This window comes from Chelonia mydas, chromosome 5, assembly GCF_015237465.2.
Source record: "Chelonia mydas isolate rCheMyd1 chromosome 5, rCheMyd1.pri.v2, whole genome shotgun sequence".
Taxonomy (NCBI): domain Eukaryota; kingdom Metazoa; phylum Chordata; order Testudines; family Cheloniidae; genus Chelonia; species Chelonia mydas.
Genome location: NC_051245.2, coordinates 62,622,898 through 62,694,986, shown reverse-complemented (window position 1 = coordinate 62,694,986; position 72,089 = coordinate 62,622,898). Strand labels below are relative to the sequence as shown.

Sequence of the window (72,089 nt, the reverse complement as noted above, 5' to 3'; positions counted from 1 at the left end):
TTAATGACCAGGTCCGTGGCGGCCACCGAGGGGGCAGAACGCCTCGCGGAGCCCCTGCTACACAACCCCCAGCTCCCTGTGCAGGTGGCGGAGTCCTGCTCGTTGCGCCAGAGCTTGATCCTGGCAGAAGTCATGAGAGTCAGAGACCTCCTGGACTACGACCAGGGAGACTGGCTGTATCCCATGCGCCGAACGAGCGTCAGGGGACTCTCCAGACCTCGTACCCCCGGCGCATACTTCAGGAGGTGAAGACCGCTCTGCCGCCCGCTGCTAGAGCTTACCTCGATCGGGTCCTGCTCGAGGGCATGCCCCGCCCACCCTTTACCCCAGGCCCACCGGACCTTTTAATTAAGACCCTGCCCCGTAGACCCAATCGACCCCCTCACCCTTTTACGGCGAGCCAGCTGCATGAACTGCAGCCGGTATGCTTCCAAACCATGCCAAGGAAACATCTATACACGCTCATACTCCACACCCTTCACGCCCTCACTCTAGTGTCCTGCCCTGACACAAAGTAGCGAGACCTTCTGCCACCTTTGGAGGGTGAGCAGCCCCGGTGGACCAGCCTATATTCCACCTTGGTTCCGAGGCCCATCAGGGACATCAGTTGGCAGCTCCTTCATGGAGGTGTGAGCACGGGCACATACTTGGCGCGGTTCAACCCCATCCCAGATACTTGTCCCTTTTGCGGTGTGTGGGAAACTCTGGCGCACGTATATTTGGAGTGCGCCAGGCTGCCGCTCCTGTTCCGGCTCCTCACAAATCTTTTATTATGTTTTTGGTTGCATTTTCCCCCTCACCTCTTTATTTATGCACTCCCCATCCATGGCCTCACAAGGTCGCGGGATCTCCTAGTTAGCCTCCTCCTGGCCCTGGCTAAAATGGCAATCTATAAAACCAGAGAGAGGAGGTTGGCCGATGGAGTTTCCTGTGACTGTGGGGCCGTTTTCTGATCCTCGGTCCGTTCACGTATCCGGGCGGAGTTCTTCTGGGCAGCATCCACCGACTCCTTTGATGCTTTTGAGGAGTGGTGGGTGCTGTCCGAGGCTCTCTGCTCGGTGTCCCCGTCCAGCTCCCTTTTTTTTAACCCTTTGATTGGGGGAGAGAGTAAGGAGCCCCAGCCCCAGCCATTGCTGCTGCGGACACCACCTTAGAGGGGTCCTTTCACACGTGGGTGCACGTGCACCCCCCCCGGGTTGTCCACCCCACAGCCTGCCCCTTTTGTTGGGTGCTTTCAGAGGAGGGAATTTTTGGTGACACTTGGGCGTGGTGCCAGGTAACTCGAGGGGGTGACAGACCGTGAGAGTCAATATAGCCCCCTCGCTCTGGACCACCAGGTAACTCGGAAGGGTGGAAGACCACGAGAGTCAAAGAAGCCCTCCGCTCTGGGCTCAGGCAAGCTTGAACACTTCCCTCCCCTGAAGCTAATGAGAAAACAATTGTGATTGGTTGCTGTGTTACACATTGCATATCCTGTTGTTTTGTTTTGTAAGTGTGTTATGCAAATAAAAAAAAATTACTCTCCTATAAAAAAAATTTATTCTCCTATAGCCATCTGGCCTGACCCTGTCACACTCCTCATTGGTCATTTTTGTCAGGTGCCAGCGAGGTTGTCTTAGCTTCTTAACCCTTTACAGGAAAAAAGTGTTTTGCCTCTGGCCAGGAGGGATTTAAAAGGTGTTTACACTTCCCTTTATATTTATGACACCTCCCCACACACACCCTGGTAATAATGCTCACTATTATTATTATTACATTATTAATCTTTGTATTAGACTGTTAAAATGTATGGTTCCACACTTTGAGTTAACTTTTGAAAACTTCTCATTACACATTTAAACACCGGAGGTTATATGCATACTATATGCATTCATTTACTTAATAAGATGCATTCAATAAGATGCTCAGGACATTTCAAAACAAGTGTAGATATATATATGCATGTTCTTCACCACTCAAATACCAGTGGAGTTACAAATATTGTGAAGTGCAATTTTCATAAAAAAAATTGCATGAGCAATTTCCATTCCACCCAGGAAACTGCAGATGAAAGAAAAAAAAGCTTTGACTAAAGAAAGTTATATTTCATGAAGGCTTATAAATGACAGCATAAGTTATTCCTCTTAGCTGCTAAAATACCTCGAGGGGTTCAGATTAGAAAAGGAAGATACATTAACGAAGCCAACTATTCCATCCAGACAAATGAAGATACAGGTATACTGTAGTTGTTCATTTCTAGATTTCAAATAGGAGCAAGTTTTAGATAAATATATAACAAAGTCCATAATTTTTATGTCAGACAGGAGTGAGAATTTTCCTATCATTAAAAGATTATCCTAACTTTTTTGGCAAAAGATATACTGAGCACAATATTACTTTAGGAGTGTTAATGTCAGCAGTGCTAGTCATATAAGTCTGATTCCTGCAGTCCCTCTGCAGATAAAACTCCTAGCGACTAATGGGAATTTTACCTGTATGAGGACTGCATGTGTTTATTTCTTTAGAAGGCTATGCACAATATCAAATATGAGCCACATTCTGTTTACACCAGTGCCACTCCATTTACTACATTTGAAGAGATACTCACATACATAAGAGCAGAATTTGGCCCAGTATGCTTTAATATGCCATGCTTTAGATGAATGAACAGGCTTCTTGTAATCCATCATCCAAACTAAACTCTATTGTTTGGAAGATATTGGAAGGCAGAAAAGCTAAAAGCAAGTGTTTAATATAAGAGTATACACAGATTACAATATATCAGATTCCTGACATTTTAAATATATTTTATATTATTTCACATTTAAACCTAAGAGCTTTACTTACAAAGTAATGTAATACAATGAGCATGCACTGTGAAACCTTATTGAAGGAGAGTATTTACATGAACAAACTGCCTTTTTAAGAGGACGTGACTAAGATATTGCACAACTAAATCATATTAGTAACTTTGGGGAAAAAAAAAACAAACAAACCTCATAAACCCACCCCCAGTTATGCAGGATTGCACTGCAGTCATACCTGTATATGCAAATGTGCATGGCCATATATCAAGCTCTTTAAAACTAATTTCAAAGCTATGACTACTTTAGAAAAGAGGCAATTATCTCTGTCAAACACTCTCTACGCATATTGCTTGGCAACCATTGGCATTTCATAGTTTTTAAGGTGAGACGGGACCATTATGATCACGTTGTCCGATTGCCTGTAGAACAGGTCATGGAATCTCATCCAGCAATTCCTGCATCAAGTCCATAACATCTGTTTTAGGTATAGCCTGTCTTTCAGAAAGACATCCAGTCTCGATTTAACATATATGCTTGGTTTTACATTTTATCTGGTGAAATGATTTGCCCCCAGTTTTACTTTGGGTTCATTCACTCTTTAATCTCAGAGTTTGGTGGCATGGAAACTCTTAGGGTATGTCTACAAAGCTCCCATTGATTTCAGTGGAGCTGGGATTTTAATCGCAGGTCTCTTTAGTCGCAGTTGAATATCCTATGCACTAGACCACAATGATTCTTAGAAATTTATTGGAATAGTTTAACAATTCAGCTCCTCCCTCAACTGGTGCCATGTTTCACACTCCTTGTGGACTTTCATCTTCAGCCTTTTTGTTTAAGAACTCCCAATTAAATACTTTAAATATAAAGTTCACAATTAAGGTTGTAAAATGAAAAGTAAAAAGGTAAAAGAAACAAAGAGTTAGATCCACAAAGGGATTTAGGCATCTGTCCCATGCCTGTTATAGTCAAAAAGTGAAATGCCTGCAAGCTGCATGGAAACTTTTTAAAAACACCATAATAGAGGCTCAAATTAAATGTATATCCCCAAATTAAAAAATACAGTCAAAGAACCAGAAAAGTGCCACCGTGGCTAAACAAAATAAAAGAAACCATTAGAGGTAAAAAGTATACTTAAAAAAATGGAAGTTAAATCCTACAGAAGAAAATAGAAAGGAGCATAAACACTGGCAAGTCAAGTGTAAAAATATAATTAGGCAGGCCAAAAAAGAATTTGAAGAGCAATTAGCCAAAGACTCAAAACTAACAGCAAAAAATAAAATAAAATAAAATAAAATTAAGTATGTCAGAAGCAGGAAGCCCGCCAAACATTTAGTGGGACCACTGAACAATTGAGGTGCTAAGGAGCACTTAAGGAAGATGATACAGCCATTGTGGAGAAGCTAAATTAAATTCTTTGCATCAGTCTTCACTGCAGAGGATGTGAGGGAGGTTCCCACGCCTGAGCCATTCTTTTTCAGTGACAAATCTGAAAAACTGTCCCAGATTGAAGTGTCAATAGAGGAGGTTTTGGAACAAATTTGATAAATTAAATAGTAATAAGTCACAAGGACCAGATGGTATTAACCCAAGAATTCTGCAGGAACTCAGATATGAAATTGCAGAACTACTAAGTGTGGCAAGTAACCTATCATTTAAATCAGCTTCTGTACCAGACGACTGGAGGATAGCTAATCTGACACTAATTTTTAAAATAGGATCCAAAGAGGTTATCCTAGCAATTGCAGACCAATAAACGTAATTTCAGTACCAGGCAAATAGGCTGAAACTATAGTAAAGAACGGAATTAGCAGACACATAGATGAACACAATTTGTTGGGGAAGAGTCAATACAACTTCGTATTTGTAAAGAATCTTACAAATCTATTGGAATTCTTTGACAGGGTCAATAAACAAGTGGACAAGGGTGATCCAGTGGATATAAATATACTTGGACTTTCAGAAAGCCTTTGACAAGGTCCCTCACCAAAGTCTGTTAAGCAAAGTAAGTAGCCATGGGATAAGAGGGAAGGTCCTCTCATGGAACAGTAACTGGTTAAAAAGATAGATAACAAATAGTAGGAATAAATGGTTAGTTTTCAGAATGGAGAGAGGTAAATAGTGGAGACCCCCAGGGATCTCTAATGGTTCAACATATTCATAAATGATCTGGAAAAAGGGGTAACCAGTGAGGTGGCAAAATTTGCAGATGATACAAAACTACTCAAGATAGTAAATTCCAAAGCAGACTGCAAAGAGTTACAAAGGGATCTCACAAAACTGGGTGACTGGGCAAAAAAAAATGGCAGATTACATTCAGTGCAGATAAATACAGAGTAATGCACATTGGAAAACATAATCCCAACCATACATGCAAAATTGTGGGATCTAAATTAGCTCTTACCACTCAAGATCTTGGAGTCATTGTGTATAGTTCTCTGAAAACACCCACTCAATGTGCGGTGGCAGTCAAAAACCAACCAACCAAAACTAACTATGTTAGGAACCATTAGGACAGGGATAGATAACAACACAGAAAATATCATAATGCCACTATATAAAACCATGGTACTCCCACACCTTGAATACTGTATGCAGTTCTGATCATCCCATCTCAAAAAGATATTGAATTAGAAATAGTACAGACAAGGGCAACAAAAATTAATAAAGTTTTGGGACAGCTTCATGTATGAGGAGCTATTAAAAAGACTGGGACTTATCTTGAAAAAAAAAAAAGATGACTAAGAGGGGATATGATAGAGGTCTATAGTATAGTGACTGGTGTGGAGAAAGTAAATAAGGAAGTGTTATTTACTCCTTCATCCAATGAAATAAATAGGAATCAGGTTTAAAACAAAGAAAAGGAAGCATTTCTTCACACACTGTGGAACTTGTTGCCAGGGGATGTTGTGAAGGCCAAAACTATAATGGGGTTCAAAAAAGAACTAGATAAGTTCATGGAGGATAAGTCAATCAATGGCTGTTAGCCAAGAGGGTCAGGGATGCAACCTCCATGTTCTGAGTGCCCCAAGCCTCTGATTGCCAGAATCTGGGAGTAGACAACAGGGGATGGATCACTCAATGATTTCCTATTCTGTACATTCCCTCTGAAGCACCTGGCATTGGCCACTGTTGGAAGAGAGGAAACTGGGCCTGATGGACCATTGGTCTGACCCAGTATGGCCATTCTTATGTTTGGCACCTAAATACAAAATTTAGATCCTCAAAACTCCTGATGGTATCTAAATTCTACTGATAATGTCCCCATGATTCCTAAATTTGTGACTGTGTCTATGTACAAATCTGCCTAAATCCCGAAGCCACAGAGCAGCTTAGCGTCTAAATGCTGGTGGGATCCCCAGATTGTCTTGCCTGTAGGGTCTAATCTGATAGAGGCCAGATGGGGCACTGAACAAAGCATCAGCAGTCCACATCTCCCTGTCCTCACCCAATTTCCCAGTGGTTGGATCACTCAGCTGAGATGTGGGAGGTACAGGTTCAAATCCCCACTCTGGTCTGATTTGAAGCAACAACTTGAACCCCGCTTTCCCACCTTTCAGGAAAAGTATCCTAAGCACCTTAGCTAGTCATTAGGCCAGAGAGCGAGAGTCAGAATTATTCTATCGCCCAGTAGTTAGGGCACTCACGTGGGAAACCCAGGTTACAGTCTCTGGTTCAATAACTACTTAAGGAGTACTTGGGAGGGGAAAAACCTGGGTTCAAGTCCCTGCTTTGGATCAGCCAGAATGGGGATATGAACCCAGAAGTATTCTGCTATTTGGTTTAAGGGGGGCAGCAGCACCAGCTCCTCATTTTTCCTGTGAGAAAAGCTGCTGAGCCAGCTCAGCCTGACTCCAGGAGAGGGTTCACAGCTGTGAATCCTGAGCAGAGTTGGTAAATATCCTCAAGCTACTAACTAGCATTACTAGCTCCCATTTAGCACTATACAACATATATCAATGATTTTTTGGCAATATACTGCAAAAACAGAACAAAATTAGAAACATTTGAGAAAAAAGGTATGGTATAAATGTAACTTCAAATACATATTTGTCTACAATGTACTACTCAGTGTGAGTGAGGGTCTTACTCCACAGGGAATCCCATTGACTTCAAAGAGTTGATGTTAAGTACATACCACGTGAGTAAGAATATTACAGTCTGATCCATTATAGTGGATGTCAAAGTAGAGTGGCCTCAAAGAAAAAAACAACCACCTCTTTTGCCAGTACTTGGACATGCTCTATCAGCCTGTATCTAGGCTTAGAAGGGTCAGCTTTTCATCAGTAAATGTTGGTAAACTTCAATTTCATACTACAGACACAAATGGATGAAAACATATTTCCATCAATGATAACTGAAATTTAGAAAGAAAAATGCTGCTTGACAACACAAGAGAGTTTTATTTAAATACATATACTTTGTATATTTTGAAACAATGTTGACAATTTATGTTTTAATGGATTTAAAGGTTTAATTTTTAAATCTCAAAAAGTCTACTGCCATCAAATAATTGTCGGTCCCTCTCATTTTCCCATCCTCCAATAATTTCCTGCAACTATGAAAATTTAAATCAATAAAAATAAAAAATGCTTAAAATATAAATTGATGTTATCTGTCAAAATTATTAAAAAAAAAAAAGTGGCCAAGTGTCTCTCTATCATAATTCTCCCCAACCCACTTTTTACAAGTTTCTCTCAGGTGGTGTTATTTTTGGTTTAAAAACAATCAGAAGAAAAATTAAAAGAACTCCACATAAATTACATAGAAATATTAATTATCATTTCTGAGCAAGAAAGTACCACTCAAATATTTAAAAAAAATAAAATGTTCCTATGGAGACCAGTCAATCAACTGAAGAAATCCCTTCTACCTGTACTGTGCCTCTAAACCATAAATACAAATGGAGCAACATCCATTAAAAACAAAACAAAAACCCACACAGGCCAGGCACTAACAGAAAGAAAAGCTATTTCATCACCAGAGATATGACAGTGGACAGTGTGATATGAGACACTCAAATATATATCTTATATCACACTGCCCATCACCACATAGTCTATATTTATATCACATATATAGTATGAGATATCCAGGTGTTAACCTGTAGATTCTTCTAATAATTACATTTATTATGCATCTTTAGTGGCCTCACCTGCTCTCTGGCTAGTAGCCCATCTCTACAGGGCTATTTTTCACATTTCAAATTTTTCAGCAGGCTTTCAGATGCCATTGAAAACAAAGCTAACGGCACACAAATGTTTAATTTTTCCTTTGCAAATGTGCCCTCCCCATCACTACTTTGAGGTGAATGACGGGCAATATTCAACCATTGATCAGCGACAGGGTTGAGATCTAACATACAATTCTTATACCTGATGATTTATATTGTATGTCATTGGACAAATTCAAATCCCCTCTTTCAGAATCAGAGACATTATATGTTTCTAGCCCTGGCAGCTTGTGATCTAATGGACCTTACAACTGCAACATTATTGTGTACAAAAGAGCTACTTTAGATCACTGTTAGTGGTTTCAAAAATGTATCAATGATATTTCTCTCTGCCTCCAGAATCTCTTCAGTGGAACTCATGCAATTAAGTCATCTGTCTTTCTATATGACTATTTCTAAAATATTCCATCTCGCTGATAGTCCATTTGTTCAATGACTATATTTGTATGTAAAGACTTACCTTAAATATATCACTAACACATTATCCTTTACCCACAACTCTTACTTACAAGTTTTCAACATATGCGTGTACTTTACATAATACAAATATTTAATTTTATTAGGATGTGTTCAGAGGCCCTGAAATTCTGCTGACATGCAGTACCAGTGCCTTCAGACACTATTGAAAGCTGCTGCAGACTCATACTTGCTAAAAACAATTGTAATTCAAATGCCTAGGATCTATATTTGAGTCATATTTTTATTGTGTTCTGTTACTGGCTTTATCCCTGACATATAGTTATGCTACTCACAGCAACAGGTCCCTTTCTTTGGTTTTTATCCAGTCAAAATTCCCAGTGACTTCAGTGTGTGTGGATGGGGGAGGCCCAGAAACACAACCCCAAAAGTGAGCAGCACTGAGCAAAAATATATCTTTGGCCAAGACAGCCTGCTGATTCTTTGTTTCAGTGTGTGCCCTGTGCAGTCTCTCCCAGGCTTCTTTGGAGTCTAAAGCTGTTCTCTCTGGCAGAGCCCCCAAGTGAGAATAGCAGTGATACAATGCCTACCCTCCTGAGGAATGGAATCCCCACTCCGGAACACAAGAGGACAGGATGCCACAAGGAAATACAGTTTTCCCCAACAAGAGATAACATGCCCATCATGTGGTCCATGGGCTATATTTTGGCCAACCCCCATTGAATTTAAACATTAACTTTTATTTACATTTGATCATGGCCTGTAGAAAAATGTTTTCCTCACTCTTACACACCACTGGCCTGATCCTGCAGTTGTTAGCAACGATGAAGTGCCATTGAAGTCACTGGGAATTTTGACTGGCACTGCATGTCAGCAGAATTTCAGGGCCTCTGAACACATCCTAATATAATTAAATATTTGTATTATGTAAAGTACACGCATATGTTAAAAACTTGTAAGTAAGAGTTGTGGGTAAAGGATAATGTGTTAGTGATATATTTAAGGTAAGTCTTTACATACAAATATAGTCATTGAACAAATGGACTATCAGCGAGATGGAATATTTTAGAAATAGTCATATAGAAAAAGACAGATGACTTAATAGCATGAGTTCCACTGAAGAGATTCTGGAGGCAGAGAGAAATATCATTGATACATTTCTGAAACCACTAACAGTGATCTAAAGTAGCTTTTCTGTACATAATAATGTTGCAGTTGTAGGGTCCATTAGATCACAAGCTGCCAGGGCTAGAAACATATAATGTCAGTGTTAGAGCTGGATGAACACCTCAAAAACTTTTGCACACATTATTTCAAACAAAAAATTAATTTCTCTTTGCTTCAGTCCCTTTCAGATTTGCATTGTTTAGACTGTCTTGTAAACAAGTTGGCTGGCAAGAACATTCATAGAAATTGTAAGCATATATTAGCTAATATTCAGGGAAAGTGAATTTTAAACTTGGAAATGAGATTAGTCATACTGGAATCTTGATTGTAAGAATAATATTAATCTAGTCAGGGATAAAAAAAAATGTATAAAACCTTGTCTAGTCAAAACTAACCTACACAGTTCATATATGATTACTGAATACTTACAACAAATTACTCATTAAGCTATAGGCCAAACATAATTTGCAGAAATTTGGCAATTTAAAATAAAACACCTCTTTGCATTTATCCTCTCTGTAATTAGTGTATACATAATATGCATTACAGAATTAGAAACATTAAATACCATACTGACCCAGACACAGCAGGGAAATAAAAAAAATGGACAGGGAAATGTGGGTGAAGCAGAGGCCACACCTTTATTAACTTAGACAAGATATTAAGTGGATTGTCATCGGGCGCATCACTCACTGCTGGACTGGTGCCTCCTGCTGCTACTCTGGGGAATAGTTTGAGGCCGACACCCCTCCCATCCATAGTTTGCACACCATCCCTCTGTCTCTGCTGTCCACCTGCAGCTCCTCTTGCAGCCTCAGGAACTACAGCATCCTCTTCGTGGCTCAGCCCTCTGGCCATGTTGCTATCCATAGTACCCCCTTCTAGGTAGGGGGAGGGTTGGGGAGAGGAGGAGGGAGTTTAGCTCCTCTGTAGTCCTGCGCAGTCTTCCCATTCACTACCTCAGTGCCACTCATCCAGTGGCTGGTAGGGGAACCCAGGGCCACCCTCTTCTCTGGGTTTCAGCCCAGGGACCCTCAGCTCAGCAGTCTGGGCTTTCTCTCCCTGGCCTCACCGTTCTATCACTGGGCTTTTTCCTATTACTGGGTCCCCTTTTCTTCCTAGGCCTACCAGTTCCCAAAGCCTCCTCCCTCTTCCTAGGGAATGACTGCAGCCTCCACTCACTCCTCCCTTTCTCATGGGAGTGTCTGCCTTTTCCCAGCTAGCCCTTCTGCTTTTAGCTCCTGGGCTTTATAGGCCCTGCATATTCCTTCCCAGCTGAGCCCCCTTAATCAGCTGCCTAATGGGTTAATTGGCCCAGCTGGCCTGCATTAACAGAACAAGAGAAACCCAACCCTTGGCATCCCCATGCCAATCAAATAAAAAGATCTAGCCCAATCTGCCATGATCCCCTACCATCCTTCCTCATACAAGGTCTGGGGGTCCATACAAGAACACCTCAAGCCAAGGCCCCATGTATTTCATGATTCTCCTACTATGGAATGCTATTCTTAATGCAGAATTGTGCATCACAATCCCACCTTTAGATTTAAAAATGTGTTTAGACTTTATGAGTGTAAATATAACCTTTTAAACATGAACCGAGTAAAAAGAGAGGAAGGGTTGTCTACCTGAGTTTGCAGAGCGCCAGAAACAATCATTTCAAGAGTCATGAACTATGTCATTCACCTTAAGCCCTTTGGATTCTGCAATTCTATGACCAGGGAATAGAATATTTTTCCAAGATGCCACAAAATACAGCATTTTTGCTGCAGTTGGGCACCCAGCATTTTCTTCTCTGTCTCTCTTACTTGGCCAGGACCTCCCTGCATCCATTCTCTGCTCTCCAGTTTTGCTCACAAGGGGCAGTGAATTGGTTTACAGTGTGTACTCTCTGCATTTTTCCATGAAGCTAAGAAACAGGATATTGGAAGCCAGACCTATGGTCTAGCTTGCAGGCAGTGAGCAGGGCAGACCAAAAAAATGCAGTCTAGAGAGCTAGGCTGCCTAGAAAAGAGTAGAGTACCTAAGGCTCGGGAAGAGGGGTCAGTGAAACCAATAAAAAGCTGTCTCCTTACCTGGCACATCTGAGGTACGAGGAAGTTGTGAACCTGGGTGTCTGGATAACATCACAGGCTCCAAAGCCTGAGGAATGGAGCTGGGCTGTGTGGAAAACATGAGAAAATCCAACATCAGAAATAATCACTGAAAATAATCATTGAATCATAGAATCATAGAATATCAGGGTTGCAAGGGACCTCAGGAGGTCATCTAGTCCAACCCCCTGCTCAAAGCAGGACTGATTCCCGACTAAATCATCCCAGCCAGGGCTTTGTCAAGCCTGACCTTAAAAACCTTTAAAAAATTGAGTGATTTTCCATTGAGTATTCCCAACTAACTTTACATCTATGAGCCACAGTTGTGCTTTTTTTTTTTTTTGTAAATTGGAATGTTTGGAATTATGGGAATTAACTTTGTCATAGAATTTGGATCTTTTGTGCAGGTTAGCCCTATTAAATCCAAGTCTCGTTTGAAAAAAAGTTATTTTTAAAATTTTCATACACCTCTGCATTTCCTGGTTCCACCAGGTATCAAAAGCAGAAATACCAGAAATCTCATGGGTGAGCCCAGTTTTATGAGATCTGCATCCTGATTTTACCAAACCTTAAAACTTTTTAGTAGTAATCCAAACTGAACCTATGGACCTTTTGATGTTCACCTCTAATTAAGTAACAGTGTAGTTAATACAACAGTAACATAGGAATAAGTGTGGTTAATTGTGTAAACTGACCAAAATAATAAATAATAATAGTGGTGTCTAACTCGAATAACCAGAACCATGTACTATACTAACATAAGTGTGGACATGTATACTATATGAAATGCGTGCCATAGATTATCTCAAATATCATCCATGTACACTACCATTATAGCTAAAATTCTCTACTGTAGGTAATAGAGTCTATAGATTTTTCACAATTTCATTCAAAGCAGGAAGATGATGAGAATTTGAGTAGATTAGGCAGTCAGCTGGTAAAATAAAGTAGGGCTGTGTGCTGAATACCTTTTCACCCTGCTCCCTGCCACATTACAGTATATTCCTGTATTCAGAGGAAACAAATTTTGGTTTTTCACTGTAATTTAAATATCCTTTGTTTTTGTATATGGATTTTTGTTTTATGGGAAGACATCCTCTACCAGCCTTCTGTCATTCATAGTTCAAAAGATCCCATTCTTTACTCCTTCTAGGAGTAAAACCCTTCATCATATGCCACTGCTTCTGGAATTCCCTTCAGTGCAGCTAAAAGGAAACAAATTAACATCGAAGACGGGACAGAAGAGGTCTTTAAAAAACAGCTCTCTCCCCCATCTCTTATCAGCTCCAGACATTTTCCTGTAATGTCATGATCTCTTTTCACAAAGAGACAGAGACTGTTTTCCCAATGTACATAGTACGCCAAAACCTGCAATTCAACTAAAGGATCTATGAAGACATAATTTGGAAGGGCTAAGCCTTCTTAATATGAACTCTACTTCTGGGCCACTCAAGTTGAATATATAGCAGGATGGACAAAATGAGACTTAGAACATCATTGGCCATAAGTTGAACAGCCTCCAGCTGGCACAGTTAACCTAGCCATCCTACTACATGACAGAACAAACATCCACCTCCCCCAACCAAGTAGCAGATACTATAAACCCATCATGAAAGGTAACATCCAATTGTGGACTAAAATAAAACATAAATTGTAAAATATCCTGAACAATATCTTGGATAACTGTCATTCTGCATGAACTGGCCAATTTCAGTTAGTGGGCTGAGAAGATAATCTTTTATTGTAATGACCTCCTAAAAGACAACCAAACTGTTGTCCTATGAAGAACGTAACAGAATTAAGACTGTCCTATGCAAACAAATATTTTATTATCTTCAGGTCCAGGATTATGTATTGCAAGTACAGCCTACATGTAAAATTCTGACCACATGCAAATCTTGTTGATTCAATAGGAGTTGCAGATAAGTAACATCTCCCAGAATTTGATTGTATAGAAATAATAAGATAAGCTTCCAGAACATCCTTAGAATCACCACCAGCTTGTCTTGTCTCTCGTAAGAGTTATATAGCTAGGCACTACAATACATTGAAGGGCTACTCATTACAAGACTACCATAAGGAGAGATGAGAAAAAAGAAGAACAGGCACCTGGACTATACACACATTTATAGCGAAAGATAACTTATGACAACACATCTCTATGGAATAAAGATCCATCTTGCCTCATCTTTACAACTCAGGACATAAAATCATGCTTAATACATGTCACGAATGCTCCCAGACTTCTTCCTCCTTATCTCAGTACCTTAGCCTCAGTAAGGCTGTGCCTTATTGTGCCTCTCAGTTCAGAAAAAAACATGCAGCACAGTAAGAAATATATTTAATATTTTTAGTTTCCAGCCATACAAAGATATGGGTCAACATTTTCAAAACTGCCTGTGTATCTAGGTTTTCTGTTAGTCATCCAGGATTAAGTGTGGTTCCTTGTTTAGAGATTTTAAAATAAGTTTTAAAGCACTTTGCTAAGAAATTCTGATCCACATATTATGCAGAAAAGATCTAAACATCTGGCTATCTAGAGGTATTATGCAGAAGTAAGATTTTTCAAAGAGCTTGTGGGTTGCATACAGCTACCTCTAACTTCCCTTCTAGTGCAAATACAATAGCCAAGCTTTGACTTTGCAATAAAAGAAGGTGGAGCTTGCACAGATGTTGGACACAGCTTAATTTAACTTAACTTCTTGTATTTTGTAGCTGAAATATTGCAAAGTTGGAATGATGTGCTTATGGACAATATTGCTGGCATGGCATTTGGTGCCAAAAATGTCATTTTTCTTCCCAAATTACTATAGTTGAAAAATAAAATTATACTTTCCTGAAACCCGCCCCCCCTCCCAACATTTTTGTTTAGAAGTGGTTGAAATGGACTGCTTAATTTTTTGTAAAGAAATATTATTCCCCCCCACCCCACAATAACTGTTTCTGATAATTAACAATCAATAAATAAGTAAGGCATTTTTCTTTGTGAAAGTTTTGTTTTTTAAAAAAGCCATTTCTAATGTTCATATTTTTAGTTTGAAATGCTTCACCTGGCTCTACAAAATACATTCACCTTTCTGTGGAGGGCCAGCAAAAGACCTAAGTGTCATTTAAGTCCCACAAAATCACTCAGAATACAGAAGGGTAAGTTACACTCAGGGGAAAAAACACTGAGATGTGCACAGTTACTGTGCAGGGGTTTTATGGGTGTTTCTTTGTGCGTTTCTATTCCTTGTGCATTTTCATGGCAGCTCAGCAGAATAGCCCTTATTGTTTAGCCCAAATGTTTCAGTCTTTATGTAGCTTTATTTATATCAGTTTATATAATAACTAGAATATGTTATACCCTAACTAAATATCACATTTATTGTTCATTATCATAAACAGGCCATGTGATATTGTCCATAATTGAATTTAAATAAATTGCTTCTAATATGAGCTTCCATTAAGAGGGTTTAATTGACTTTATTAGTGAAGTCAATTTTCAACATTAGCAATAAATGATTTAACCTTAAAATATTCACCATGAAAACTTTAATTAATGTGCTAATTGAATATTTAAATTCAACTACAATAATGCACTGTAAATGTATAATTATCTGCTCAAACTATGCAGATCTACTGAATTAAGGTAACAGATTAAGTTAAATACATTTTCTTAGAATAATATGTCACTAAGTGGCACAGTAAGGGGGACATGCATTTTAAATATCTTCTTAATTAATTAGAAACAAGGGGAAGTGACTGAAGGGTAAATCAAGAGGATGTGACAAGAGGAGAACCTGCAACTCCTTGAAAATCACTAGAAATAATTAATATTCTGAGATGTGTCAATTCATGAAATTTTTTAAGATGTGCTGGCTCAAGTTACAAGTCAGAAGAAAACATGCATTCTATATTTTCTAAACACAATAATATGAACTCTGCAGTATATACATATAGTACCTAGGAGAGGTGAGAAGAGCTTAATGAATGGGATGAAAATAAAATATGCATGAACATTCTGAACCATCTGTATTTCCTGTGAGATAACCAGGGCCCAGGATGGTGACAGAAAGAGAGAGAGATACAGATTTGAATATAAAGGGCAAATGTAATTAGAATGTTGAAAAATCAATGCGAGAGAAATCCTTTGGCTATGTTACAATCTTACAAAACGTCTCATACGTAATGAAGAATAAGTATAAACTGAGGGTGAAATTTTAGCCCCATTAAAATCAATGGGAGTTTTGTCATTGACTTCAGAGAGGCCAGGATTTCACTTAGGAAAAACAGCATAAGAAAAAAAATGCAGAGATAATGTGAAAAGCTAGAGAGGCCGAATGCTAATTTTGATAAAAATGGATGCAATTCACCCATCTGTAGCGAATAGAGCTGATTTTTTTTTTCAGCTTACTGGCCATTACAAATAGAAACAAAAATTATTTGGGGTCAAATTACACATTTCATTCAACCCCAAATGAATTTTTTTTTTAAATAAAATGGAAATACATTGTGAAATGAAAAGTAATTTTGAATAAAAAATGTGAAGACTGTTTGGAAAATGTCAAAACAAAACAGATTTTTTTAACATTGAAATAATTTGATGAAATTGATACAAATTTATGAAGAATTCATGAAATGTTTAAGATGACCTGAGTCTGCATTTTTCAGTGACAATTTTCCACCTAGCTCTAGCAGAGAGTCTGCACAACACCTATGCACTACTTAAATCCACAGGATATGCACCATAGTTGGGCATGGGTCTTGTGCTTGGCCTCTGTGCGTGTGTTAATTTCATTCAGGCAGAGGAACCAGACTGAGTTAGAGGAACTCCACGGAGGAAGATAGAACCATTCCATGGCTGCTTCTGTAGCCTGAGGACTGGGGCATATTCCTCAGCTTGTGTTCTACAAAAGGGGATCAAAAAGTGGTTGGTCGCTCCATCTAATCATAGGTTTTCTGGCCCTGCCCAGCCTTTCTCACTTCATGCTGGCCATGGCACTCAGACACTCTGTTCAGGATCCTCATTTTCTACAAACTCTGGCATAGAACTGCACAAATTCTGCTGTGGTCAGGGCCTTTTGCAGATGCAGTAAAGGGGCAGAGATGTATCCCATTACAGTAGTATATAAATCTAAATGTTATGTTTGGTTCAAATATGATTACTTATACAGTAGGGTAATGAAATAATATTCTGTTTCAGAGAACAGTTTAATTAAGATAGCACATGCAAGCATTTGTGGTTAGTAATCATCTACTTAGTTTCAACAATACAATTATATTACATTTCAGTTAGTCAGCTGCTAAACATATGGGACCATTTCAGTCAGATTTATTTAAATACATACACAACTTTGAAAATTAATATAACTGAATTATAATTCAGTTACATTTATCATAATTTCAGGTTTCTATTTGATAATATGTTCATAGAATCATAGAAGTATAGAACTGGAAGGGACCTCAATAGGTCATCTTGTCCAGTCTCCTGTACTCAAGCAGGACTAAGTAATAATTAGACCATTCCTGAAAGGTGTTTTTCTAACCTGTTCTTAAAAATCTCCAATGATGGAGATTCCACAACCTCCTTAGCAATCTGTTCCAATGCTTAACTACCCTGACAGTTAGGAAGTTTTCCTAAACTTCCCTTGCTTCAATTGAAGTCAATTGCTTCTTGTCCTATCCTCAGAAGTTAAGGAGAACAATTTTTCACCTTCCTCCTTGTAACAACTTTTTATGTCCCTCGCTCATTCTCCATTTTTCTCTTTTCCAGACTAAACAAATGCAAGTTTTTTCACTCTTTCCTCATAGGTTGTGTTTTCTACATCATTTTTGTTACTCTCCTCTGGATGTTCTTCAATTTGTCCACATCTTTCCTGAAAAGTGGCACCCAGAATGGACACAATACTCCAGCTGAGGCCTTATCAGCGCAGAGTAAAGTGGAAGAATTACTTCTCGTGTCTTGCTTACAATGCTCCTGCTGATATATCCCAGAATGACGTTCATTTTTTTTGCAACAGTGTTACACCAATGACCCACATTTAGCTGTGATCCACTATATCCCCAGATCCTTTTCCACAGTATTCTTCCTAGGCAGTAACTTTCCATTTTGTACATGTGCCACTGATTGTTCCTTCCTAAGTGGAGTACTTTGCATTTGTCCTTATTGAATTTCACCCTATTTACTTCAGACCATTTCTCCAATTAGTCCAGATATTTTGAATTTTAATCCTATCCTCTAAAGCACTTGCAACACCTCCCAGCTTGATATCTTCCTCAAACTTTAAGTACTCTTTATACTATTATCTAACTAATTTATAAAGATATTGATCCGGCCACAGGACTGATCTCTGAGGGACCCCACTTGACTGTGAACCACTGATAACTACTCGATGGGAACAATTTTCCAAGCAGTTATGCACCCATCTTATAGTAGCTCCATATAGGCTGTATTTCCCTAATTTGTTTATCAAAAAGCTTAGTAAACTCAAGATACACTACATCTACTGCTTCCCCCTTCCATAAGACTTGTTACTCTGTCAAAGAAAGCTATTAATTAGGTTGGTTTGACATCATTGTTCTTGAAAAATCCATGCTGACTGTTACTTATCACCTTATTATTGTCTAGGTGTTTGCAAATTGATTGCTTGATTATTTATTCAATTATCTTTCCATGTACTGGAGTTAAGATGACTGGTCTCTAATTTCCCACCTTGCCCTTATTTCCCTTTTTATAGATTGGCACTATTTTTGCCTTCTTCCGGTCCTATGGAATCTCTCCCGTCTTCCCTGAGTTTATGAAGATGATCGCTAATGGCTCAGATATCTCCTCAGTCAGTGACTTGAGTATTCTAGGATGCATTTCATCAGGTCCTGGTAACGTGAAGACTTCTAATTTGTCTAAGTAATTTTTAACTTGTTCTTTCTCTATTTTAGCCTCAGATTCCACCTCATTTTCACTCGTGTTCATATTAGACATTTGATCACTCTTAATCTTTTTGATTAAACTGATTTTTTTTTAAGGTACAGAAAATTCTTGGCCAAGATACACTGGGATAACTTAGAAAACAGAGTTAGTTATCAATAAAGAGGAAGCTGGATAAAAACTGATGACCATACAATTAAGCTTAGAATCAAAAACATTGTAAGTCATGTAAAGGAGAAAGACAGAAAGCCCTGGAAAAAGCACTGAAAAACTAGAGGGCTAAATAGTAATTGGTGTTTGAAACTGAGCTTTAGTGTTCACAAAATCAGCCTCATTATTTTAACACCTTTACTAGATTTTTTTCCCTCCAACAACATGCAGTTTCTGTCAACATGATTAATTCTTTTTCCATGGGCAGAGACTCTGATTTCCAGCTCATACAGTCACTACCTATCAATATATAAGTTCTTTCCCCTTGATAAGTTCAAACAATATTTCAGATTTTGTGTCTTAAAGCAAATATAGTCACCCCCCAAAATATTCCCAACATTGTTATCTATGAATGCATAGTATATCTGGGAACAATGGAAAAAAATAAACATGAAAAGAAATGGGAAGAGGATTTGGAAACAGGCCCGAGTCTAATGATAGATTTGAATATTCACTCATTCATCAATCAATTAAGAGTAAGCTAAAGAAGAAAGGGCTCTGGATGGGAATGCCTTACTGAGATAAATATCCTAATAGCAACATTTTGAGCAATCTGCATGTGATATAAGGCCTTATCAGAAAACTCAACTAGTAACAACTTACAATAATCAAGTTGTAAAAAGCATGTACCATCATATATACATCATGGCCCATAATCAGTTCCGTAAGCAAGCAACCTGTAGGTAGTTAAATGCAAGCAGAATGACTTCATTAACATTATAAAAATAAGCACATTAACACCATGAAATACCTTGGAAAGAACAATCTGATTTCAGACAGAAGTGTAAGGTTTTTAGTAAGCTATGAGAGACTATCCTGTACATTGTGATTTTGTTAGCAAAATGTCTTCAGTAAGAAGTTCTGTGTAGCTTGAAAGCTTGTCTCCTTCACCAACAGAAGTTGGTCCAATAATAAACGTTACCTCGCCCACTTTGTCTTGCTCACATCCTGGGACCAACATGGCTGCAACACAGCAAACAACAATGGAAGATATCAAATTTTGCCATTTGAAATGGAAACTCCACAACATGTAGAATGAAGCCAAACTTAGCAGGGACATTTACTTCCTGACCAAATGTAAAAAACAAAACATCATCCCCAGTAGACTCACCATCTATAACCCTCCGATTACTATATACAACTCTAAATATGCTGAACAGGTCTGCAAAAGGACTTCAGGAAAAACTGAGGAACCATCTCCTGTACCTCACGTACTCCAGAAGGGATCACCTCAAACAAGAAATCATCACATGCTAACGTACACTGGAAGGAAAAAAATTCGGACTCCTACCTGAAGATAATGCAAGAAATCCTAAACAACTATCAAAAAACACTGATGACATCCATCCAATACAAAAACAAAAAGTGGCACCAACAACAACAACAAATCTACAGAACACCTCCTTCCAGGAGAAACCATGACCAACCACATGGACATCCTCAACATCATTGTCTAGACTCTCCAAGGGACTGTACCTGTGCCCCACCACAGAACCTGATACCATACTAACATGTGGAGAACTAGACAAATTCTTTCACTGACTCTGCCTCAAAGAATTCTTTCACAACAAAGGTGACACTACCCTCAACTACCATGTCTCCACCACCAGTCATATGAAACAGAAATCATCTGACTTGACACCTCTTCCCCCAATGGATGAAATGACACTTAATCACTACATTAATTGCTTCAGGAAAAAAAATTGATAGGGAAATCCTTAATAAATATCACTTCCACCACAATCTCTCCACTGTCTACAGGACAGCCTAGAGTCCCTGAAGTTCAACCACCAGATAGTGACCAAACCAACAAACAAAGGGGGTGACATCATAGTCTTCAACTGTGATTACTATGTCAACAAGGCAAACCAACAACTCTTCAACACCATCTACTATAAAACAGCTCAAAGAAGACCCCACACCACACAGGAATTTAAGGATATAATCAAATCCTTCCCCAAACAACTCCAAGACAAACTCTACAACATTTTCACCTCATGAACCCACCCCAGGGACCTGCTACATGCTTCCCAATATACACAAACAAAAGATTCCCAAGTAGACCCGTCATATCTGGCATGACACTCTTACTGAAGTAGTATAAGGACTGATAGAAACCATCCTTAAACCACTCACCACACAAAGAGCCAGTTTACTCCAGGGCACAACCAACTTCCTTCAACATTAACAGCCTCCCTCAGAAAACCATCCTTGCTATCATGGATGTCACCTTCCTATACACCAACATCCCTCCCATTGATGGACTTGCTACCTGATTCAAATATCTACAAGAATGCATAACACTCATTTACCACCTCAAAACACATTGTCAAATTCATCCATTTCATCCTCACCCATAACAACTTTACAACATTCAACAGCACACATTTTGTCCAAACCATGGGAACAGCCGTGGGTACCAGGATGGCTCCCCAATACGCCAACTTCTTCGTGGGCCACCTTGAAGAAGAATTTATTGAAAAATCCATCATTCAACCAATGATATCCCTGATATACATAAATGATATTTTCATTCTCTGGACAAACGACAGACTCCATCAGAGACTTCCACCACATCTTCAGCAACCACCACTCATCCATCTCTAGAACAGTCCCATACCAACATCAGCCTTCTTGACACCACTATCAATTTAAACAATGAAACAATACAGACAACTGTATTCAAGAAACCCATTGATCACTATACTTATCTTCACAGACACAGGAACTCAGTTACCACAGAATATACTCTAAGAAGACAATCCAGGATACAGACCTTAACACACACTTATGAGCACTTTCACCAAACAAAGACACATCATGAATTGGGCCACCCAAATACCTGGAGAGAACTTGCTTCAATACAGGGTGAAACCCCCCTACACCAATATTATAACCTTAGTTATCTCCTACCACCCGGCACTGGAACCCATACATAGTATCAAATAATTGCAACCCATTTTTGATGGGGAACACATCCGGAGAGAAACATTTCCTTAACCCCCATCTTCTGGCCTTCCAACAACCCTTCAACCTCAGCAAGTTCATCATCAGAAGCAAGTTCCCCACAGACCAGGACATACCAACTCAAAACAGTACCAGACCCTGCTAGAACAACCGATGAAAAACCTGTAGACGTATCTCCACTGCTATAATGATCTATATTCCCCACAAATTTTCAAGATCCATGGGTCCTCACCAACAGAAGTTGGTCCAATAAAAGATATTGCCTTACTCACCTTGTCTCAAGAAATTCAGTCACATCAGTATTTCTATTTTGGCTACATAGGGTACGGTTACAAAGCAAAGAAAAGCCTGCAGTTGGCCTATGCAAGCCAACCCTGACTGCAGGATTGTTTCATTGCTGTGTCAACTTCCAGGTGCAGGTTGGATCCCGAACTCTGGTACCCTCCCACCCTTCAGTGTCCTAGATCCTGGGCTCCAACCCAAACCAGGAAATCCCCATAGCAGTGAAATAGCCCTGCTGCCCAAGCACTGAAATTGTCTTGGCTGTCTAAAATAAACTGTAATTCGTCTGGGTATGGTTGACATAACAGTGGTCATTCCCTGTAAAGGGCCTAAAAAAAAAGATTCTTAAGGAACCTTAAAATTAACTGAGCCCTGGTCTACACTAGAAAATTAGGTCAGCATAACTATGTCACTCAGTGATGTGAAAATTCCACACCCTGAGTGGCATTGTTAAGCCAACCTAAATCCACGTGTAGACAGTGCAAGGTCATTGGAAGAATTCTTCCATCAACATAGCTACTGCCTTTTGGGGAGGTGGATTACCTACACTTATGGGGGAACTTTTCCCATCGGCATAGGTAGTGTCTACTCTGAAAAGCTACAGTGCCTCAGTTGTGCTGCTGTGGCATTTTAAGTGTGGACATACCAGAAAATTTTCTGAACTATTTACTGAAAACAACTTTGGACCCAAAGGTCTACAAGCCAATATAATGAGGATGTATCAGGAAGTCTGCAGATTTTCAAAGTGGGTTAATTGAAAATTGTTAAATATTCATAAAATTCTATGTGTGAATACTCATTTTGTTGAGAATTCACCATTGGTCCCATTTTTGCAAAACTTGCCAGACATGGAACTTTCATGCTTACATGGGAGCATTTGTATCATGGTTGGTTTTCTGGTCAAAGCAAGACAGATAACATCATTGTGTGGGGCGTTGCTGGTGGGGGCTGGCGGTGGAGGTAGCTAACAAACAAAAAAACCCAGTCCCTAAAGTGCACACACTAATATTTGCTGTAAGCGACATTCCAGATGCCAGTTGCGTTCTAGTTCTGAATCATCGTTCCTGTGCTTTCCATCATCAGTCAAGACAAATGAAGAATTCCCCCTCTTTTCTAATCAGAACATATTAAAACAAAGCTGGCCAAATTATTAATATTGAAGAAAATGATCTGACATATGTAGTTCTTTTTTCTGTTTATGAATCATGTGTCATTGTAGTGATTATTCTCACATATTTATCACAATTTATGAATGCAAATCTCCCCAGCTATTCAATTTGTGTTTGGCAATTGGTCATGTAAGTCAGATAGTCCTGATTCTGCTCCCTGATTGGATTATTGAAATGTTAAATGCGAGAGTAACAAACGAATAATACTGAATAGCAAATAGTACAACAAATAAAAGTGAATACTTTTGTTTGCATCTTTTTGTGTACAGATATGGGTATTTATATTAAAACAGTCATTCCCCATATATTCATGTGAAAAAAACTTTTTGGCATAAATGCTCTAAAATAGCAAATAATAAGGGGAATGTTTGGTTTCAGAGTAGCAGCCGTGTTAGTCTGTAGCCGCAAAAAGAAAAGGAGTACTTGTGGCACTTTAGAGACTAACACATTTATTTATAACAAACAAATTTGTTAGTCTCTAAGGTGCCACAAGTACTCCTTTTCTTTTTAAACAGGGAAATGTACATGATCAAACTGAATGAATATTTCACAAACACTGTTTCTACAGTATCCAAGCTGCAGCATCCATTATTATGCTGTATTATTTTTGGAGCAAGACTGGAATGGATATCTTTTGTACTGTGAACTGAAGCAAGAAAGAAAACTGGAATGGCTATTGAATATGTGTCAAAGTTTCATGTCAGGAAAGTTTGCAAAAATAGGACCAATTTTCAAGTCTGAACAAAATAAGCATTCACAGTTAGAAACCCATTGTCCAATAAAGTTTTAGCAGCTTTTCAGGTGTCCAGAATTATTGCGAACTTTTTACAATTCTTTGCTATTTATACTTGACACACCAACCAATTGCTCCCATATCTTCAGTTAATTTCACTGTGTTGGCTTGTTCAGCCCAAAACTTATACATCTTTGGATCAACTCATCTCTGCCTAAACCATACTGTAGTAGAAGATATTCAGAATTTAATGATTGCCTTGCCATTTTTCATAGTCAAAGGCATATCAGTCAGGATATTTAAAGTGACAGCAAGAATACAGGGTGGTGATGTACCTTTTTTAATGTCGTGCTGAAGCTTTCCAGTAACCTTCTATTGTTGACCTAGACTATCCCTTTATGAGTTTCAGCAGTTCCTCATCCATTCCATACTAGCAAAATAGGTTTCCAGTAAAAGTGTATTCTTTGTTTAACATTTAGCTTATAGTATAAATGAACAACTCGAATGATCAGAAATGACACCACTTGTACAAGATTAATACACAGTGCTTGTGATCACATGGTTCAGACCTTTAAAATGTAAGTTATGTTGCTGTTATGTAAATCAGCATTTTGAAAACAAATTGGGTTATTGCTTTTTTGACAAAAAAAGGCCCATAAGCAATTCAAGGTCCATTTTCATCCATAACTCACTGATTGATCACATTACCTTTGCTATGTTGTGTCTCCAGCATGCAATTGTGAAGCAGCAAATACTGACTGGTCCAGTGGTTCAGTAACTAGTCTGGAATTAACCAGTTGTCTTTGCCTATGAAAGTCAGAAATACAGTCTCAGACATGATTTTTGAGCACCTCTTGCCTTGCAGTAAACTCCAGAGACTGGAGAATGCCAATTCATTCATGATGTTATTGTGGCTAAGCCATTCCCTATATAGTTTGGCTTCTCTATCAACATACCAATTTTGTAGCTAGAATGAGCCAAAAACCACAAAAGCCAAGTGATACCAATGAGCGGGAGTGTGAACTGAGCGGATAAATCAGGGGTTCTCAAACTGGGGATCGGGACCCCTCAGGGAGTTTGCAAGGTTATTACATGGGGGGTCGTGAGCTGTCAGCTTCCACTCCAAACCCCACTTTGCCTCCAGCATTTATAATGGTGTTAAATATATAAAAAAGTGTTTTTCATTTATAAGGTGGGATCGCACTCAGAGGCTTGCTATGTGAAAGGGGTCACTAGTACAAAAGTTTGAGAACCCCTGGGATAACTCATGGATTGTTTTAATTCATTGTCAATGATTTTCCACCCTAGTTTTGGGGAACTCCCTAACCCACAAAGCAGCTCTGATGCTCTTTTTGTAATAATACTGTAAAAAGAAAAGGAGGACTTGTGGCACCTTAGCAACTAACCAATTTATTTGAACATAAGCTGTAGCTCACGAAAGCTTATGCTCAAATAAATTGGTTAGTCTCTAAGGTGCCACAAGTACTCCTTTTCTTTTTGCGAATACAGACTAACACAGCTGCTACTCTGAATACTGTAAAAGTCATTCAGCTTTTCCTCTCTCTCTATTTCCTTGGACTCCTCCTCCTCCCACATGCTTATTGCCATTTCATACTTCAAAATTTCTGCCTTCATCTACTTTGCCTACTTTGTACATTGCTAACTCCCTTAAGACTTCCTGCTTTAGTTCAGAAAGGTATTTTCATTCCATGCACTGTATTTAAAGTTATAACAGTACTTTGATGCTGTCATGTTTGATTACACAGAAATAATTGTACTTTTTAAAGTGTTCTTTGAAGGAAACTACAGGAGAAGATAATTTTGCCTAAACTAAAATGATTTCTGCCAAGATCTTAGTTATTTTCATTTGTTTCTTTTAAGAAATGTCAGTAATGTTATACAGAGAAACTTTCTTGATAAGGGCTCCATTACTTTAAATGCTCATTTTGAAGCTTCAAAATCATTAAAATAAAAAAATAATAATTGCTGGGTTCATCACATCTTTTAGCACTTAGAAATGATTGACTAGAGGCCTTATTCAAAGCCCATTAGAGTGAGTGGGAGTTTTTCCTTCAGCTTAGTGGGGTTTAGACAGGTCCTAAAGACGTTACATGTGCAATTGTGTTTGTATGAATGTATGTATACATATGTATGCACACCTGATTACTCATGACCAAAAAGATGATAATTTCAAGATACAATTACTGTAAATGCACTCTATTTAGGTGACAAATAAGCATGCATTTTTGCATGGGCAAATATACATTCATTTTTCTAGGAACGTGGACCTATTTTTATGCTAGAAATATTGTCCAGGGGGGAGTTACTGTAATAGTTAAGAGTCAAATCTAGCCTCTGTCACACCACTGTAAATATCTCCAATGGCTTCACTGCAGATATTCCAGATTTTCACCAGCGTATAACTGGAGATAAAACTTAGTCCCAACAGAGATGCAGAGTCTCAGAGATGCACAATAAGGGAGCTCTCAAAGCAGAGGCTTGATATTTTTTCAAAGCCATGAGTTTTATGACAAAAGCCATGACTTCTAGAATTTTTTCAGAACAAGCAATGGTCTTCTTAAGCCTGTCCAGCCTGCTTCTGAGCCAGCTTCTTCCATGAGACTTTTTAAAGAAATATATGTATATAGATATATAAAAATTTGGCTCTATATATCAAATATATGGAACATTGGAATGTGATCTTGTTTTTAAATATTCTTATTGCTAAAGAAAGAATGAAAGAAAATATTTTGTTGAAAATAAAGTGATATATATATATTTTTTTCCAGCAATTTGCTGTGAAGACTTGACTTTTCCTATTTTTTTGTTGGATACACAATTAGCCTTCTCTGTGGGAGTCCCTCTGTATTCATGTCTTGCACTGAAGTTAATGTGTGCACAATAAGAAAACTACATGACAAAGCACATGCCGATATTTCCAAAATGAAGCATTTAGAAATGGGAAAAGAATCATATCAGAGCTTATCCATGCTAGTTCAGAAGCATGCAGGTACATAAAAATGTTTAGAGACCTCATCACAGCAAAGAAAACATGAAATACATCACTTCCTACCAGTAATATTGTTAGGAGATATCACCATATTTTACAGAAATTCCAGGAAAACAACTACTATTTGTATTATTCTGTTTAGTATATGTTTAAAATCTAAATTGATAAGATGGAGTACAAAGGAAACAGACACATGAAATGACTTGCCCAAGACCTATCAGGAATAGAACCTAGCTCCCTTGACTCCCAGTCCAGTTCCCTATCCACCTGCTTTAATAGTTCATGACCATTTAATTCATACACAACTTCAGAGAGTCTGGGGCGCAGTTATATGATGAAAAACATTATCCTAGATTTCAAACTCTTGAACGCAGGGGCCATCTATTACTATGTGTTTTATACAGTGCCTATTGCAATGGTACCCCAATTTTGGTTGGGGTCTTTACATGTCACTAGAATACAAATAATAAATAGGAGTGACACTAAATCAGGCCATTCTACTGTGAATGGTCCCTTTGAATGTGTTAACTATTTATGCTCAACAATCTGTTCCACCTGGCATTTAGCTGTGATGCTTCTGAAACCTAAGGAAGAATTGTGTGGCTCTAAAGTTTGTCTCTCCCACCAACAGAAGTTGGTCCAGTAAAAGATATTACCTCACCTTTCTCGTTTCTCTACATCTAGGAACAAGACGAGCTTCCCATGCAGATCTACCAATGTATTACAGTACATCTTGTAACCGTTATTCCAGTTTTCAGCTGAAAAGCTATACACTTACTCACCATGTACTCTCTTTAAATATGTAGCCAGAAGGCAGGATGGAGGGACTAAGAAAGATTCTAGTCAGAAATTCTCCAGAGAAGCTTTAGGGATAACACTGTTATCTTGTTCTAATTTTCTTTTTCTGTGTTAGAAAAAAGCAACTCTGTCACTTAGATACCACCTACTGACAGAATCTCTCAGAAATCACAGAAGTATACAGTCCCTCTCTGAAATGGCTTTGTGAAATACAAGTTCGGGTCTCAATTCTGATACTCAATGTAACAAAGGGTAACACTTTTTCAGATGAAGTCCATTAACTATTCAACATGAGGAAAGGTTGCAGATACAGGTTCTAAGGCAATATCAAAAAAAAAAAAAAATATGGGCGAACCAGGCCCAAACTGTGTTTTTTTTGGCTTTTGCCACAGCTTATTCATTTGATCTGAACTAAGCAGACTCTTCAAGTCCCTGGTTACCCCACCACCAAAACCCAGCCTAGTACTAAAGAACTCCCAAGGTTTGGGCAAGCCACATCCTCACCAATGCAATCCTAGCCTTCAACATGTAAATCAATCACTATATCCACAATGAAAAAGGTGAGAAACTGCTAAACTGAAAGTTAAGATTAGCACTGACTCATAAAATGTTTTAAAGGTCAGTTGGTCACTGCTAATGGGCTTCAGAAACCAGACCTCTACAATATCACCAGCCCACAGTTCATTGTATTGTGACATACATGTAATTTACTTAAAATGGCTAACTACTGTTACACCATTACGCAGATTGGCTTCAACAGAGATTATATGATGATATAGGGATTTTACAAAATAAAAACAAACACTCAAAAGGGGGAACTGGCCCTTGTCTACACTGTGGCAGGGGATCAATCTAAGTTACTCAACTTCAGCTATGTGAATAAAGTAGCTGAAGTCGACGTACTTAGATCGACTTACCGTGGGGTCTTCACCATAGTGAGTCGACTGCTGCCACTCCCCCATCAACTCTGCCTGCGCCTCTCATGCTGATGGAGTACAGGAGTCAATGGGAGAGCGCTCGGGAGTCGATTTATCGTGTCTAGACTAGAAACGATAAATTGATCCCCGCTGGATCGATTGCTGCCAGCCGCTCCGGCGGGTAGTGAAGATATACCCTTAGTGTGGGATACCTGAATCATTAAGTAAAGTTGTTATATTCCTGGTAAAATAAAGTTTTTGTTGTTTAGTGTAACTGGAGAAATCCTCAGTACAAGGCAAATCTGAAATGAGGTTTAGACAATTTTTACAGTTTCAAAGAAATGAAAAAAAATCTGAGGTTATCTAGAAAGCCATATGAGTCACGTATTTGTCAGCGTAGTAGGTTATTTATATTTCCAGACATTTCACACATCTCCAGAGAATGCACAGTGAATGTGATACAATAACACTACAGGCTGCTGCCGAGATGAGATTCAGACCTCAAGTCACAGATTCAAGTAAATTGGAATGGGAGAATGTGTAAAATGGTATGCAATATCTTGTTCACTAAAAACAAAACAAAAACAGAACAAAATTAAAAAAAACCCCAAACCTCTCCTCCAAGCAGATTTTGTGGATATTTAACAGTTTTGTTTAAAAGCGATGAAGGCATGATAAGCATTTAAGAGCACCAAAGATTTCACCAGGAGGTAAAATGTAAAATGTAGGCAAATATAATTTGTATTTTCAGCTTTTGCAATGGGTGGAATAGGATGTTATTCAAATGATCATCCTGCACCATTCAAGACAATGGGAGCTTTGCCAGAAACGCTAATGAGAATACGATCAATGTCTAAGGCACCAAAATTATGAAAAACAAATCATAAATTTCACAGTAATATTTAAAATATCCTATTTATAGAGGGATTAAAAAGATTTTCCTCCTCCTGAACTTTTTTTAAATTTTAGTGTAGAAAATCCATTAACCGATTAACTTATGGTATTTATGATTACAGTAATTAGATGATATATATGTTTTACTGGTAATGAAATCAGTCCTCTTTCATTCCATTCTTCTGTATAAAAATACATTGCTGATTAGGATTTTGTATCAATTAGATTCATTCCTACTTTCAAAACAAAGTTTCAATAACTGAACTCACAATACTGGGGGTGGGGGTGTGAAGATACAACAGCATCAAAGATGAAAAACAGAAGTCACATAGATTCAGGAGTTGGGCTGTATTAGTGAACATAAAGAAGGATTTTCTCCCTTCGCCAAACCGGGCCTTTAATTAATGACAAAGGAAAAGCCCATTTTGTCAAGGGAAAAGCTTTAACAGGATTTCACAAAAGTCCTAGCTTATCAACAGAACTGATGATTTGTTCATTTGCAAATCAGAATCCAGCACAGGTAAATTACCCTTCAGCCACTGGCTTAAATTAATTTTGACATTTGGTTTTATAATTTAATTGTTCTTTCCAGCTTTCCTCTTCTTTTTATTCCAGTCTGATATGGCTAGCACAAACACTGTTAAGAAAGTGGCTTCTCTGCTGGGATCCCTAAAAATGTAAATCAAGAAGAGCTGTTAGAATTTGTGCTATGAGGGCAATCATAGGGAAAGGTGCTTCTGGGACAAAATAAGAAACTGATTTAAAAATAAGACCAGTATAAATACAAATTTGCATCTAAAACAAAAACAGGACAGATTCGAAGACAAGGATAATGGAAGTAGCTCCAGCTGTTCTGGCCAGACAGCAAAATAACAAGTCCTGGTATGAATTTGTTATTTTGGAGATTTTCACAATTATTAGAGGAAGGCAAATTTATAGAATGGGGGAGAAAACCCTCAAACATTTAAAAAAGTTATGCAGAGTGTACATTACAGATAAGCTACTGCACACATCCAATGCATGTACTGAGAAAGTAGATTATAAATGTAGGAAAGCCCCAAATATGGGACATAAGCAGAGACAAATTCTGAAAATGACAAACCTAAAATAAGTAGGACAAGAAGTCGAAAAGTATATGGGATTCCTTCCTTCTACAAGCTTGTCTCTCACCTCCGTTCCACTATTTAGAATTGTTGACATTAGAAATCGACAATAAAACTGATATAACTCCAGGTTTGTGAATGGAAGTATTTACTGGAGATGGCTTTGAAATGATGGAGTATTCAGAGGACCGAGTTAAAGTACTTTAGAAATAACTATGGTCGAATTTTAAGGCCACTCAAATGTTTTGAGTTTAGAAATTCCTTGATAGAACCAAACCTTATTGCATTCAAATTCTATCCATTGCTGTGGGCTGATTGAGGAGAATTTAAAATTAAAAACACAATACTATTTTTAATTAAAAATATTACTTTGCTTACTGAGAAGATAATACACAGAGAAAATTTCTCCTCCCCTTACCTCCACAAATTCAGAAAACAGTCTGACTGTCCAGATCATATATAGATGATCTCCACGAATCGACAATCTAGTCATGAGCCTAGAGAATAGAGAGTGGAGGAGGAAAGGTCTAGCAGCACGATTAGAATGGCTGAGGTCCTATTGTGATAATTAGTGTAAACTGTGTAGGCCCAATTATGAGCTCAACTATACAAATAGTAAATTCATAAGATGTCACAATAACCTATAACAAATGTTGATGGAAAAAGGTGCCAAAGTGAGACAGGGAAACTGAGTTAGTCTACACAAAAAGCCTATTAATATAACTCAAACACTGACAGGTAGTACATTGTATGATGTACAGGTAGTACACTGTATGATAATTTATCAACCTCCTCCTTGAATTGTGGGCACCAAAACTGGACTCAGTATTTCAGCAGCAGTGGCACCAGTGCCAAATATAGAGGTAAAATAGCCTCTCTGCTCCTACTTGAGATTCCTCTTTTTATGCATCCTGGGATCTCATTAGCTCTTTTGGCCTCAGCATCATACTGGGAGCTCATGTTCAGTTGATTATGCATCCTCCACAAATCTTTTTCAGAGTTCCTGCTTCCCAAGAGAGAGGCCCCCCATCCTGCAAGTATGGCCTACAATTCTTTGTTCCTTGATATATACATTTACCTGTATTAAAATGGACATGGTTTGCTTGTACTCTGCTTACCAAGTGACCCAGATCTCTCTGAATTATTTACCACTCCTCCTATTTTGTATCCTCTGCAAACTATCAGTGATAATTTTTTGTTTTCTTCCAGATCATTAATAAAAATGTTAAATAGCATAGGGTCTAGAATTGGTCCCTGCAAAATCCCATTGGAAACATCTGCTTGCTGACAATTCCCCATTTAAAGTTACTTTTGAAACATATCTATTAGCCAGTTTTTAATCCATTTAATGTGTATCATGTTCATTTTATATTTTGCTAGTTTATTTTTTTAAATCAGAACATTGTGTGGTACCAAGGCAAATGCCTTACAGAAATCTAAATATACCTCACCAACACTATTATCAGAATTAATCAAACTTGTAATCTCATGAAAAAAAAGATGTCTAGTTAGTTTGATAGGATCTATTTCCCATAAACTCTTGTTGATTTGCATTAATTACATTACCCTCCTTTAACTCTTTATTAATCAAGTCCCAGATCAGCTGTTCCATTATCTTGCCCACCATTGAGGTCAGGCTGAACATTTATAATTACCGGGTTATCCTGTTTATCATTTTTAAAAACTGGAACAACATTAGCTTTCTTCCAGTCTTCTGGAACTTCCCCAGTGTTCCAAGACTTCTTAAAATCAACATTAACAGTCCAGTGAGCTCCTCAGCGAGCTCTTTTAAAAAACTCTTGGATGAAAGTTATTTGGACCTGCTGATTTTAAAATATCTAACATTAGTAGCTTCTGTTTAACAGTCTTCAGAGACACTAGTGGAATGAAAAGAGTCACACCCCGCACTCCCTGAATCCTACATAGGATTTATTTTTACTTTCCAGACACATGAATCATCCCACCAGGTTTTGGTAATACCAACAAAACCAGATTTATGCTCATAAATGAGCAATTCCAGTTTCTCTTGTTTGTTACCCAGGCTCCTAACACTGGTTTATAGTCAATTTGAGACTTTATTCTCTTCATGTCATTTGGATCCTTGATTAATTTCGCTCTCAACATTTAGATTTTATGCAGAGTGCTCATATCGTCCCTATTTTTACCTACTCCTTTTGTTATTATTTTAATGCTCTCCTGCCTATTCTAGGCAGCCTGTCCAGAGGAGCTGGATTCCCCTTCTACTGAGGTGAAGGCCATCCAAACTATATAGCCTCCTTTCCCCACAGAAAGTGAACCAATTTCCACAAAACCAAAACCCTCCTCACTACATTAATGTAGCCAGCAGTTCACATCCAGAACTCTCTGCCTTCTGTCTTCCTTTGCTCATAGAACAGGAAGGATCATAGAGAAAATAACTTGGACGTTCTTCTTCTTCAGAACACTTCTGAGTTACCTGAAGTCATCTATTATCTGTGAGATCCCTCAACACAGTGTCATTAGTGCCAATGTGAACCATCACCAATGGATCCTTGCCCATCAACTTCAGAAGCCTAGCCAATCTTAAAGCACCCTGCCTCTGGGAGGCAGCATGCTGTCCTGTTGTCTGTTTGTCCCTTGCAAAATGTTCTTTCAATGCTTCTGAGAACTGAATCTCTAATAAGGATCATCGGTTTTCCTTGGATGGTTGAAGAACACTGCTGTAAAGCTTGATTTTTTTTTATCTGGTTGGTGTGAACTGCTATCCACATGATTCTCTATGAATTATTTGCTCTGCTCTAGTATTTACAGTGATTAGACACTTTTTCAAATCTCTTCATTGTTTGACATTTGAAGGGGGTTTTTTTTGCCTCAATACTGAAGATTATCTAAAATAAACTTTCTTTTCCATTGCTTTTCTGACTTTGTCTGACTTAATTGGTTTCCTTCTATCGAAATGTCAAATTGTCATGATAGAGCAGAGGGGAAAGTAAATTTGGCCCAGCAGTGATTCAAATGAACTGATGGATGTAGAGTAGGAGAGGGAAATTGATTAGTTATGGATTTTGAACATGGACCTATCATTCGCTAAAGGTGGAAAACAAGTGTTATAATGACAGGTTTCAGAGTAACAGCCGTGTTAGTCTGTATTCGCAAAAAGAAAAGGAGGACTTGTGGCACCTTAGAGACTAACCAATTTATTTGAGCATGAGCTTTCGTGAGCTACAGCTCACTTCATCGGATGCATACTGTGGAAATCGCAGAAGACATTATATACACAGACACCATGAAACAATACCTCCTCCCACCCCACTCTCCTGCTGGTAATAGCTTATCTAAAGTGATCATCAAGTTGGGCCATTTCCAGCACAAATCCAGGTTTTCTCACCCTCCGCCCTCCCACAAACAAACTCACTCTCTTGCTGGTAATAGCCCATCCAAAGTGACCACTGTCTTCACAATGCGTATGATAATCAAGGTGGGCCATTTCCTGCAGAAATCCAGGTTCTCTCACCCCCTCACCCCCCTCCAAAAACCACACACACAAACTAACTCTCCTGCTGGTAATAGCCTATCCAAAGTGACCACTCTCCTTACAACCTGCATGAAAATCAAAGTGGGCCATTTCCAGCACAAATCCAGGTTTTCTCACCACCACCACCCCCCCACACACACACACACAAACTCACTCTCCTGCTGGCAATAGCTCATCCAAACTGACCACTCTCCCCACACTGTGCATGACAATCAAGGTGGGCCACTTCCAGCATAAATCCAAGTTTAACCAGAATGTTAAACGTCTGGGGGGGGGGGGGGGGGGGGGGGGAGGAAAAAACAAGGGGAAATAGGCTACCTTGCATAATGACTTAGCCACTCCCAGTCTCTATTTAAGCCTAAATTAATAGTATCCAATTTGCAAATGAATTCCAATTCAGCAGTTTCTCGCTGGACTCTGGATTTGAAGTTTTTTTGTTGTAAGATAGCGACCTTCATGTCTCTGATTGCGTGACCAGAGAGATTGAAGTGTTCTCCGACTGGCTTATGAATGTTATAATTCTTGACATCTGATTTGTGTCCATTTATTCTTTTACGTAGAGACTGTCCAGTTTGACCAATGTACATGGCAGAGGGGCATTGCTGGCACATGATGGCATATATCACATTGGTGGATGTGCAGGTGAACGAGCCTCTGATAGTGTGGCTGATGTTATTAGGCCCTGTGATGGTGTCCCCTGAATAGATATGTGGGCACAGTTGGCAACGGGCTTTGTTGCAAGGATAGGTTCCTGGGTTAGTGGTTCTGTTGTGTGGTATGTGGTTGTTGGTGAGTATTCGCTTCAGGTTGGGGGGTTGTCTGTAGGCAAGGACTGGCCTGTCTCCCAAGATTTGTGAGAGTGTTGGGTTATAAAGTGTTATAAAGAAGGCAAAGAATTCTTAGGAAAAAAATGAAGATGCAAATAATTAGAGCAGGCCGGGACTGCTATACATATTATGAAACATTTAATTCAATCTGAAATGATAAACCATTTAGTTTCAAACATTAAGGGAAACCCAACAGTAACAATCCAGGCAAGCATGATTCTTTTCCTTTTTTTTGTGGCACCCGGTAAAACAACTCAGATGATTAATTAAGAGGGGTCCTTTTTGTTATGTGTCCAAATAAATTTGAACCAACAAACAATAGTCGGGGTAGGTTGAACAGTTTAAATATATTGAATTAGCTCCATATAGTTCAAATTCATATAATAATGAACTTGTGCATTCACTAGTTTCCAGACACATGAAAGAAAAGCATTTTTATTCTTTTGGTATCTGAGTTGTGAAGTTATGTTGAATTGCACTGCATTTCATGTTATTCTTCCAAATTGCACTGCATCATCAATTTACATCTTGTCAAAGTTAATGGCAATCTGCAATGTAAGAAGAAAGTGTATAATCCTCAGACTTGCTTTAAGCCCTTCCCTTCAGCAAGTGAGCATTTCTCCCTCTTAGAAGCAAGGTTCTAAAAAAACACAAAACAACAACAACAAAAAAAACCTCTAGAGACTTCATGTATGTCCTACGTCACATGACAGGAGTGAGGCCCTATATTTGGAGAAAAATGAGAGAAGTGTTTTCTTCTCATATCAGGAAATAGAAAGCATTTGAGTTTATGGGCTACATTTAAAAAAATGTTATCACACTAAATTGAACTTTTGTGCCTACAATGATGGGCATAAGTTGTATTTTTGCCCATTGAGTTTTGCGACACATGCACAAATGATTTTCTAGCTCATCAACTTGGCTCAAGCGACACTGGAGATCCAACTTTTACCATGAATAACTTCCCCCAAAGGGGCTGTGAGTATTGGACACTGCTGAGATCAACCTGAACTCTGTGATATCAGTTTTTGGAGAAGAGCCAAAGTTTGAGTCCCAACTGTTTGTGAAAGAAGATTCCACACATCACATTATAAAACACCACACAACATTTTGATGCCACCTGAATTAATTTTAGGGGAGTCTAACCACTACTCAAACAACCTCAAAAGTTGACCTTTAACTGTACCTTGCACTACCTTGAGGCATAGAGTTTTCAGAACAATCTGAGTAAGAATGTGGAATTTGGCGCATTTTGAAAAATGAGCTGTTAAACAGTAAACTAGTCTCCACCTTAACTATAGGGGTACAACTGCCCCTCCAAATTACATTTTGTTTTTAATGTTTATTTTGAGGGGCTGTAACAGCAAAATATTATTGTTAAAGTTTGTTTTCCTTGACAGTGGACCACAATGGCTTTCTAGCAATGTGTTTGTTTATAAGTCCTGAAACCACTTTAAGTTAGAATCAAGTTGATGCGTTACACTCACTGCCATTTTCCAGATAGAATTAACTCGTCCTGCTTTGTATTTTCCGGACATGGGAAAGGTGCTTGTTAATGTCAGTAGGTATTTGCTAGATGATATACCAGATATAAAAAGAAAGAATTCTGTTCCTAGTGGGGTTTGGCTTGGTTAATCCTACATTTAAAAACCTGAATAAAGAACTTGGCTGGTTTTCTGTAGTTCTTGGAAAAATACACGTTAAGTTTATCCTTCAAAAGCTTTGAGCATTTTTGACCTTGTTTTATATGCTAAATCTCAAATATACTTCATAAAAGAAGACCTGTGGCTTTTGATTATAGAAACCTTTGTCCCTGCCCTCGCCCCCCAGCAGTATTGTACTTTGCCAAAGAAAAGAAAAGAGAAAAGATATTCATTCCTTGAATATCTGAACTCTGACTGAAAACAAGGAATGCAGACTCAAGATCTATAGTAACATTTAATTATTTACTGCAGTCAATGAAATTTGCAATCCACTCTAAAAATTTGTTTTAGTTAAGGCTGCCACATCAGAAAAATATCGGACCTTTTTCGTGATAAGACTGGATTACAGATTTAGACTAAATAAATTACTGTTCTAAATTTATGTAACACTTTGCTTTTAAGAATCATAAAATGTAATGGTAAGAAGTGGTTACAGTAAAAAGTCATTAAAAAGCAAAATGTTGGCTACCTGTAAACACACACTTAACATAGTTGCTTCCTATATTAGAATTTAGGCAATGGTAGGAGGAGCCACGGAGCAATGGAATAAGCAAGGGCAATTAATTTAACACTCCAATATAGAGCACCTGGAGTTAACAATGTGTGCATGCCATCCTCCTGAATACTCTGGTTATCCACGATATCCCTCCTTCCCCCCACCAATCTTCAGGGCTTGCCAAAATGGAAATTTACTGGTATAACTATGTCGGTATGATATCACTATAGTTAAGCAGGTATCACTTCCTATGTGGACATTCTTATTACAAAATAAAAATAATTACACTGGTATTATTATACCATTAAGTTTCTCCAGGTAAACAATCCCCAAGTGTGTTTATGATTTTTTTTTAAGTCTGAACTCTTCAGGGTAGGGACTGGGTCTCACTTTGTATTTAGACAAGGTGTAACATAATAAGCAATACTGCAAAACAAATAGATAATTATGATATAATAAAGTCAGTGGGAAAAACTGTGGTAATTATAGATACTATTAACATTTTGATGTCAACCACTATGTGTAAAAATGTCACCTTCTTACTCAATGACTTGGCTAAGGACTACAGATATGGATATTTTGGGAATACAGAATCTGCTCCTTGTATGCATTCCAAATGCTACCTGCCTATGTTGCTGGCAAAAGTGAGTTTTTACAATTTTTTATTCCTGCTAACCCTTTGGAGCAATTATGTATGTGTAGTAATGTGTGTGGGAATATGGGAATGAGAGATGAATTCTCATCTCATTCATGCATTATCAACAAATTGTCAACTAAATTCTAACTACATTTGTACAAAGGCTTTATATGAACTTTAATTGTACTTAATACACTGCAGATAATTCAGGGTTTCTGGTGAAAGAGACGACAAAGGAATCACTTTGACTTTCAGATCTTAGGCTTAGCAAACAACACTGGAATGTCAGGAAACCCATCTTTCTGAGCATTCAGATAGCACAGTGAAGAGCATAGATTACAAACCCGGAGGGAGTAGAATAAAACTGAGAAAAATTACATATTTGAGGCATTTTGGTACAATCAAAAATAAAACCCTCACAAAGCAATTTGATAGTCACTTTATTATAGGAGTTGTCAGCCATATTTTAAAGTGTAAAATGGCAAAAGTTCTTTTTTTTCTCCAACATTGGAACATTTTTGAAAATTTAAAATTAAATGCTAAAGCTTTGTTTTGCAATGCTTCTGAATTGTTCACTTATATTTAGTTCTTATACTCATGCAACTTTAATATATGGGTTAATGAAGGTTCAGAGACTAAACTGATTTTTCGACTATCTCACACCATGGCCTCAATTCAGGAAAACATCCCTACTAAATAGTGCACATAATCCTGGGCTGAACTTAAAGCATAGTCATGCATGCTGTCCTGAATTGGGACCCAAATTACTTGAAGTGTCAGAAGAGAACTCACGAGTCGTCCTGACATCTAGTTCCTTGTTCCAATTGTAAATAAAATATCATTATCTGAAATGGGAGATGAAGAGTATAACTGTTTCAGACAGTTTTGTTCAGCTAAGATAATACCATAAATCTGGCTTGGTTATCTTACACTGAAAGGTCAAGTCAACCTCAGTAATTGTTTGGAACTGTAATGAGGATGATAATAGTTATATAGTAATTTTCAGAGCTGTTGTTAATGACGAAATAAAAGCAAAACAAAATTTTAAATCAGCACCTTTGAACATTATCTTGCTCACATAAAAGTATATGTTTCAGGCAAACCAATTATGAGCAGAGCCCATAATCAGTTTGCATTTGGCTAACCTCTTACCTTGAATTCTAAACAGTATGCATATAGAATACAAAATCAAATATAATTATTTTCAGTGCCATATTTTCTTGTTTATCTTCCCCTAGTCAACAGGGTGGATTAAGTTAATCTGGTGACAGTATTCTTATTTATCATGTTGAAAGATAAAGGATGGAAGTGCCCCATCATTTGACACATCTTTTATATTATTTTTGAATACCTGTTCCATTGTATCAGCTATTATACATCTCAATTACTCGCCTAAGATCATCAGATATCAAACAGTCATAACATGCTCTTCCAGTACAACTGGATATTACTTGCACTCTGGTAAAAATAAAGATCATAAATGAATTTAACATTTAGGACTGTGTTTTACTGCACATTGTAAGATTTGTGGGGATGGTTATTATTAGGCTGTTATTTATAAACTTTTAGTAGGGTTTGGATCTTTTCACATTTTCCCTATTTGGACTGGAGAACCAGACCTAAAGTAAGAACCACACATCTCCTCCAGTCCCTTTACACCAAGTAAAAGGTCCAGGCAGCATAAAGGTTCCTAAAAGCCCTGTAACCAGCTGGGGAAGATTCCCCTGATACAGGCACTGAAGAAGACAGATGTAAGACTCTCTTCTGAAGCATTATTTACAAACCTTGGTATAGGAAATATGATGTGGAAGGGGGAAGAGCATTGTGGTGAAGCCGGACAGTGCTGAGCCCTATAGACCAAACCCAGGGAATCTGCTTTAATTTAAACATGTTGCCAGGGACGTCTTGATTACACTGCTGGTCACGCCACCCGCCAGAGTAGCCCAGGGCTGGGCAATTGTAAAGGTAGTGTGATGGGGTGCCTGCCCCGCACTGGCCCTGAGAGGGTTAAAACCAGCCTAGGGAGGCTGATCGCAGGCAGCCAAAGGAAGGGCTGCAGGGGAAAGAGCCAGTTAGGGTGGTGACTGGACCAGCTAATCAGTGCCCAGCTGGCCCATATAAAAGGAAGCTGCAGACTAGAGAGGAAGAGCCTACTACTGGGAGCCCTAGGGAGAAGACTGGCTTCCTAGAGGGCTACAGAGAAACCAGCACCTGGGGAACGGCAGGTGTTACCAGGGACCAGGGGAGCTAGGGAGAGTTCCTGATGGTGAGACCCCAGTAAGAGGGCAAAGGCACTGGAGCCAGAGGCAGGAGCAGAAGGAACTGAGGCTGCAGGGAAGTTGTCCAGGGAATAGAGCAGGGAGCTGCTGTTTGCAGGGTCCCTGGGCTGAGGCCCAGAGTAGTGGGTGGGCCTGCCCTCCCATTAGCCACTGAAGGAGCAGCCCAGCTGTAGACTGCCAAGCTGCCGTGAAGAGTGGCTGGACTTTTGTTGGAGGAGTCTCCCAGAAGAAGTGGAGAAGGGGGAAAACTGGATGATGACACAGCTTGGGGGCTGTGCCACAAAGCAGACACCGAGCAGAAAGAAGACATAACGGGTCTGCAGGCGGAGGTGAGGATGGGAGAGCCACCATCACCCAAGGGCACATCCCTAGGACTGAGCTAATTCCCGAAAAGTCCAGAAGGAGATGCAAGGTGCTGAGTGACCCCATGACAGGGTTTGAAGACAACCCCTTGCTCTAGCTCACCTTTCCTTTAGGAGTCTGCCTATTTCAGGTAGGCAGGACCTCCTCTCATCTTGAGCTAATGAAACTGGGCAAAGACTCAAAAGTAGAGCAACTCCTATCCTTTAAAAAAAGAACAGGAGTACTTGTGGCACCTTAGAGACTAACAAATATATTAGAGCATAAGCTTTCGTGGGCTACAGCCCACTTCATCAGATGCATAGAATGGAACATATAGTAAGATATATATATATATACACACACACACACACACACATATATATATACATATACATATACACATATACATACATATATATACACACACACACACACATATATATATACATATACATATACACATATACATACATATATATACACACACACACACACACACACACACATAGAGAAGGTGGAAGTTGCCATACAAACTGTAAGAGGCTAATTAATTAAGATGAGCTATTATCAGCAAGAGAAAAAATATTCAGTTTTGAGAGCTCATTCTTAATCTTTCCCTGGTTGCTGTATAGGATATTATACCAAAAGGACTAACGGTAAAAAATCCTTTACAATCTACATATCACACGGACTATGCTGAGAGATTGTGCCACACACTCTCAAAGAAACTGCGAAGCCACCTGATCAACATCCTCTACAGCAAACAGGGAAAGATTAAGAATGAGCTCTCAAAACTGGATATTTTTTCTCCTGCTGATAATAGCTCATCTTAATTAATTAGCCTCTTACAGTTTGTATGGCAACTTCCACCTTCTCTTCTTACTATATGTTCCAGTCTATGCATCCGATGAAGTGGTCTGTTGCCCATGAAAGCTTATGATCTAATAAATCTGTTAGTCTCTAAGGTGCCACAAGTACTCCTGTTGTTTTTGCGGGCACAGACTAATGCGGCTGCTACTCTGAATCCTTTCCTTTTATGACTTTCCAGTCTCCTCTGTCATGTTGCCTCCTGATCCGTTTCAACAGGGGAGAACAGGTCCCTACCAGGTGACTACCAGTGTTGTAAACAACACACAAGTAGTAATTTTTCTGCTCTACTCTGTGCTGATTAGGCCTCAATTGGAGTATTGTGTCCTGTTCTGGGCACCACATTTCAGGAAAGATGTGGCCAGATTGGAGAAAGTCCAGAGAAGTCAATAAAAATTATTAAAGATCAAGAAAACATCTAACCAAACTTGTATTTTGTAACTGCAGCTGTTTTTAGTACCAGGAACACACTTACGAGGCATCTTGGGATGGAGCAGGAGGATCCTGATTCTCAGGCTCTGGTGGAAGAGCTGGCACAGTTTCCTCTTTCTTTTGTGCAGCCAGGAACTCATGAATTGCTTTCTCTATCTGCGGGAAGATTGAAAAATTCTCTATATGAGGGAAGATTGAAAAAATTGGGTTTGTTTAGTCTGGAAAAGAGAAGACAGAGGGGACATGATAACAGTTTTCAAGTACATAAAGGGTTGTTACAAGGAGGAGGGAGAAAAATTGTTCTTCTTAAGCTCTGAGGTTAGGACAAGCAGCAATGGGATTAAATTGCAGCAAGGGAAGTTTAGGTTGGATATTAGGAAAAACTTCCTGCCAGGGTGGTTAAGCACTGGAATAAATTGCCTAGGCAGGTTATGGAATCTCCATCATGGGAGATTTTTAAGAGTAGATTAGACAAACACCTGTCAGAGTTCTCCTGGGTAAGAGCCAGCCTTTTGTCTCGGGTGCTTTTATTTGAATAGAGGACTATCAAATTTTAACCACATTCTCTGGTTAGCCCTAAGCCACTACGTCTTGAAATTTGAGTCCTACATGGAGGTAAAGGGACAACAGAGAAAGCAGACAAAGCCTGTATTTGAAATGGAGTAATCTGCAGTCCGACAAAGATACACATAAAGAGCCCCCAACATCAAACAGAATTCATAAACTGTACAAAGCCTTAGTGAATATATTTTGAGATTCTTCCATAAGTGTGATATGAATAATGTGGACTACAATGGGTCCCAGGTGAGTTAGTCATGCTTACTCAAAAGTGTCTTTTGATTCTAAAAAGTAACTATAAATCAGCAGTGTGATGTACCATGTTTATTGTTTCTCTGTGATTTCCTTAAAATGTGCTTAATTTATGAGGTTTGTATTTTTAATTGCTAGCCATGCAAATTCATTTTGGGATCTGGATGTCAAACACTGCCACCAGAAACAAAAGTTATGTAGCCCAAATGATACCCTCAGTGATATCCATACAATCCAACTGTCTTCAGACTATATTTTTCATTGACACCTGTTCAACCCAATGGAGTGAGCTTGCACAATTGTAACTGACTGAGTAAATGGAACATGGTAGACAATTCTGTTGATACACAAGAAGAAATAGGATTCATCTCATACCTTTTGGGGGGCTCTGCAGTTCTAACAGAAATAAGTAGTAGTAAAACTTATTTGGTCCAGTTCAATGGGAATTGCTGAGTGTTCAGTAATTTTGAAAATCAGGACACTTACATAAGTACCTAAATAAGGACTTGAATGACTAACAGACACCTATTTGTGTTGGTTTTGTTTAAATCTTGGCCTTAGTCCTTGTAAAAAAGCAGATATAACGCTGGGAGTAGTGCTCCTCAGGAAAAAGGTGCAATTTTTACAAAGTCACTTTTCAATTTATGTGATGGCCACATTACGAGCTTTCAGAGGAGTTTCATGTAGAAAAATAACCTCAGGCAAATATGCAACCACTGAAACACTGATATGAATATGTGACATATGGATCTAACATTTAATTTAATTTAATTACTAAAATTCTTATTTCTAGCAGCTTCCAGCATATAAGAAGGATCTTGATGAAATTTTAATTTGCAATGCACTTTAAGGGCTAATAATGGTTTAGACTAATTAAATTTTATTAGCAGAAGGATATGAAGTTACTTTAAAATGAAGGTTTCTATTTTGCTAGTAGATGTCTAATGTTTATTAAATGTTGTTAAAGTTATTTGAGTTGCCTAAGCAGGACATAAATGGCAATGGATTGCCTGCACTTGTCTTGCAATATCATTGCTTCTGCTGTTTTTGTGCAAGAGAGATCATGAAACAGAAGACTAAATTTGCAGTGGTGCAGCTACAGTGGTAATCTCAATGTATAGTCTTCCATAACTTTAAAAGTTCATAAAGAAAGTAGAGGTAGATGTGCATGAACTAAAAAAAAAAAAAAAAAAAAAAATGAATATCATGTCTATCAGACAACTTTTGCAAAACTCTGTTCAATAAATTATTCCATCTTGTTTCTTTAGCCTTCCTCATGATTACGGCAGTTAAGAAAACAATAATTCCATTTAATAAAAAAATTGAGGTTCCATATTTGTTTTATTCCACATCTGAACAAAAACTAGACATTCTGAAATTTAAAAATAAAATAAAATTAAAAAAAAATGAGCACCATTTTTCCAAGAACACCAATGGCTGGGAAACTCACCATGATGTGGGAAAACCACGTTCAAGCCCCTACTCTGTCTGATTTTATATTCTGTTGTTGACCTCTGAAAACTTCCTGACAAAATTTTCATCAAAACTAACTTTCACAAAAAATATTTTGCTTTAAGTGAATTGGCATTTTTGGATAAAAAAACATTTAGTAGAAAAATTCCCCAACTAGCTCTACTGATATCTCAGTCACCACATGCAGAAGGCCCTTGAAATGTAAGATTTCAATGGAATGGTAGTCCTATCCCATTGGGGTAGGAGGGGGGAAAGAAGAGGAGAAGAGCGCCTGCTAAATGTATCCCTTCCTAAGGCAAAGGGAACCCAGGAAAAGAGAAGTAGCTATTATTCTTGAGAGGAAGGCATTATAGGAGATGGGTTGTTGAATCAAGACCCTGAAATGTGTCTTCATTTGCTAGGTGAACCATTCCTACTATGCACACCTCTTAAGGCTAATTCGTTTTGTGCCTTTTTATATCAATAATGGAGGTTCCGTGTTGGATAATTTAGTGATAGAACTGATGGAAGCAATCATGTTTTCTCATCTATCATCAAAACCTACAGTTAAAGTTAAGTGGTGTCCTACTTCTAAAGATAATGTTAATGTTCTTGATAATGCTTGAAGAAATGTTACAATCACTCAGCTACATGACAATCTTAAAGTCCCAGATGGAAGGTTTGTTGAACCCTATATTTTGTCTTTCATTTGTCATATCATTCTTCTGATTGTAACACTGAGTAATAAGCTGACAAAACATACTTAGTTTTAGGCACTGAAGACAACTGGATAGATATTCTTTATAAAAACCCCACTTTCACTAGAAAAATATAGGCTGGGCAAGATTTCACATGCAAAGAGGCACTGCATCCCAGCACAAAGTGGAAAACTTTTACAGGATAAAATGCTAAAACAAATCTAATGCCATTCTCATTAGAGTTTATCAGGAATTTCCCCCCCCCCCTTTTTTTTTTTCAAATCAGAAAATTCCAATTAGTCAAAACTTTAAACTGGAAATTTATCAAAATTAATCCCTTTCCCTTAACAGTTTAAAAAAATAAAAAGTTTCAAAATTATTGAGGCCTCCTGTTGGACTTCTGGGAAAGGAAAGTTCCATTTTTCAAGTCCAAATTACTTTTCCTTTAGAAACTTTAATTAACTTATAATAAAGAATGTAAATAAAAAAGGTTAAAATAGAAACAAAATACTTCACATGATCCAGCTGGAAATTTTCTTTGGATTTTCAGATCATGAAAATTTGAGATTTTGACTGTGTCCTGATTTGGGACAAATAACTTAATAACATTTGGAGCTATGGAATTTGGAAGCTAGCCAGAAAGTGAACTGATTTTAATAATCTTTTGTCAAACTCCCTGAGACTGGTGAGTATTCACCAGTTCACACACTTGTGCTTCTGCTTCACTGTGAGCACACATGCATACTGCACACTTTTGATGCACTAACCTTTGCATGTGCAGGTGATAGAATTTTCCTGTGTAAACCCATCACTTGTCCAGGCACGTGTCATAATTGTTCAAATGCATAGGCAGGTGTTAATTCATCAAACTGTCTGTTCAGCTATGTGTACTCAGATTTATGCATGCTCAAGCTGAAAGTGAAAAATCAGTTCCTTGAACACTTGACTCTCAACCAGTCAGACAATACTGCCTGAACAATAGAAACAATCTACCGAACAATGGTTTATAGTGACCTTTCAAAGACTAAACAACCTGGCTCAAATACTACCTTGCCCAAACCATCTTGGCTTACTCTTCCTAGATTCTGTCAGGCCTTTGGTTCGGCTCCTCCAAGCAATTATTTCTTTTGCCAAGAAATATGAATTCTGGGCAGATCCCCAGAGAAAGGACACTATTTGGCTCTCTTTTGTTACTGAAACTTTTTTTTTTTTAAAGATAGTAAGCTTCCTGGTAGCAATTCTGAATAGAGAAAAACAAATGAAAAAGCCTCACCCTTAAATTTTGACACTGATGCATGAGGTATTACCCACGAATGCTGTGATGGGGTCTTTACCCCCACACTAGCCCAAGAAGACTAAATGAGGCTGAGAAAGAGCCAGTTAAGTGGACAGGCCACCCTGAATGGGAATCAGGTGGCCTAAGTAACCCCAGATTGATGATGAGCCCAATTGAAAGGGAGAAGGTGGGGCTACTATAAATTAAGGAAACTGACAGCAGAGAAGAGCTATAGGGAGGGTGTCTGTAGAGAAGCAAGTAGATAAGCTTAGGGGGAGAGTAGAAACCCTAGGGGATCCAGGCCCTGAAAGAAGGGTTTATCCAGAAGGGTGGTGGAGCTAAAGCATGAGAGAGGTAGAGGAGGAAAAGGCTAAGGGAAACACCAGCGAGGGGGGACACTGCAGACCTTGGCTGCTGATTAGAGGTCCCTGAGTTAGAACCCAGAGTAGAAGGTGGGCCCAGGTTCCCCTAGCAGCCACTGGGGAAATGGCACAATCTGGGAAGTGAATGGGATGTCTGCTGAAGACACTGGAGAGGGCAGGGTGTATGAGCAAGCAACAGAAGGGGGTGTTGGCCCTGGCAGGAGCTAATCCTCAGAGCAGCCAGGAGGAGGTGCTCCAGCAATGAGTGGATCGTATTACAATGGCTTATTACATTCAGTGGGAAACACTGAAATGCTTTGAAATTATAGGGATAGGTCTTTAATTGCATACCTAATTGGCTCAAAATACAACAGGTAACCTCTTGAGATGGGAAAGTTGCCATTAGCAGATAACGCCTCTTCTCAAATCATTATGATAGTTTGTTGTTTGCTGCCGGGTACGGTTCTAGGTGTCAAAGTCCCAAGTGGTCTTGACTTCTTGAAAATAAGAGGCTGCCTCTCACCTTATTTCTTTGTGGCAGTTGATACCTTCCCGTTGTTTGCTTTTAGGTTTAACCTTTCTGGGGCCAGCAGCAGAGCTCTCCTTTGGGGCATACCTCAAGGCTTAGTTATATTTTTTTTTTAAATTATGCAAGTTATCTGCTTCTTAACTCTTTCTGGATCTGTCAGGAAGGATACAAGAGAGCGAGCTTAACTGTTTTCTTATGATTTACTCTGAATGATTTCACTCTTTGATGCTGTGTAATCACAGGAACAGTGAAATGCAAAAGAATTATGTACTGAATCATGAACATAAGATTATTTTTTTCAATTACCGGATCTCACAAAACTTAGTTTACAATCTGATCCTCAATAAGGCTCAACCATCTGACTAGCTAAGCACTAACTCCCATTTTCTTCTGTATTGTCTCAATCCCAGCTACTCCCATTTCTTTCCCCAAGAGGCAAACTAACCCAAGGCATTTGGGATGTCAGTTACATTCCACGTCTTATAAATGGCCTGTCTCTTTAAACCTGTTTAAAGCTGTGCTTCCTGTTACTAAATCATACCAGTTACACAGGCAGGAGGCAACTTTTTAGAGAGCAGCAGATTACTGAATATTATAATCAGAACTCCGTAGAGGATTCAGCAGGAAATTTCTGAGATCTGAAAGTCTCAGAGAAATAGAATTTCTAGCAGATGAAAACAAAGCTACTTCATTAGCAAATTGGAGTCTGCTAGCAAAGCTCTGTTTCCACTTGGAGTCTAAAAACATGCAGCTCCCTGAATAGCTTGCAGACTGTGATAGTGAAGTTGGGAGGAATGGGCTTCCTTTCCACAAACCCAGGCTTCACGTGGTCCACATTCAAGTCTGTAATCAGCTTTAAAGCCGCCTGTGATACACTTTGTGATAGACCATGTTCTGTAGCCACCACTGCTGAATGGTTATATTGTGGAAAAAATTCAGTTGCTTAGGAGGGTCTTGGGGTAGGGCCTGTAGAAAGAAGTCAAAAGAGAGGAAAAAATAAAGCCCAAGAAAAATGAAAGGATCAATCCATAGTCAAGGAGAAGAGGAAGGATGAGACTAAACTCCAAGGGAAAAAAGAGACAGAAAAAAAGGGCAGTTTAGCATCAAACTGAAGAAGAAGAAAATCATAGAAGATTAGGTTTGGAAGAGACCTCAGGAGGTCATCTAGTCCAATCCCCTGCTCAAAGCAGGACCAATCCCCAACTAAATCACCCCAGCCAGGACTCTGTCAAGCCGGGCCTTAAAAACCTCTAAGGAAGGAGATTCCACCAGCTCCCTAGGTAACCCATTCCAGTGCTTCACCACCCTCCTAGTGAAATAGTGTTTCCTAATATCCAACCTAGACCTCTCCCACTGCAACTTGAGACCATTGCTCCTTGTTCTGTCATCTGCCACAACTAAGAACAGCCTAGCTCCATCCTCTTTGTAACCCTCTTTCAGGCAGTTGAAGACTGCTATCAAATCCCCCCTCACTTTTCTCTTCTGCAGACTAAATAAGCCCAGTTCCCTCAGCCTCTCCTCGTAAGTCATGTGCCCCAGCCCCCTGATCATTTTTGTTGCCCTCCGCTAGACTCTCTCCAATTTGTCCACATCCCTTCTGTAGTGGGGGACCCAAAACTGGATGCAATACTCCAGATGTGGTCTCACCAGTATAGAATAGAGGGGAAAAATCACTTACCCTGATCTGCTGGCAGTGCTCCTACTAATGCAGCCCAATATGCCATTAGCCTTCTTGGCAACAAGGGCACACTGCTGACTCCTATCCAGCTCCTCATCCACTGTAATCCCCAGGTCCTTTTCTGCAGAACTGTTGCTTAGCCAGTCCGTCCCCAGCCTGTAGCGGTGCATGGGATTTTTCCTTCCTAAGTGCAGGATTCTGCACTTGTCCTTGTTGAACCTCATCAGATTTCTTTTGGTCCAGTCCCCCAATTTGTCTAGGTCACTCTGGACCCTATCCCTACCCTCCAGCATATCTACCTCTCCCCCCAGCTTAGTGTCATCCGCAAATTTGCTAAGGGTGCAATCTATCCCATCGTCCAGATCATTAATAAAAATGGCCAATTCTACCATAAAGGAAAAGCCCAAACCTAATGAGAGAGGAAGTATTTTAAGAGCCGGTTGAATCCTCTTGGCAGTCTTGTAGATTCAGATAATCTACCCTGTCCTGCAGTTAAAGTTACATGTGAGACCTCATTGGCTTTTCAGTAGAAGTGATTCTGAACTGAGGGGAGATATGCTGGCAGGCACTTAAAAAGTTAACATAATGGGTCTTGCTCCACCAGCAGTAGTGCTGCTGCCTTTATCACTTCTGGATTATTCCTAATAAATCTCTTACTACTACTGTAACCAGACATGCTTCTCTGTGCTTGCTGCTCTTGCCTGCACCGCAATGTGACAGTAAATTTTGTTTATTATTGTGGTACCCTTACAGCAATTCATATAAAGTAACTAGAAGTATTTGGTTGTAGCTGAGGCTTATATATTCTCTTCTGATGGAGCTCAACGCCACACATTTATCACCATTAAGGAATGGACTGCCCCAGTAGTTCCTTCTGGAATAGTTTTGGTTTGTTCTGTTGATTGAAAGTTTTTTTTAATGTTTACATTGCTTTTCAAAAAAATAGTATACCTAAAAAGCCAAGTTCAATGGGCAACTTACTCTTCTATTCTAGCAACAGTTGTAATGCCAGCAGGGTAATTACAATCTCTTTTTTTGTGGAAGATTAGTGAAGATATCTGCAAGAGGAATGGACAGATTATCTATGTAACAATATTTCAAGAGGTCTTTCACCTAGCTGAACCTTGACATATGGTAGGACTGGGGATACAATTTGTATCTTTTCAACCCCAGACATGCTAAAGTATAAGATTAAAAATTTAGCTTGAGGCATAGCATAGATGGGATAGGCTTTTAGTGCTGTGAGGAATTAGAAAGCACTTCAGAATAGATGGGGTCTACATAGATAATTAGTAAGTGTCCTTACAAAAAGGGTAGCTGGCACTGGTAAGGAGTTTAAAGTACTGAGGGGCTGCCAGGAGAAATAAGTACATAGAGAACAACAATGAGGTTGGGAAGAACAGGAGTATTATGAGAATATGTGCAATGAAAATGCATGTTATATACTTGCAGTTGAAAGGAATTAGCCTAATTCTTGGATTGTTGGTTAGTAATATGAAGGGAAATAAATTCAAAGATATTAAAGCATATGTATAAAAAAGGAAGAAAAATAATAGCAATGTGGGATCAGGAGTCCTATGTACCTGGGGGAAAATATATTGTTATTGGCCTAACAGAAATTTGCATGGAGGTAAATAAGTGGGAAGGTCAATGCAGAAGCATAGATACTCATCTGAAGAAACTAGAAGCACAGAGACGAAGACAACTAAGGAAAATACAACTAAACTTTGCTTGTATTACATATACATAAGGATGTCCACCATACAAACAAATTTAATATCTGGCCTCCCATTTTATTTTCTTACTAGAACAAAACTGCATGTTGAAACAGAATTATTGGTTGAACAGGAGATAGCTCCTGAGTTTGAATTCAAACTACAGCATTGTGATGGGTTCAGACACAGATATACTGTTCACACACAAACAAGACAGGACAAAAGTGATTTACAATACATTTATCAGATTAGCAGGTTAAATTGATCTTCTTTGATAATACCTAGATCTTCTAGAGAGGTTTGAAAGACTCAGTACCTTCACTTTTTCTCCACTGCATAAAAGCAGCATGAAAATAGTCAAAATAGTTATAACAAGGCTGTCATGGGAGTTTTTCATGTTTCAAGTACTCAAGTTACTGGATTTTTCATGAGTTGAGGCAGATGAGATTGTGAGGGTTAGAAAGCCTTGTGGGTCCATTAGTTTATTATATATTTATCTATTTCATGTTAGTGGTATTGGAACCTTTGAGACTATACCAGGATTCCTAGCAGAATACATCAGATAGTTTCTGATATCTGTTATACTAGTGCAAACCATATGGGAAAACTAACAATGGACCAAGATGCAATGACAGTACAGGGGAGATATGGAGACAACTGGTGGTAGTTGGTGGCCCTGTATGAGTGAACAGGGATATTTAAGTTTGGGTTCAGCTCAAAAGACCAAGAATGATCTGATTGTGTTGGCTTCACACACCTTTTGGAAGTTTTCCTTCTCCCCTCTTGTGTAGCCTACATAGCAAGAGCTTTGAAGTTGAGCAAATTGAGAAGTATTGATTTATTGAAAATTTAACAAAAGTGGCCTGGAAAGTTTTATATATTACTTTATCATATCTTTGTTGCAAGGTGCTACAGTTTTTTCCTAAAATCAATAGCAGGCCTGACAGAATTCTTAATGCATGCCTTAAAGCTGCTTTTTTCTAAATAAAGAGAGAGACTGTGTTCTATTTAACCAACTGACATGTACAGGCTCTATTATTTTAGAGAGAATTTTACTGAATCTTGCCTTCTAAAAGCAAGTTTAATGCAACTGCTAAGTAAGTCACTGGAAATAAAGTTTGTCTACCAAAAGGAGAGAAGAACAGTTTTATGTATTCACTACAGTATATACCTCAAATTAAAATAAATACATTAAATTAAAAAAAAATCACTTTCAGCCAAGAGTAATCAGGTCTGGCTAACCTTTGTAATTCAATAGAGTTTTCTCTGCTCTCACAGTTAATACTGGGCACATCAGCTATATTTTCTCCAAGTATATCTTGTGATGGTGTCTAAGTTTAGCACATTCAGACATTCCAGGGAGGCTGGTAATTAGTTTCACTGATTACATTCAAATTGTTTCAGGTTACTTAAAATGAAATGGGTAAATGCAGGTTGTATGAAAAAAAAAAAACCTGGGATATGATATTGTCTGCTTGTTCAAATTGCAAAAATATAACGTAACATCCAAAACAATACAATACACTCATTAAACAATATGAAGCAACCAACCGTCTTGTAATAACCGAGTAAATATTCAAAGGGAGGCATAGGCGATTCCTTTTATGCTCTTTGTCTAGACTCAAGAAGGGCACAATGCACCTCTATCTGTAGCAGTCATCATAACTCACCACCTATCTAGCTATTATTGGATGGCACTTCTCTATATGCATTGTGGAAGAAGTGAGTTTTGAGGAGGGACATGGAGGAGGATATGGTGGTAACTGTACTGATTCTGGATTTAAAATAATCCCACTTGTAAAGGGCAACACAGAAGTAATTCTGTTGCATTAAACTATATTGTGTGAGTATAAAACCATTCTAAGGGAGATCAGAGTTACCTCCCTCCCCTACACACCTCAAAATCAACTACTGGCTCCTGGTCAGCTCAGCTCATGTCCTCAGAAGCCTCTTTCCCCTCTCCTTTAAGTGTATGTGGGGAGGAGGGGAAAAGGACTGGGGGAGAGGAATAAGAAACCCATCTGCTGGAGGAAGGTCTTCCTCTCTAGAACTTCACTACTGTTTGTTTTAGCTCTAAAAAATAAAACAACACACCACTCCACATCAGAAAATCATAGAAATGTAGTACTGGAAGGGACCTCGAGAGGTCATCTAGTCCAGTCCCCTGCACACATCAGGACTAAATATTACCTAGACCATCCCTGATGGGTGTTAGCCTGTTCTCAAAAACCTTCAACGATGGAGATTCTACAACCTCCCTGGGTAAATTGTTCCAGTGCTTAACTACACTGACAGTTAGGAAGTTTTTCCTAACCTTTAACTTAAATTCCTCTAGCTGCAATTTAAGACATTACTACTTGCCCTTTCCTCACCTTATCCACTGAATGTTTATTGCCCTCATTTTTATAACAACCCTTTACATATGTGAAAACTTATTGAGTCCCAACTCAGTTTTCTCTTCCCCAGATTAACAAACCCATTTTTTCCAGTCTTTCCTGGTAGGTCATGTTTTCTAGATCTTTAAATCATTTTTGTTACTCTCCTCTGGATGTTCTCTAATTTGTCAACATCTTTTCTGAAGTGTTTTGCCCAGAACGGGACACACTACTCCAGCTGAAGCCTTATTAGTGCTGACTAGAGTGGAAGAATTACTTCTCATGTCCTATTTACAACACCCCAGCTAATATACCCAGAATGATGTGGTGGTGTTTGCAACAGTATTACATTGGTAACTCACATGTAGTTTATGATCCACTATAACCCAGAGGTCCTTTTCTGGAGTATTCCTTCCTAGGCAGTCATTTCCCATTTTGAGTTTTGCAGTAGCTTGTTCCTTTCTAAGTGTAGTACTTTGTTTTTGTCCTTATATCATCTTATTTATTTCAGACAATTTCTCCAGTTTGTCAATCATTTTGAATTTTAATCCAGTCCTCCAAAGCACTTGCAGCCCCATCCAGGTTGGTATCATCCACAAACTTTATACATGTGCTCTCTATGCCATTATCCAAATCATTTAGGAAGATATTGAATAGAATTGTACCTAGGACAGATCCCTACAAGAACCCACTTAATACTCTCTACCAGCTTGACTGTGAATCACTGGGAAACTCAGTAGTTGTCAACTAATTGTGCACCCACCTTAAAATAGGTTTGTCTAGGCTATAGTTCCCTATGAGAAGATCATATGAGACAGCATCAAATGCCTTACTAAAGTTGAGCTATCTCATCAACTGTTTCTCTCATATCCACAAGGTTTGTTACCCTATAAAGAAGGATATTAAGTTGGTTTGACATGACTTATTCTTTGACAAATCCATGTTGACTGTTACTTATCACCTTATCTTCTGCATTCCATTTCCAGCTGCTTCATATTCAAGTTCCAAACAAACTCATGCCCTACTTCCATCTGCCTTAGCTTATCCATTTTTCATCTGTTTCATTCAATTCTAGAATCCAGTCCAAAATATGGCAAATCTGTACCCTTGGAGTAACCTTGACAGTCCCTCAATGCCATCATTCAGACTTTCCAAGAGTTGTGGGTTTCAAAAATAGCACACTGTTACACCCACCAGTAGCTATATGTTAATAAGTGTGAAGATTTTATATATACACTGCACCTACAAGAGCGCAGGAAGCCAAATTTGGCATTGACTTAATCCAATTAATTCAGTAGAGTTCATGGAATGTGAACGAATGCAAACTTTGATCCAGAAGCCCATGGTAAAATGAGGAGGAATTCGCCAACTGAGCAGGAGGATCTCACCCAGTGACTGAATAACTATTATGGTGCTTATGGAGTAAACTTTTGCTGTACCTGTACTTTGTGGCAATTTATAATTTATGTGACAGCATTTATGAGCTACTTCTCTATCTAAAAGCAACATCTCAGCAATGTTCTGAACTGTTGATATGTTGATTTTGTTCTCTTATCTATAGTTCGGAAATTCAGGAGGGTAGGATGTGTATGTGTTTTTACTTTATTTCCCTCAATGTGAGGAGACCGCTATGCTGCTTCACTTCATGGCCAGTCTGTTACCAATAGGTTGCCAATTTAAACTCCTCTACACTAGTAACTGTACTGATACTATCAAGTCATTTTAGGCTAACCAGATGGTTTCATGTTTTACTCACTGATCACTATCAGCCTCAGCCAGGTTTGATCCACTAAGCCTAAAGTGAAAGCCTTTGTATCCCATTACTAATGTCGTAAACCATTCAATTCCCTACACCTTTCACTTTGTAAAACACCTTGTCAGATTATGTCTTCTCAGTTTACTCAGAGACAGGGCTTTATTCTTTAATACTGACATACAAAGTGATCTGAAATGCTTTCACCTATTTTAGGAAAGCATTAACTTCCTAGCCTATAGACTACGTCTTTTTGCCCTTTGTTATTATAGAACTATTGAATACATAGTGCAGATAGAGTCTTTTAAAAATAACTTCAAGGACATCACATCTCCTTTTCTCTTCATTTTCTTTATTGACTCTCATTGGTAAGTCTGAAAGGAGCTTTGGATTCCAAATGGCAGAGTACTTATGGGACTGGCTATATCCTACATAATCTCAATTCTTGCTGATGGATCCTATTTTTTAAAGCAGATTTGAGGGGTCACAGTGTTTACCTAACATAATTTAGAAAGACAAGATGGGTGAGGTAACATTTTATTAGACCAAGTTTTGTCCCAGAAAGAGAGAAGCTTTCGAGCTACACAGAGCTCTTCTTCAGAAGTTACCTCAACTTCTCTCTCTCCATTATCCTTGAACCAATTCAGCTACAGCACTGAAAACAATAATTTAACATGCAGATATCAAATCTGTAATGTCAGTATTACCTTTAAATTTTATGATGTGGGTGACCTAGTGGTTAGATCTGATTAATGAAAAGCCAGAAGGAATCTTATTTCTGATCTCAGCTAAACACTGAAAATCACTTGACACTGATATTTGATTTGACTTGTGTCAGCTATCCCACCTCCAAAATTAGGTAAAATCACAATAGACCCCTCTTTCCCCCTGCTTCCCCTTACATGAAGGCCAGCTGCTGTTTCTATAGTAGGCTGAGCTTTCATGGATAAGTACATCCCCCTAAAGTGAATGTGTGTACATACTGGTTGGAGAATGGCAAATGAAAACCAAGAAGGGTGGATCTTCCTTTTCACATTGATTTAAATAAACCTTTTTAAACTTGTGAAAGTTATTATATAAATATAATTAACAGTGTTGACTCTGGCTACTAATTTATCTTAGAGTGCTCTGTAATAATTTCCTTATCTCAATTTAATTGCACAGTCAGATCCGATCAAACAAAACCTCTATTTGCATTCTGAAATTATGAGCAACAAATATTTTATCCTTCTGTGAATAGCTAGTTAACCTTAAAGAATTTTTTTTTTTGTTAAATCAAAACAAAATCAGCAGGGTATCTAATTTTTAAAGTACATTTATTTTTGATATTTATCAAAAAATGTATTACATTCTCATGTTGTGAAACCACTGCCAAGCATGGAATGAATTGAAACAAAAAAGCATTATATGCTGACAAAGTGTATGTTATCATGTACTGTGCACACTGTCATGCAACTGCCTGCTACTCATCGTAAGTCTTTCCTAGCATTACAAATACATCCTCTAAATCTGGAAGTGTATTTTCTTCAAGGTTCTTATTTTAAAACTGTTCAGGCAAACATAATTAACCACTCTGAGTTCTAAGTGCAGAATGTAATTCGCCTTAAAAACTGCAAGTCCAGAAGAACTACAAGTCCCAACTCTACAAGAGTATTACAGCAGTTGCTGGTCATTAGAGCTATAGTTAAAGGTTGAAAAATGGAAAAAATGGAATGGAAAAATGGAAAAAGCCTATGAAAGATTTTCAAGATATGTTTTCTAAATGCATTTTTGTGTTTAGTCTCTGCCTCAAGAATTTGTTTGTTTATTTTACTTTATTTTTTGTTTTACTATATTTTAATTTATTTTACTTTTATTTTATTTTACTTTTTGAGGTGGGGCATCAAAATCCTTTCAGCCATTGAGTTATGGAAGCACTTAGACACAGAAACCCTTTCCTTAGATTTTTACATTTTTCAAAAAATGTGTCGCCCATTCATCCAGATAAATCAAAATTGGGCAAAAGTGGAAAGCGTGCAGGCATGTAAGGAATCGTTACTGTGGAATTTGTACTCTGTTCAATTTGAAAAAAAAAATAGGTGGGACACTGATAGCACGAAAGCATAAAACAGAATCATTCTCCTCCTCCTCCCCCTCCCCACAAAAAAACCCCAACCCAAACTAAAACACTGCTTTAACATCAGGGATTGTAATGTGGCTTGTCAAAAAGGTTTGAGGTTTTTAATGACAGATCAGATAAAAGCATACTGGGAACTTTGTGGATATTTTAAAGGCACTGTCAGCTTAAAAACAAACTCATTCTTTCCAAAATATGTTAACTTCTGTTAAAGTAACACCTGGGACTACTATTACTGAAAGATAGTATCATTTCCCCCCCCTCTACTCATTTTGTTTACTTTGTGCATTTGAGAGCACTGTGTCAAATAGAGGCTTGGCAGAGTTCAATTTGTTTTTATTTTTTTCAAATTTTGATAATTTTTATTTAAGATTTGTTTGCTTGATTTTTCTTTTTACAATTGCTGGAAATCAAGAGGGGTAGGGACGGGGTTAAGGCAGCACTGAGAGTGGAGTTGCAAAGGGCTCCCAGCACTGAAAGTGGGAGCCAAGACACCAGGGCACAAGGTTCAGGGGATGCAGTGGTCAAGCTAGCTCGGTGGAGCAGAGACCAGAACTGAAAGAAAGACGAGCCCGGCATGGGGTACTGCTGAAAGGTTCTTGCCCACAGGCAGCTCACTCACTCCTGGCTGGTGAGCGAGTGGAGCAGTGACAGCAGAGCTGCAGAGGGCCCCCTGCATGTCTGCAGGCATGGTGACCCCCAATCCCTGCAGGTTCAAGGTGTGGGGAAGGCTGCGGTCCTGGCGGGGCACAGCAGAGAATCCCAGCCTGGACTGCAAAGAGGACGAGGAGTCCTCGGCCACAGGGGACAACACCCCCCTGCTGAATGCTTCCTGCTCAGGAACAGGGGCTTATTCCCATCCTTGCCGTCTTGGCCAGGGGTCTCTGCTCCACTTGGCCAGAACTGAAGCCTCACCCACACCTTGTGCCTGTAGTGATCAGGTGTTACTGGCCCAGTGGCTCCGCAGGGAGCCCTCCAGCTCCGCTGTCATTTATCCACTCTCTCTCACGCCTGTGAGTGGAGGGCTGCAGCGGGCTCCCTGTGCTGCCACTGGGCCAGTGACACCCCTCCGCTGCAAGGCATACCCCATTACACTGAAATCCATGGGGGAGGGGGAGTCAGTATCAGCTGAAATCAATACTTACTATCATTGATTGATTGAAATCCAATCCTATGTATATATAAGCAGATTCACTGTTTCCTCTTTTGTTTGTGTACGTCACAACAGGGGAGAGAAAAATATGACTGTGATGGTACAGCCACAATAACTGTTGGATGGACTCAGGCAGGTGTAGTACCCAAAACTACTTTTAACTCGTTTTTTAAGCTGTCTATATTTCAAGTTAATAATTCCCCTTTAAAAGTGGTCTCTAAGATATGGAATGTCCATTGGAAGTGACTCTTCTTGTTGGTTTCACTTTATATTGGAAAAGTTTTTCTTAATATAAAGGACTCACTTTTCTGCTCTCACCCACCAGGGTACACAACAGCTGGAATTGTAATTCTAGCTCTCAGCCCCACAAACTGTTGTACACAACTCCATTCATGCAAGTAGGCCCACTGATTTGATGGGAGTGCTAACATGAATACGCATAAAACTGTTTGCAGGACTGAGCCCATAGTTTGTTTTTTGTCCCTTGCTTTCTCAGAGGGAGTTTTGTACATCCAATTCTTTTTTTTTGGTAAAGACTTAAAATAAATTCAGAACCAACAAGAATTCCTTCACAAAAGCACAGAGCAGTTGACAATGATTTTCAGAATAGCTTTGGATTTCCTATAGCATACATTATTGTGTCGAGTTGACCAGAAAAAACTTCAGCGGAATGATATTCCATTGGAACATACAGTTCCATCAAAATCTAAACACATTCCTGCAAAATCAGATCAATTTTGCTGGAATTATGTTTGGAAAAAAAAATGGTCAGAAAAGTTCTGACTGTCAAAACTTTCCATTTTGACTTTTTTTGAAAAATGTTTTAATGTTTTGGGTTTTTGTTTCAATTTTTCTATGTAATATATTATAACGCAAACTAAAAATCAGCTGTTGAAACAAAAACACACTGACCTAAAACAAGGTTCTTTTTCTCCTGCAGAATTTTCCTTCACAGAAAATTTAATTTTTTGTTTTCGTTCCAGTTTAGAACAAAAACAAATTTCACAATCCTTTAAAACAGAATAGTTTCTCCTCCACCATTCTTAACACACAGACCCTTTACGGATTTACACATTAATAAGGAACCATTCCTACAGAACCATTCTGGTCTTGCTAGTAAATCAAATGCAGCATTTAACCATTCTGGCCCTGTGAATGTCTACTGCTTTACATATAGGCCCACCCCTTCCAGCATAAACCTATAGTCCAACAGTTGAAGGTCCTTCAACTTCACATTGGACCTTTGGTCCAAATCCAGACTCACTAGTCCTTACCCATGGTCTCAGGGGGGTTTCAGTAGTCCTTACTGTGATGGGGTGCTCCACTCACTGCTAGGATAGCACTTCCTCCAGGCCATTCTGGGAAATAACTTACCAGTTGACATCCCTTCCCACAGTTGCACGCCGTCTCTTCGCCTCTCTTTCTGGGTCTGCAGCATCTCTCACGCCACAAGCTATTGCTGCCTCTTTGTGACTCAGCACTCTGAGGTTACTATGCTCATTTTCCCCTTCTGGGGTACCAAAGGGTTTCTCCCACCATCATGGACAGTCTTCCCATTCACTGACTCATACTGCCACTCCCTCTGGCCCGCCCTCCACTCTAGGTTCCAGCTCAGGGTCCCTTTAGCCAGCAGTCAAAGTCTTTCCCACCTGGACTTTACTGCCTTTCCCTGAGCCCTTTCTTTACCATTTGGTACTCCCTGCTCTCTGGGTTAGCCAGCCTCCTAATTAGGGTGACCAGATGTCCCATTTTTAAAGGGACAGTCCCATTTTTTGGAACTTTCTCTTATATAGGCGTCTATTACCCCGCTCCCCCCACCTCCTGTCCTGTTTTTTCACAGTTGCTATCTGGTAACCCTACTCCTAACTCCCCCATCTTGGGGGGGGGGGTGGAACTGTGGGCTACCTGTCCCCATAGCCTCCAAAAATGCCTCCCTTCTCCCAGGGAGTTACTGAAGACTTTCCCAGCAGTGCCCTCAGCTGCCCATTTCCTGTCTTTAAAGTCCAGTCCAACTTGTTCCTCCCCAGCTAGGCTCCCACCCTCAGTCAGGGGATTCCTTACCAGCTGATTCCTCTCAGCTGTGGCCTGTTGGGTTAATTAGCTCCCTTTTCAATCCACCTTAACTCTTTCAAGGCAAGTGTGGGATGGACACCCCATCACACCTTCTACTTTTCTGGGGGAGGGAGGTTCTTCTCCACCTTCCTCATTGGGTTGGTAGGGGAACCCAGGCCCTCTCTCTCTCACTGGGTTTTGTTCCAGGGACCCTTGACTACCCAGCCCAGTCTGCCTCGCTGGATCACTTCCTACTTTGTCCCCATCTTGGCCTTTTGGCTCAACTTCTTCCTGGGCTCCCAGTGTATCAGCTCTACTCTCTCTAAACCTCCTCCATTGACTCAGTGTAGAGCTTCTTAGCACTTTCTGCTGGCCAGCTGGAGGGGAGTTTTCTACCTGCCTCTGCTCCTTGCAGGCCCCTCCACCTGTGTGCAGAATCCTGGGAAGACTCATTTCCAGCTGCTCCTTCCCAAATGCCGTGGGCTCCCTGTTGCAGGTCCACCTTCCTTCAGGGAGGCTCTCTCTGCCAGCAGTCCAACCAGCCTTCACTGCTGAGGTACAGCCAGAGATCTGCTTTCCTTCCTGGTCAAGCCCTAACCGAGCCAGATTCAGCCCTTTTAACTGCTCCCTCCAAACTTGACACCAAGCAAGGCTGGTTGTACCCAGAGGCTCTCATTAACCCCTTCTGGCCCAGCGTAAATTATGCACTGGCTCACTGTAAGTTATAATAGTAAGTGATGTTGCCTGGTACTCTGAAATCATTCTGCCCTTTTTGTGTTTGCATGGTACTCTCTGGTCCTTCTATGTTCTCTTTTGGAGCAAGAACTGCAACCCTCTCAATAACCTGTGAATTGCTTATCGGCATCACCACCTCTGTTATCTCCCTTTGTGTAAGACAATCGTGATTGCTTTCTCCTCAAAAGCACCAGAACTTTTTCTCAAATAAAACTGTCACATCCCATTCTGTTTTAGAAAACAAAAGTAGGTATTTAGTGAAAGTTATTACAGAGAAACTGTACATTAAAGGTCTTTTCTTAAAATGGAATCTGCAACAGAAAATGTTTGTCTACACCTGTGCCTTTTGCTCCTCCTTCAGTGTGAAGATTATTTCATTTTACCCATCCCACCACACCAAGGAAGTTTCATATAAAATATTACCTACATTTTCAAAAGTGACTAGGGCTATTGGGTGTAAAACTTGAGATACCTTAAAGAGGCCTGAATTTAAGTTGAACACTTCTGAAAGTCAACAATTTTGAAATGTTTTTTAAAAAAATTCAGAATTGGAAATTCATCAAAATCAACCCTGTCCTCTGAAAAGTTTCAGTTTTGATGAATTGGCATTTTGACAGAAACAATTTGTTGAAAAACTCCTGATCATTTCTAATGTTGACTCTTCCCAAAAGAAGTGTGCTTCCATTTATCAGGGGTTGAGTTAAGCCAGCTTTTAGCAAAACCAAACCTGTAAATTACCTCTCCACACCATGTTATACAACATCCTACTTTCCCTTAATTGAGTAAAAACTGGGACACTGCAGTTCAGTCCCTTGTGTCATTTTCTTCTAAGTTCTCTAGTCTTCCAGCAAAAAAAATAAAAATAAAACATGAGGTCTCTAATATTAACAAAAAATAAAAAGGAAGGAAATATTTAGGGATTTTGATGAGTATGCAGAATGAATTCAGAACTTATTTATTAAGCAGTTCACTTTTAAATGCCTGACACGGAGTTCATGAACAGTTCTTGGAAGTGGATATGAAACTTTTGTTTAAGAACAATATGTTTTTCCAATGTAGTTTAAACCCCTGGATCTCTGCTAGTTAAGGCTGTGACTTAGCCCTTAGCATGTCACATCCTCCTTAGCTCAGGTCTAAAAATCGAAAGGTGTCACAGGGTGCTAGAGCACCTCCTTCTGGCAGTGTCTGAGGATTAGCTCTACCAGGCTGATGCTCCTTCCTACAGCTGCACTCTATCACTCTCCTTGTCCAGCTCACTTGGGACTCAGCTGCCTCCTGGTGTGGCCCTCTAGCCATGTCATTGTAGCTATCCCCTTCCAGGGTATCAAAGTCTCTCAGGACCCAGTGTCTAAAACAGTCTTTCCATTCACTGATCCTCAATAGTACTACTTCCCCAATAGCTAGTAGGAGAACTCAGGCTCACCCTCTATACTGGTTTTCAGCCCAGGAACCCTACAATGAGCAGTCAAGATCCATACAGTCCTGAACCTTACCGCTGTGTCCCTAGCCTACTTCCCACCTTACCTTCTCTCACCCTAAAAGTAATTGCAGTTTTTCTCTCTACAGCCTCCTTCTACTTTCAGCTAATGGGCTTTATACAGGCTCCTCCTGTTCCTGTCCAGCTGAGCTTCATCACTAATTAACACTCATCACTTCCTGGCTCCTTCTCCAAGTGAAGCCTAGGCAGTTAATTGACTCACCTGGTCATCTTAACCACTTCAGGCCTTCTTTGGGTAGACACCCCCCTCACAGGAAGTTTACACAAAAATGTACTGTTGGTACCATCACTCGCGTTGTAAACAGAGTCAGGATGAGCTCTACCCTGACATCTGGTGGTGAGTCGTGGTGGGTTATGGAAAAGCACTTCAGGGGCTGATCTCATTTGCATAGGCACATCCACCCCACCTAGATGGTCATTTTGGCTGCTGTAGGAGCCCCAGTTTCTCCTTTATTGAGGCAGGAAGAATAAACTGTTATTATCCTGATTATGTGAATCAAGGACAGTGGAACTGTACTTGGCCTTTTGTTATGATGGAGGGACTCACCATCAACTAAGCAGCACTCGCTAAGCAAGGGTCATGGGTTCCAAAATGCTGTGAATTGAGAGAGGCTAGGGACAGGTATTAATGCCTGGTGGTATGGGCCCTACATGTCAATTGCATTCTCTCTTTATGGGGGAATATCAGAGCTAGTTTTGATTCTACTATGAGTCTAGTTACAGGCTCCTGAGCTGAATTCACTTTGGGCCAATGGTGTACCAGTACTGAGGCTCCCCTCCTACAAGCTGAAATCACCGAAGAGCTAAAATCACTAAGTGTTGTGTTAAGTAATAGAGGGGCCTGAAGATATATTGTGGAGCAGCTCACGGGACAGCTGGCAGAGCAGAGCAATTCATGGGGCAGCTGGTAGAGTGGAGTGGAGCAGAGCGGAGCCCCATGGAGAGGTTGGGCAGTTGGCTTCGGACCACTTAAGGTGCCCCTTAAACCCCCCCCCCCATTTCCATCCAGGTTGGGAGGTAAAACTCTGCAGATAAACTTTCGAACTCTGGGGCTGCACTGACCAGGGACAGAGACTTTCGGATTGTTGGACTTTTGGGACTTTGGGTGACTTTTGGGTTGCTGGACTCAAGAACCAAAGGGAAAAGACACAGCCCAATTTGCTTGGGGTGGGTTTTGGCTCGTGAGTTGTATTATGAATCCTATTGGTGGTGTTTCCCCAACATAATGCCACATTGTTTCTCTCTGTTATTAAAAGGCTTTTGCTACACTCAGAATCTATGCTTGCGAGAGGGGAAGTATTGCCTCTTAGAGGCGCCCAGTGGGGGTAGTATATATTTGTCCCAGGTCACTAGGTGGGGGCTCGAGCTTGTTTTGCATTGTGTTATTGGAATGGAACCCCTAGATACTGAACCCAGCCCTTGTTGCTGCCAACTCTGATCAGCAGAAGGGTTACAGTGTAAATAAAGCTCTGGTGGCTTTCAGTGTTTTCATCACCATGTGAAAATGGGTCCAGCACTGGAGCCTTATCTCCACTAGGATTCCCAGTGGCTCTAAAATTGGATCAAATCGGGGAATCAGGAGAAAAGTTTGGAAGTTCTGTGGACAAGGCTTTAGAGAGACTGTGTCATGTCTGCAACAAAACTCCTATTTTAATCAGAAGGTGACACAAAGAATAAAAAGTTGTACTTGCTTTGTTGGATCAGTTAGTTGTGACACAGAACACTAACTTAAGATTCTCTTGCTTTTGAAATTAAGCAAAAATTACACATTACTTTAATGTGGTACAAGATACATATTGACTAGCCCTTAAACTGCATCTTTGAGTTCATTCCCTACTCATACTGACACTTATATCCATTTTCAATGCCTCTTTAATCTAGGGTAGTAATGGTATAATGGAATAGTACATGCTTCCACATTATCTAGTCTTTCTATCATTAAAAAAGTTATCTTTGAACTACAAACCCTTAAAGTAAATCTTTGCAGACATGTCTGTCTTCCAGTTTCCAAGACTCTGCATGCAAATTTTTAATTAACCCTATCTTTATATGACTAAATGAATCCTATTAACATCTTTCTGCACAGAGCTTCATTAAAATATAAGCAGCACGTTCGTACCAATAATTAATTTCTTCAATGGAGAGCACAGTTCATTTGTGCAAAAATAGCACAGTTCTCAGCTGAAAGAATACAAGCTTGCATATCATAAATATAGACACCAAAATGATTAAAATTGGACAGGTTGGTTATACTTGTTCAAACTGTCAACCATGATCAAGTTGAAGTGTGGAATCAAAGTGATTAAGATTCTGATTTGGTTAAACTAATGTAGATCCAGATTAACTCCACTGGAATTACTTCATATTTTTTCCAATTTAAATGAATCAGGATATCACCAAGAAACAAACTCACAATCACATTCTTCTCCTTTTAGGGATCTGGGTGAACCTAAGAATGAAAGGGGGGGGGGGGAAAGATCTGCTGAAGATGTGTTTACATCTGTGGTCTCCCATCCATGATGTATGGAGTAGAGAGAAATATATTACTTTTATCCATAAAATGGAACAGTAGGGACCAAACTAAATAGTGAAGCACAGAAAAATGTGTGCCTTGCATCACAGGCAAAGCCACGAGAGCAAACAAATGGACAAGAAAATGAGCTGAAAATAAAGGTGCCTTGAAGTTAAAGTGCAAATTCCATGTCACAAGATTGAGGTAAAAATCAATTAAGCTTTATAGGCAAAATTAGGCTCCCGTACACTTAGGCACATGTGTAACTTTATTCAGGTAAGTAGTGCCATTTATTTTAATGGGACTATTTTACACAAGTAAAGTTACAAATCTAAATGTTTGCAGGATCTGGACCTTAAACTCCTGGGTCAGGTATTCTGGCTTGCTATGTATATGTGTACTGCCTACTATGATGGGGCTTTACTTCTGACTACTGTATGTATTTATATTTATTATGATAATAGACAAAGATAAATGAACAGTAGGTGTGTCTAAGTTCACAAGAGAGAGACACAAACTATGACTCTTTACAGGTTCCTTGTAGTAGAGCCAGTTGGATTTTTTTTTTTTTTTTTTTTTTAAATTTCAACAATAATTTTTCAAGCAAATTTTTCATGAAAGCTTGCTGCCATTTTCCAATCAGCTCTACTCTATAGTCCCATTCAGGCCAGGACATGAACTTTTGTTGACAGCCTGGTGTACTGTCATAATTCAGCAAATTGACTTAGGCTATAACAGCAGTGAGATTTACAGCCTCTGAAAACATTTTGAGAGATGCTACAATGTCCATAGCTGCCACTTACAGTCTACTTGTAGTCACGTTAAAAGGATAGTGGGTCTGATTGTCCATAGTGTTATGCACCCTTCATGCCTTTCCAGAAACATATAGGGACTATAAAGCAGGATGACCTGGCACTGGAGTATACCTTAGTGTAGAGAGATTCCTTGGGTGGCTAGAGATAGTGCAAGGGGAATGGCCAGGGAGAAAAGGTATAGCCAGATACTACTGCACTTATGCTATGCTAGGCTGTCAGAACAGCTCCTTGAGGCTATGGACTGCTCTAAATTATGTCCCAAGATTGTTCAGAATATGCTAGGGGCTGAGCAAGCACAAGGCTAAAAGAAGCAAGAAGATGGTTTACTGGAATTGTTTAGTCTGCAGAAGAGAAGAATGAGGTGGGATTTGATAGCTGCTTTCAACTACCTGAAAGGGGGTTCCAAAGAGAATGGATCTAGACTGTTCTCAGTGGTAGCTGATGACAGAACAAGGAGTAATGGTCTCAAGTTGCAGTGGGGGAGGTTTAGGTTGGATATTAGGAAAAACTTTTTCACTAGGAGAGTGGTGAAGCACTGGAATGCATTACCTAGGGAGGTGGTGGAATCTCCTTCCTTTGAGGTTTTTAAGGTCAGGCTTGACAAAGCCCTGGCTGGGGTGATTTAGTTGGGGATTGGTCCTGCTCTGAGCAGGGGGTTGGACTAGATGACCTTCTGAGGTCCCTTCCAACCCTGATATTCTATGATTCTATGGCTTAATGCCACCTTTGGCCTCCTACTCCTTCAACTAGTATATCTGTAGAGACATTTCAATCATAGTAATGGTTGTACAACATCACAGTAAATAAATATATTTTTACAAGTTAGAATTAAGAGAAGAATCTTCTAGGTTAATTCCACAAGGGAATTTAGGCTTAGCTTCACAACACCTGATATAAGGTGCCCAGACATGTAGCAGAAGCCTCAGTCTGAATTAGGCACCTAGACTCCTTTTACAATGCATGGGGAGAGGCAGGGGCCTACAAATGGGATTCAGAGCATACTGAGCAGGAAGACAAACTAGCTAGTAGGAAATGCTGAAGACAGCTGTGTGGCCTAAACACGGTCCCCTTAAAGGGACTTAGGTGCTTACCTCCAGTCTGGTTTCACAGCTATGAAACCTCTTCTGGAGTTAAGTGCCTAAGCCAGGAAAGCTCTTTTTAAAGAAAAGAGAAGGTAGGGTAGGGGGTAGTGGTGCTGCCCACCCTTCTACCCTATAGCCCAGTGGTTAGGACACTCACCAAGCCTCCCACATCCCAAGTTAGTGCCCTGAACTTGGGCTATAAGGCATAGGGGTAGGGGGGCACCTCCTCTATGTGTTCTGTGCTGGGCCTGATCTGGCACGCATGCTTTAAGGTGGCCTCTGAGCATGCCAGCTGGATCAGGCCTTGCAGGCAAAATAAGCAAGATAACATGGAGTTTTTAAGATCCTGCCAAGGCTGATGCTAGGGGCACTTTGTCAATGGAAACATAGGTGGGCTTGCAGGGCTTGGATGCCTCTGAGCAGGGGTTTTGGGGATATAACTTTTCGACGTAAGCACTCATCTCTTTGTGGATCTAACCCACTGTGTTTAACCTTTGCGTTTGGGCTGATGAATCACACACGCATTGCTGAAACTAATCAAGCCATTAAAATACTATGTCACAGGTTCTCTGTCCACTCCCTTTATACAACTTTTCTTTTAATAAAACTGTTTGTATCAGAAGTGGGCCTTCAGTCTTTCACATTTTACCCCCTGAACTCTTAACTAGAGTAGGCGTTCTCCATGTTGAATATCTCCCAGTGAAAGGAACTGCCTCAATGAGCTTTCATTCATTAATGGGCCTACATAACTCGAAAGGCAGAACTTTCTAGTTACTCTCTATTTCAGCAACACCAAGCCTTTCCCTTTCTTTAGTGTCAAGCATGAGTGACTTATTGGTTAGTAAAAATGGTACCTCTATTTTTATTGAGTTCCTCACTAACACTATCAGCTAGAAGACCAGATTGTCATGTTTTAGTATTTAAAAAATAAAACAAGTGGATTGTTTATCCACATCTGCCAGTGTGGATAAAAGACAATTTAAAACAAATCAACATTTAAATCACAAGTTTCTTTTTAAAAATAAATCTTTTAAAAATTAAACTGGAATTTATTACAAACTACGTTAAGGCCTAAGCTTACTGTCATCTATGAAAATGATATATATATTAAATTGCTTTCCACTACTTTGTACTGCTGGTACTAGCACACTGTCAATGAGCTGCATTTTCATTTTCATCTACTTCAGCAAAAAGCAGCCAGTATTTATGGGTAATAAACCTGGCAAGCAAAAGTGATCAGTGTGAGCACCAAAGGGCTGTTTCATGCATCAATTAGGTTGCATACTAAGTGCTAAGTAATTTTATTTCAAACTTTAAAAAAAAAAAAAAAGAGGGGAACAAGTCACCACAGCTTAATGATTGTTTATTGTAATTTAAGTAGGGCTGTTGATTTATCAGTTAAATCGCACAGTTAACTCAAATTAATTGTGATTAAAATAATTAATTGTGATTAATCAGTTTAATCACACTGATCAACAGCAGAATACCAATTGAAATTTATATTTTCATATATATTGTATTCTGTGTTATAATTGAAATCAAAGTGTATATTTATTATAAATATTTGCACTGTAAAAATGATAAAAGAAATAGTATTTTTCAATTCACCTCATACAAGTACTGTAGTGCAATCTCTTTATTGTGCAAGTGCAACTTACAAATGTAGATTTTGTTGTTACATAACTGCACTCAAAAACAAAACAATGTAAAACTTTAGGGCTTACAAGTCCAATCAGTCCTACTTCTTGTTCAGCCAATCACTCAGAAAAATAAGTTTGTTTGCATTTGCAGAAGATAATGCTGCCTGCTTCTTGTTTACAAGGTCACCTGAAAGTGAGAACAGGCATTTGCATAGCACTGTTGTAGCTGGTAATGCAAGATATTTACATGCCAGATGCACTAAATATTCATATGACTCTTCATGCTTCGGCCATTGTTCCAGAGGACATGCTTCCATGCTGATGACGCTCATTGAAAAAAAAATGCATTAATTAAATTTGTGACTGAACTCCTTGGGGGAGAATTGTGTGTCCCCGGTGTTTTACCTGCATTCTGCCATATATTTCATGTTATAGCATTCTCAGATGATCACCCAGCACATATTGTTCATATTAAGAACACTTTCACAGCAGATTTGACAAAATGCAAAGAAGGTACCAAAGTGAGATTTCTAAAGATAGCTACAGCACTCAACCCAAGGTTTATGAATCTGAAGTGCCTTCCAAAATCTGAGAGGGATGAGGTGTGGAGCACATTTTCAGAAGTCTTAAAAGAGCAACACTCCGATGCGGAAACTACAGAATCTGAACCACGAAAAAAGAAAAATCAAGCTTCTACTGGTGGAATCTGACTCGGATAATGAAAATGAACATGTGTCGGTCTGCACGGCTTTGGATTGTTATCGAGCAGAACCCATCATTAGCATGGACGCATGTCCCCTGGACTAGTGGTTGAACCATGAAGAGACATATGAATCTTTCGTGCATCTGGCACATAAATATCTTGCGACGCCGGATACAACAGTGCCATCCGAACACCAGTTCTCACTTTCAGGTGACATTGTAAACAAGAAGCGGGAAGCATTATCTCCTGAAAATGTAAATAAACTTGTTTATCTGAGTGGTTGGCTGAACAAGAGATAGGACTGAGTGGACTTGCAAGCTCTAAAATTTTACATTGTTTTATTTTTGAATGCAGAGATTTTTGTATATAATTCTACATTTGTAAGTTCAACCTTCATCATAAAGAGATTTCATTACAGTACTTGTATTAGGTGAATTGAATTTTTTTTTTTACAGTGCAAATACTTGTAATAAATATAAAGTGAGCATTGTACTTTGTATTCTGTTGTAACAGAAATCAATGTATTTGAAAATGTAGAAAACATTCAAAAATACTTAAATGTATTATGTATTAAATGTAAAATAAACTATTATTCTTTAATATTGTGATTATGCAAATCAATTTTGATTGTATGATTAATTACGATTAATTTTTTAAATCGCTTGACAGCCCTAAAGTTAAGTTCAAGGGTGTGATTCCACCAAATGCGTTTTCAATGAAAAAAAGTGCTACAATGATTTAGATGAACAAAAGAAATCACATTTTATTATCAACCTGATATTCTAAAAAGAAAACTCATAAAAAGCCCTGCAAACAGGGGTTTGTATTTTCAGGGGTGTCCAAATAAAGGAGATAAGATCCCATTGCTTTAAAATCCAACGGGCCTTTTTAACACAGAACTCTCACAAAGAGAGGCCTATTGCTCCTACAGCTGGCTACTGATAACACCACACCCAAAGATACATTTTTCAGTTTCTGTTCTACGCTCTGTCACAAATAACTCCCACCTGCAACCCAGGTGAAGTGGAACTCATTACATTGTGATAATGAAGCTTGTTACAATAAATTTGTTGTTGCTTTCATGAAGAGCTTCCAGTAGTATTTACATCATCAATGAGAGCGAGACCCACTTTGTGCAGAGGAATTCTTCTTTGGGAAAGCTGAAGTAGAAGTCTATTATCTCTAAGAATGGTCGATGGCAACTCATCTGCTTGTCATGGGTAATCCACACAATTTAGTAGGGGGCCAAAAGAAGGTACATTCCAAGTTGAAGTGCTGTCAGTAAAGTCCTGGGCTTATTGCTTTCCTTCAAGAAATTCACATTCCTAGAGGTGTGTTTTAATTCAATTTCTTAAGACAGCCACTTAAAATATTCACTTGATCCCAGTGTTTCTTTTAGCCCAGTAACTGGCTTAGAATCATAGAACTGGAAGGGACCTTGAGAGGTCATCTAGTCCAGTCCCCTGCACTCAAGGCAGGACTAAGTATTAGCTAGACCATCCCTGACGGGTGTTTGTCCTTAAAAATCCCCAATGATGGAGATTCCACAACCTCCGTAAGCAATTTATTCCAGGGCTTAACCACTTTGACAGTTAGGAAGTTTTTCCTGATGTCCAACCTAAACCTCCCTTGCTGCAATTTAAGCCCATTGCTTCTTGTCCTATCCTCAGAGGTTAAGAAGAACACTTTTTCTCCCTCCTCCTTGTAACAACCTTTTATGCACTTGAAAACTGTTATCATGTCTCATCTCAGTCTTCTCTTCTCCAGACTAAACAAACCCAATTTTTTCAATCTTCCCTCATAGGTCATGTTTGCTAGACCTTTATTCATTTTTGTTGCTCCTCTCTGGACTTTCTCCAATTTGTTCACATCTTTTCTAAAATGTGGCGCCTAGACCTGGACACAACACTCCATCTGAGGTCTAATCAGCATGGAGTAGAGCGAAAGAATTACTACTTGTGTCTTGCTTACAATACTCCTGCTAATACATCCCAGAATTATATTTGCTTTTTTTGCAACACTATTACGCTGTTGACTCATATTTAGCTTGTGATCCACTCTGACCCCCATATCCCTTTCCGCAGTACTCCTTCCTAGGCAGTCATTCCCATTTGTATGTGTGCAACTGACTGTTCCTTCCTAAGTGGAGTACTTTGCTTTTGTCCTCATTGAATTTCATCCGATTTACTTCACACCATTTCTCCAGATCATTTTGAATTTTAATCCTATCCTCCAAAGTACTCGCAACCCCTTCCAGCTTGATATCATCTGCAAATGTGTACTCTGAATGCCATTATCTAAATTATTGATAAAGATATTGAACAGAACTAGACCCAGAACCGATCCCTGTGGGACCCCACATGTTATGCCCTTCCAGCATGACTGTGAACAACTGATAACTGGTTGGAAAACCATTCCCAGAGAGTAGTTTAGCACAACCAGTTATGGTACAAGCCAGACTGTTTAATGAAAATCAAGCGTAGTTTACATCTCCTCGGCAGGAACAGGGAAGTGTAGTAGAAACATCTAGCAGGAGTGTATAAGTTAAAGCAGGCCATCATTAGATTCAACAGGAAAAACAACTAACATGCAGATAACCTGCTTTAATTTACACTTACATTTTTCTCTTATATGTTTCTCCTGTTAGCCCCCACTCTTCCAGACTCTTGACATACAAATGACACCAGGTTAGACGTTTTAAAAGCAGCTGACAAGGGGTATAAATTACATCAGTAAGTAGGTGCATGTAATCTGAGAAGGTTAGAAGAATAGATTAAATCTAAGGAAGTCAGAACTACTGTACTAAGGCTCCCCTCTGAACCTGGTCCAGGATGTTCAGGGATCAATAAGATAATTTGATTCCAAACTTCTAGTTACACTATTTTTCAATATTCTCAGTTAAAAATTGATTTCTTAATGAAAGGCAGTTAACTCTTGGCACCAAATCAAGCTTAATGGTTGGATGTTGGAATCAGTGTCATCTTGCACTGCTGACAGGCTGAAAAATTTTTAAAATGAGAACTTCTTTACTTCCTTGCTGAGCATCTCACTTGTTGTTGAAGGGCTGAATTGCTTTTCTTAGAAGGAGATGAGAGTTAACTGCTTCTTACATCCTGACTCAAAATGCCTGGCTTACAGGAGCTTTTTGTTAATCCTCTCTCCTTCCTCTTCCAAGTTAACTGAAATTGCAGAACATCCCTTTGGGGACTTAGTTTGATTCAGGCATCAGTAGCAGGCATGTGTCATTTGGGTCATCAGTTTATGGGCTGGTCATAGTCACCTCTTCAGCTGATGCATATGCAGACTGGGTAATAAATGACTTAAAAGAATTTATCATCTTCTATTTTGAAACAAA

The 72,089-nt window shown here is 39.2% G+C and overlaps 1 protein-coding gene across 1 annotated transcript; it reads right to left on the bottom strand.

Moving 5' to 3' along the window:
* Positions 1-24,674: 24,674 nt before the first annotated feature.
* Positions 24,675-46,091, bottom strand: LOC122465889 (biorientation of chromosomes in cell division protein 1-like). Its single transcript, XM_043547059.1, has 3 exons — positions 46,014-46,091; positions 41,824-41,936; positions 24,675-24,768 (listed from the first exon to the last, which is right to left on the bottom strand). The coding sequence occupies exons 1-3, from the start codon at positions 46,035-46,037 to the stop codon at positions 24,675-24,677; spliced, it is 231 nt and encodes a 76-aa protein (XP_043402994.1). The 5' UTR covers positions 46,038-46,091.
* Positions 46,092-72,089: the final 25,998 nt, after the last annotated feature.

What these genes read in the sequence shown, in the direction of transcription:
- LOC122465889 (XM_043547059.1), bottom strand. Translation starts at nt 46,037, where the DNA reads ATGCATCAGTGTCAAAATTTAAGG. An exon ending in ATCAGTGTCAAAATTTAAGG is followed by an intron (nt 41,937 to 46,013) that starts GTGAGGCTTTTT and finishes ATCTTCCCGCAG; the next exon opens with ATAGAGAAAGCAATTCATGA. An exon ending in GCTCCATCCCAAGATGCCTC is followed by an intron (nt 24,769 to 41,823) that starts GTAAGTGTGTTC and finishes TGACTTTCATAG; the next exon opens with GCAAAGACAACTGGTTAATT.